Below are 72,089 nucleotides of genomic sequence, written 5' to 3'. Positions count from 1 at the left end.
TAGGATGATATTATATTGATAGGATGATATTATATTGATAGGATGATATTATATTGACACCTGATATTATATTGATAGGATGATATTATAGACACCTGATATTATATTGATAGGATGATATTATATTGATAGGATGATATTATATTGATAGGATGATATTATATTGATAGGATGATATTATATTGACACCTGATATTATATTGATAGGATGGTATTACATTGATAGGATGATATTATATTGATAGGATGATATTATATTGATAGGATGATATTATATTGATAGGATGATATTATATTGATAGGATGATATTATATTGACACCTGATATTATATTGATAGGATGATATTATATTGATAGGATGATATTATATTGATAGGATGATATTATATTGATAGGATGATATTATATTGACACCTGATATTATATTGATAGGATGATATTATAGACACCTGATATTATATTGATAGGATGATATTATATTGATAGGATGATATTATGTTGATAGGATGATATTATGTTGATAGGATGATATTATATTGATAGGATGATATTATATTGACACCTGATATTATATTGATAGAATGATATTATATTGATAGGATGATATTATATTGACACCTGATATTATATCGATAGGATGATATTATATTGACACCTGATATTATATCGATAGGATGACATTATATTGATAGGATGATATTATATTGACACCTGATATTATATATCGATAGGATGACATTATATTGATAGGATGATATAATATTGACACCTGATATTATATTGATAGGATGATATTATATTGACATCTGATATCATATTGATAGGATGATATTATATTGACACCTGATATTATATTGATAGGATGATATTATATTGACAACTGATATTATATTTATAGGATGATATTATATTGATTGGATGATATTATATTAATAGGATGATATTATATTGATAGGATGATATTATATTGATAGGATGATATTATATTGATAGGATGATATTATATTGATAGGATGATATTATATTGACACCTGATATTATATTGATCGGATGATATTACATTGATGGGATGCTATTATATTGACACCTGATATTATATTGACAGGATGGTATTACATTGATGGCATGATATTATATTGACAGGATGATATTATATTGATAGGATGATATTATATTGATAGGATGATATTATATTGATAGGATGATATTATATTGATAGGATGATATTATATTGATAGGATGATATTCTATTGATAGGATGACATTATATAGACAGCTGATATTATATTGATAGGATGATATTACAATGACACCTGATATTATATTGATAGGATGATATTATATTGATAGGATGATATTATATTGATAGAATGATATTTTATTGATAGGATGATATTATATTGACACCTGATATTATATTGATAGGATGATATTATATTGATAGGATGATATTATATTGATAGGATGATATTATATTCACACCTGATATTATATTGATAGGATGATATTATATTGATAGGATGATATTATATTGATTGGATGATATTATATTGATAGGATGATATTATATTGATAGGATGATATTATATTGAGAGGATGATATTATATTGACACCTGATATTATATTGATAGGATGATATTATATTGATAGGATGATATTAAATTGATAGGATGATATTATATTGACACCTGATATTATATTGATAGGATGATATTATATTGATAGGATGATATTATATTGATAGGATGATATTATATTGACACCTGATATTATATTGATAGGATGATATTACATTGATGGGATGCTATTATATTGACATCTGATATTATATTGATAGGATGGTATTACATTGATAGGATGATATTATATTGATAGGATGATATTATATTGATAGGATGATATTATATTGATAGGATGATATTATATTGATAGGATGATATTATATTGATAGGATGATATTATATTGACACCTAATATTATATTGATAGGATGATATTACATTGTTAGGATGATATTATATTGATAGGATGATATTATATTGATAGGATGATATTATATTGATAGGATGATATTATATTGACACCTGATATTATATTGATAGGATGATATTATATTGATAGGATGCTATTATATTGATAGGATGATATTACATTGATAGGATGATATTATATTGATAGGATGATATTATATTGACACCTGATATTATATTGATAGGATGATATTATATTGATAGGATGATATTACATTGATAGGATGATATTATATTGATAGGATGATATTATATTGATAGGATGATACTATATTGATAGGATGATATTATATTGATAGGATGATATTATATTGACACCTGATATTATATTGATAGGATGATATTACATTGATGGGATGCTATTATATTGACACCTGATATTATATTGATAGGATGCTATTATATTGATAGGATGGTATTACATTGATGGCATGATATTATATTGATAGGATGATATTATATTGATGGGATGATATTATTTTGATAGGATGATATTATATTGATAGGATGATATTATATTGATAGGATGACATTATATTGACAGCTGATATTATATTGATAGGATGATATTTTATTGACACCTGATATTATATTGATAGGATGATATTATATTGATAGGATGATATTTTATTGATATGATGATATTATATTGACATCTGATATTATATTGACATCTGATATTATATTGATAGGATGATATTATATTGATAGGATGATATTATATTGATAGGATGATATTATATTGATAGGATGATATTATATTGACACCTGATATTATAGTGATAGGATGATATTATATTGATAGGATGATATTATATTTATTGGATGATATTATATTGATAGGATGATATTATATTGATAGGATGATATTATATTGATAGGATGATATTATATTGATAGGATGATATTATATTGATTGGATGATATTATATTGATAGGATGATATTATATTGATAGGATGATATTATATTGATAGGATGATATTATATTGATAGGATGATATTATATTGATAGGATGACATTATATTGACAGCTGATATTATATTGATAGGATGATATTATATTGATAGGATGATATTATATTGATAGGATGATATTTTATTGATAGGATGATATTATATTGACACCTGATATTATATTGATAGGATGATATTATATTGATAGGATGATATTATATTGACACCTGATGTTATATTGATAGGATGATATTATATTGATAGGATGATATTATGTTGATTGGATGATATTATATTGATAGGATGATATTATATTGATAGGATGATATTATATTGAGAGGATGATGTTATATTGACACCTGATATTATATTGATAGGATGATATTATTTTGATAGGATGATATTATATTGATAGGATGATATTATATTGATAGGATGATATTATATTGACACCTGATATTATATTGATAGGATGATATTATATTGATAGGATGATATTATATTGATAGGATGATATTATATTGATAGGATGATATTATATTGATAGGATGATATTATATTGACACCTGATATTATATTGATAGGATGATATTATATTGATAGGATGATATTATATTGATAGAATGATATTATATTGATAGGTTGATATGATATTGATAAGATGATATTTATATTGAGAGGATGATATTATATTGATAGGATGATATTATATTGATAGGATGATATTATATTGATAGGATGATATTATATTGATAGGACGATATTATATTGATCAGATGATATTATATTGAAAGCATGATATTATTTTGATAGGATGATATTATATTGATAGGATGATATTATATTGATAGGATGATATTATATTGATAGGTTGATATTATATTGATCGGATGATATTATATTGAAAGCATGATATTATTTTGATAGGATGATATTATATTGATAGGATGATATTATATTGATAGGATGATATTATATTGATAGGATGATATTATATTGATAGGTTGATATTATATTAATAGGATGATATTATATTGATAGGATGATATTATATTGATAGGATGATATTATATTGATAGGATGATATTATATTGATAGGATGATATTATATTGATAGGATGATATTATATTGATAGGATGACATGATATTGATAGGATGATATTATATTGAAAGGATGATATTATATTGATTGGATGACATTATATTGATAGGATGATATTATATTGAAAGGATGATATTATATTGATAGGATGACATTATATTGACTAGGGCATGCCCGTACTATATATATATCTAAAATTATATCCCCCCCCCTCTATTTACATGAAATGGTTTGGTCCAAAGCGAACGGCTTGCGAGTACGGTGACAATCCCCCCCCTCTATTTACATGAAATGGTTTGGTCCAAAGCGAACGGCTTGCGAGTACGGTGACAATCCCCCCCCCCCCCCCTCTATTTACATGAAATGGTTTGGTCCAAAGCGAACGGCTTGCGGAGTTTGGTAAAGAAATCGCCATCGCGTGCCCAAACGCGCAGGAAAGCGAAAGAATCGCAAATTAGTTTTTATTAGTTTTAAAACATAGTTTAACGCCAACATAGCGCCAACATAGTTGTGAAATAAATGAATACGCTCTCAAATGTGCCGTCCGAGGCAGAGTCTGTTCGCCACGTTCGGCACACGTGATAGCTCGCTGCTCTCTGATTGGTTGAATCGTTTTTTGGACATAGCTCGGTAACTACTTGTCCGATTAATTTCAAACCTTGAAAAGGCACATCCTCGGGTCCCCAGCAATATACCTGGCAAGTTGCAAGTATATCGGACCCGTTGTTGTCGAGAAACAGCGGTCACAGACAAACAAACAAACACACACACAGACACACAGACACACACACACACACACACACACACACACACAGAGATTACTGGAATTATAGATAGATAGGATGATATTATATTGAAAGGATGATATTATATTGATAATATGATATTATATTGACACCTGATATTATATTGATAGGATGATATTATATTGATAGGATGATATTATATTGATAGGATGATATTATATTGATAGGATGATATTATATTGATAGGATGATATTATATTGACACCTGATATTATATTGATAGGATGATATTATATTGACACCTGATATTATATTGATAATATGATATTATATTGACACCTGATATTATATTGAGAGGATGATATTATATTGATAATATGATCTTTTTTTGACACCTGATATTATATTGATAATATCATATTATATTGACACCTGATATTATATTGATAAGATGACATTATATTGATAGGATGATATTATATTGATAGGATGATATTATATTGACACCTGATATTATATTGATAAGATGACATTATTACCTCTGCCAAATGTGGATGGAGATTATGTTTTCACTCCTGTCTGTTTGACTGTCTGTCCATTTGTGAACAAAATATCTCAAAAAGTTGAGGACGGATTTGGACGAAATTTGGTGGAGAGGTTTGGTGTGTGACAAGGACGAAATGATTAGATTTTGGTGAAGATATGGATTCGGATCCGGCTACTAGAAATTTTAAAGTGATTCTTCACCATTGGGAGATAGGGCCACAAACGATACATAGCAGGATATCTCAAAAACCTATGGATGGATTTGCATGAAACTTGTTGGACAGGTTGTGTTTGTGTGACAAGGAAGAATCGATTAAATTTTGGTGAAGATCCAGATCCAGCTAGTATAATTTTCTAAGTGATTCTTCACCATTGAGTTATATGGCCAACCAGGTGGAGGTATGCTCTCCACTGAGTGCCTTTCTGGTATTGACACCTGATATTATATTTATGCTGATATAATATATTGACAATTGCTGACATTACATCCTATATTGATAGGATGTGTATCGTTGTCGCATTGTTGCTGCTACTCTCTTAGTGCTTCAGCACATTAAGTAGCTGTTGAATAATTGAAGTATAAAAATAAACAATTGGCAATTTATGGTGGATGGTGGTACCCAAGACTTTGGAGGCATTGGTAGTTTCATGGTGCTATTCCAATAGGGGTATTGTAGGTGTTGTGGATGTATTGTGCATGTTAAAGTGAAAAATATTAGGTCTTCCTTATGGAAACATACGATACAGAATGGATGCATTTCTGTCGGCAGAATGCAGTATTCATATGCAGAAGTATGAAGGATGATCAAAAACTTATACAACCAACATACTCACAAATAGTCCAAGAAATAACAACTTTGCCCTCTTTCTCGACTCAGTGTATAAGTATTCCTGATTAGTAAGAAGAAAAAAGCATGATAATTTTATATTCTTAAATCTTGGAAAATAAATAAATCCTTGGTTTCTCTTGAACTATTATATTTCATTCGTAGAGCTTCTTGAACAAAAAGTTATACGACCAACATACTCACAATGTTACAAGAAATGGCAATTTTGCCCCCTTCCTCAACATACAAGTACGTATATCCAGTTAGTAAGAAAAACAATTCCATGATAATGTTTTATTTTTCAATCTTGGAAAATAAAATAAAAGTCCTTTGTTTTTCTTGAAATATATTTCATTTGTAGAACTTCTTGAACAAAAAGTTATACGACCAACATACTCACAATATTACAAGAAATGGCAATTTTGCACCCTTCCTCAATATACAAGTATGTATATCCAGTTCGTAAGAAAAACAATTCCATGATAATGTTTTATTTTTCAATCATGGAAAAGAAAAGAAAAGTCCTTTGTTTTTCTTGAAATATATTTCATTTGTAGAACTTCTTGAATGCCCTTCATTTGTATGCATATCGAATGCAAACAATCACACGTTCGACGTATGCTTTGCTACAAAAGATTCAGCAAGACAGTGTCAAAGTGTGTATCCCAAGACTGTAAATATCGTACAGCGTAATGATTTTTAGGAATGTCAAAAGGAACAGGTCCTTGCATTGTGTTTTATATACAATTATGCAATTTTGTCTATTTCTGCCCACGAAGATATGGAGAGGATATTCTGTGTAAATGCTCTTTGCCACCTGTAACATCCATTGACGTGGCAACAGCAGCTGATTTGACCGAGAGAAATGGGATGACAAAGTCATTACGGAGAGTAAATCGGTTGCAGTGAGCTTGTACGATATTGTCAATCTGCGTGGTTAGGAAGCAAACGCGACCTCTGACCATCTTTATGAAAAGGCAAGGGCCATCTGTGGATTTATCTGTCAAGCCTTGCTTTTGAGAGTGATTTGTGTAATGAATAGAGACCTCTGCTCTTTAGCACGTCAACAATACACCACTTATATTACCGAAGAATATGATGTACCGTTGTGGTAATAGAAATAAAAAAATTTGTCATTTCATTTAACGATTCACTTATTAATCTCACCTACAAGATGTGCGCGGAACGACATCTATTGAAATGGCAGAGAAAATTCATTTATCAAGGCCTTTCTTTTCACCAGACGTAGATCTCTATTTCATCTAGGCCTTTGGTCAGGATAGACTGGCCCATCATATTGGATCCTTCTCAAGATTAGGACTTTTAGTTGAAAGATCTTTATCGAATGTAAAAAGGCCACAGCCAAAAGTATAATGAATGATAGTTTCCAAAATCAGTCTTTCAATGAGATATCAATAAATATGCAAACTAGAACGGCACTCGGTGGCGAGCATACATACCTCCACCTGGTTGGCCATATCACTCAATGGTGAAGAATCACTTAAAAATTCCACAAACTGGATCCAGATCTTCACCAAAATTGAATAGACTCTTCCTTGTCACACACACAACTGTTCCAACAAGTTTCGTCCAAATCCATCCATAACTTTTTGAGATATCCTGCTATGTATCGTTTTTGGCCCTATCTCCAAATGGTGATGAATCGCTTAAGAAATTAAATAAATCTCATATCCGAATCCATATTCAGATCTTCACCAAAATCGAATCTGTTTGTCCTCGTCAGACACGCAACCGGTCCACCGAGCTTCGTCCAAATCCGTCCACAACTTTTTGAGATATCCTGCTATGTATCGTTTTTCGCCCGATCTCCCAATGGTGAAGAATCACTTAAAAATTAAATAATTCCCGTATCCGAATCCATATTCAGATCTTCACCAAAATTGAAAGGAATCGTCCTTGTCAGACACCCAACCGGTCCACTAAGTTTCGTCCAAATCCGTCGATAACTTTTTGAGATATCCTGCTATGTATCGTTTTTGGCCCTATCTCCCAATGGTGAAGAATCACTTTAAAAATTCTAGTAGCCGGATCCGAATCTTCACCAAAGTCGAATCATTTCGTCCTTGTCACACACGCTACATCTCTGCCAAATTTCATCCGAATCCATCCTCAACTTTTTGAGATATTTTGTTCACAAACGGACAGCCAGGGGTGAAAACATAACCTCCATCCACCTTTGGTGGTGGAGGTAACGACCTCAAGCAATTCCCTCAGATTCTTATTTCTGCTTAGAGTCACCATCAGTTTTCACCTGCAGCTAAATCATGGCGAAAATGTTTCCGCTTGCACAACCTGGAGGGGCCTTGCACACCAAACAACGAGAGAAGCGTAAAAAAAATGACCGCGACGAATGCTGTGGGTCGGATTCTATTCAAGTCGACATAATGACGCCATCTCATTTTGCCATAATTAATATCCGATGATTTTATGGCTTGTTTCATTATTGCACATAATTACTACAACACGTAACGGAGCTGCGCTCGGTTGAGATTTTATTACACAGCAAAGATCGCATCATGGCGCCCACCCACTAGGGGGCTGGTGACACTTGCAGGGGGGCCGAGAGGGGCTATATATGCTATGTATTCCTTTCCCTTTTCTGCTATTGAAACACTCAAGTTTTGTGGACATAGACAATTCCGTTTCACACCAATAGGAATACCAGCACAGATAGGACTCCTGAATGAATTTCCTTCCCCTAACCTGCCTTGAGCTCGGTGGATTATTATCTGTCAGTGATGGAGACGTAGACCTTGAGTTCCCTAAAGTGTTGGAATCAAACTCTTGTCACATGATGTAAAAAGTTGGATTTACACTTGAGACCTTGTTACATGAGACTCGAACACCCTGGTTCAATATAGCATAAGTGCATAGCTCCTTGTGACCTAGACTAGAGGTACGCACATTCACCTCAAATCAGTCTAACCTGGGTTCGAATCCCGACCCAGCTATAAACTGTCATCCTGGTGTTCCGCAAGCAAGATAATTCATCAATGTGTGTTCCGTCCCTTGGATGGACGTCAAACTGGGACTCCTATCTGTCGGCATTAGTTTCTGGGCGTTAAAAATTCCATTATGTCATTCGCCAAAAGTACGCAAGTTATCACTGGCACCATGACCAAATTGCTGATCTATATATACTGCTGGGAAGGTAATGGCAAACCACCCAGCAAATCCTTGCCAAGAAGCTGCTTCAGCATCACCGATATGAGTGTTTCTATCTGTGTGTATATGTGTGTGTGTCTGTGTGTGTGTCTGTGTGTGTATATATATATATATATATATACTCGTATATATATATATATACAGCAATACCCCAGCCTACGTCATTAATTGGTTCCATAAGCTGTGACGTAACTCGGTTTTTGACGTAAACCGGGCGTAATGCCTTACAATGAAGACAAACACCGTAAAACTAGGTTAATAACTGGAGGAGGCTGCGGCTTCGCCCTGAATCTTTGCCTTTCCCCGTCGGGAGTCCCTCCGTTGTTTTCTATCCGTCGGGTCTTCTCCTCGAACAGGGCCGGCACGGACGTGTCGACCGTGAGCTGGCTTGTGTGCCGAGTGGCTCCGCGGCCCGCTTCACCACGGCATGCTTTACCCAACGTGTCTGAGCAGTTTCACCGGTGGTCGTGTCGTGTCGTCTGTGACGAACGAACGAGCTCAGGGTTCCGTGAACCCGGCCGCCCCAGGGATCGATGCTCGCCTCCTAGTCGTAGGCGTGCCCCGTCTTTCCTCGAGCGGCCGAAGTTGCTTGCTTCTTTTTTTTGGACGATGCGATATACGCAGAAACGACGACGTAGAGGCAGGCATTTGCAAATCCATGCACATGTGCACATGAACACGTCGATCGGTTCGTCGACACCGGATGCCGGCGAGGTGCCCGACGAGGCACCCCGGCTCGAGGCATGACACGGTCACGGTCGTCCGAGCCGGCATCGTCATCATGTTTCGCCATTGCCACGTTGCGTTGGTTGTTTTACACAGTAAAGGAACCTTTACACAGTAAAGGAATAATCACAAAAATAACAGCGAAAGGCAAAGCAAGCACGCGACCACAGCACAGGACAAAATGCATATGGCGTCGCCTTTGTTTTGAACGAGAACCAGTAGCTACGCGTACGTATACGTACATTTTAAAAATATTTTAATGTGCTTTTTATTGTATTTTAAATTGTTTTTTTAGCTTCTTTTATTGTTAATTTTTATGTACTATTTTATTTATTTTAAATATATTTTTTTCACGTCCTCCTATTATGATGTCGGAGTGACGTAAAGTCGCACATAATGACATTCGCTGAACTGAAATTTACTCCAGAAGTGGCGTAAAGTCGGATTTGACGTAGGTCGAAATGGCGTAAAACGGGGTATTGCTGTATATATAGTATATACTAGCTGAGGTACCTGGCTTCGCCCGGGTTGAATAAGAATAAGACAAATATATGATGAAAAGAACATGTATATTTTAGAGCAATATCACAGTACATTGCCTACATGACGTTTTGTCTCGCGCCTGATTTCGCATCGCTCCAGGTTCTTCACCTCACTTCAACCATTTTCACAACCATCCAGACGTTAATCTGGTGTGTGTGTGTAACGTGGATTTTGAGTAGGAATTTGCGGTTCGTCGATTGGGAGCCGTTGAACGTCCATACCCGAAGGTGTGATTTCCCAGCCGCCTCTTGAGGACACTTTTGCCTATCTTTGGCAGTGTGACTGTCAACCGAGCAGGATTCTGGTCTCGATACAACATCGTTCTGACGATCGCTTCAACATCACCCGTCCCACAATACCCGACCTGTCCCACAGTACCCGAGCCGTCCCACAGTACCCGACCCGTCCCACAGTACCCGACCCGTCCCACAGTATCCGACCCGTCCCACAGTACCCGACCCGTCCCACAGTACCCGACCCGTCCCACAGTACCCGACCCGTCCCATAGTACCCGACCCGTCCCACAATACCCGACCCGTCCCACAATACCCGACCCGTCCCACAATACCCGACCAGTCCCACAACACCCGACCCGTCCCACAACACCCGACCAGTCCCACAACACCCGACCCGTCCCACAACACCCGACCCGTCCCACAACACCCGACCCGTCCCACAACACCCGACCCGTCCCACAACACCCGACCCGTCCCACAACACCCGACCCGTCCCACAACACCCGACCCGTCCCACAACACCCGACCCGTCCCACAACACCCGACCCGTCCCACAACACCCGACCCGTCCCACAACACCCGACCCGTCCCACAACACCCGACCCGTCCCACCGTACCCGACCCGTCCCACCGTACCCGACCCGTCCCACAGTACCCGACCCGTCCCACAGTACCCGACCCGTCCTACAATACCCGACCCGTCCCACAATACCCGACCCGTCCCACAACACCCGACCCGTCCCACAACACCCGACCCGTCCCACAACACCCGACCCGTCCCACAACACCCGACCCGTCCCACAACACCCGACCCGTCCCACAACACCCGACCCGTCCCACAACACCCGACCCATCCCACAACACCCGACCCATCCCGCAACACCCGACCCGTCCCACAACACACGACCCGTCCCACAACGATTGAAATGGCTGACTTTGCAGCACCGAGTCAGCTCTGAATGGAGCTAAAAAGCTTTGGACTCTCACAATCGGCAAAGCCAGAGGAGCCCAGGGCCTGGAAGCAGGATGAGGGGAGGTCGGAGGGTACGTTAGTCATTACCGTGTCTGGGAGAGAAGGACTTGCACGGATATGGGTTTGGGAGATTGTGGCTTGGGTCAGATTCCCAGAAGGAATTCGTAGCAATGCCGTTAACCACGATGCCGTTAACCACGATGCCGTTAACCACGATGCCGTTAACCACGATGCCGTCCATGGGCATTTCCACTGTGAACACCAACGTGCATTTCCTGGGTTTCACCTGCGCTCCTGCAGCGCCGCACTCTTCCGCATTTGGGGAAGGTCGAGATTAAATCGACCGTCATTGGTTAACCAAAAAAATATTTCCAACAGTTGAAATAATTATTGTTTCCAACAGTTGGAATTTAATGAAATTTGAATTCGAATAAAATCTCAACTAAAAAAAAAACCGTTTATTCGTTCTTGGCGCGAAAAAATGGCGCGCATTTTGTCATTATGTGCGACTTTACGTCACTCCTACGGACGTGAAAACATTTGTTTTCCTTAAAAATATATTTAAAATAAATAAAATAGTACATAAATTAACAATAAAAGAAGCTAAAAAACAATTTAAAATACAATAAAAAGCACATTAAAAATATATAAATATGTACGTACAGTATACTGTACGTACGCGCAACCGCTGCTTCGCATTCACAACAGAGGCGACGTACAGTATTCCTTTACTCTGTCTGTGTTAGCCATGGGTCCGAAGAAGGATAATGCTCGTGTTTCCAAGCGTAATGTGGTTACGATGGACGAGAAAGTAAATCTGATTAAAAGGTATGGAAAAGGTGGAAAAGTGTCGGTGATAGGGCATAGACCTCATCACGAATCGGAACCGCAATGCATCATGGGATCGGAAAGGGGCAATAGCGCCGCCACAAACTACACCACGGAATTGCAGCTGGCGCGGTTTTTTAAACCATTGATATTAAAATAAAAAGTCGCCTATAACCACCGGCATTTTATGCTGATTCCGAATCTGTGTCTAAAACTTTTCTCCGATGTATAGTTCTTGAGTTATAAGCGGACATCAAGACAGACAGACAGACACTCCTCCTTTATATATAGAGATATAAACAGTCACGTGAAAAAGTTAGTACACCCCATGTAAAGTTTTGACTTTTTCAACATATTTCAACGTACAGCTATTTGATCTTCATTTCAACAACATTGATAGATAAAGGTGATATAATATAACAAATATCATGAAACATTTACATTTTGTAGTCCATTGTATAATTTAAAAAACATAAATGCAAATTTCGCATGCGAAAAAGTAAGTACACCCTTGGCTCTAATAGGTGGTATTGCCCCCTTTGGCAGAAACAACCTCAAGTAGGCGTTTCTTATAACTGTCTACCAGTCTCTGACTTCGACTGGAAGGAATTTTTTCCCACTCCTCCATGCAGAATTCTTTCAGCTGTGCGATGTTTGAGGGGTTTCTTCCATGCACAACTCGTTTAAAATCCACCCACAACATCTTGATGGGATTTAGATCCGGGTTTTGACTTGGCCATTCCAGAACCCTCCATTTCTTTCTTTTCAGCCATTCCTTGGTGGATTTACTGGTATGTTTCGGGTCATTGTCATGTTGCAAGGTCCACCTTCGGTTGAGCTTCAACTTTCCGATAGATGGCCTCACATTATCATCAAACACATTCTGGTACAATGAAGAATTCATCGTGGATTCTATGATGGTGAGCTGCCCAGGCCCTGATGCAGCAAAGCTGCCCCAAACCATAATATTTCCACCACCATGCTTTACAGTTGGTATCAGGTGCTTGTGGTCAAATGCTGTCTTTGGTTTTCGCCACACATGTCTTCTGGTACTGTGGCCAAATAGCTCTCTCTACCTTTGACTCATCTGTCCAGAGCACATTGTTCCAGAAGTGCTGGTCTTTGCCTACGTGTTCATTGGCAAACTTTAGTCTTGCCTTGATGTTCTTTCTGGATAGCAAAGGTTTCCTCCTGGCACACCTCCCATGTAGATCAAATTTGTGCAGCCTCTTTGTAATGGTAGACTCGTGCACTTTGACATCAACAGTGGCAAGAGCTACCTGTAAGTCCCGTGATGACATTCTGGGGTTCTTAGAGACTTCTTTCAGCATCTTGCGGTCTGCTCTCGGGCTGAACTTGCTGGGGCGGCCTGGGCTGAACAAGTTGGCAGTTGTTTGGAATCTTCTCCACTTGTAGATGATCTTCCGAACAGTCGAATGATTGATTTAAAATTGTTTGAAGATCTTTTTAAATCCCTTCCCAGACTCGTAGGCATCTATAACCATGTTTCTGAATGCCTCAGAGAGCTCTTTTGATCTAGGCATGGTGATGCCGCACACTTCAACAACAAAGAGCAAACAAAATGAAATGTCTGAGGTTTAAATAAGACAGATTCCTCCAAGATCCTCTCTAACGATGTTCTAATCATTTGCACCTGAGCTGGTGCACCTGATTCTAATTTTAGGTATTTGAAGTAGTGATAAATGTATGGGTGCACTTACTTTTTCCACATGCGAAATTTGCATTTATGTTTATTTAAATTATACAATGGACTACAAAATGTAAATGTTTCATGATATTTGTTATATTATATCACCTTTATCTTTCAATATTGTTGAAATGAGATCAAATAGCTGTATGTTGAAATATGTTGAAAAAGTCAAAACTTTACATGGGGTGTACTTACTTTTTCACGTGACTGTATGTACATACATACATACATGTATATATATATATATATAATTATATATATATATATATATATATATATATATATATATATATATATATATATATATATATATATACATATATATATATACAAACATATAGATATATATACACATATAGATATATACATATATATATATATATATATACTATATATATATATATGTATATATATATATATATATATATATATATGCAAACATATATATATATATACAGTCACGTGAAAAAGTAAGTACACCCCACGTAAAGTTTTGACTTTTTCGAACATATTTCAACATACAGCTATTTGATCTTCATTTCAACAATATTGATAGATAAAGGTGATATAACCAATTTCATGAAACATTTACATTTTGTAGTCCATTGTATAATTTAAATAAACAAATATGCAAATTTTGCATGTGGAAAAAGTAAGTACACCCTTGGCTCTAATCGGTGGTATTGCCCCTTTTGGGAGAAACAACCTCAAGCGGGCGTTTCTTATAACTGTCTACCAGTCTCTGACATCGACTGGGAGAAATTTTTTTCCCACTCCTCCATGCAGAATTCTTCCAGCTGTGCGATGTTTGAGGGGTTTCTTGGATGCACAGCTCGTTTCAAATCCCCCCACAACATCTCGATGGGATTTAGATCCGGGCTTTGACTTGGCCATTCCAGAACCCTCCATTTCTTTTTTTTTAGCCATTCCTTGGTGGATTTACTGGTATGTTTAGGGTCATTGTCATGTTGCAAGGTCCACCTTCGGTTGAGCTTCAACTTTCCGACAGATGGCCTTACATTATCCTCAAGCACCCTCTGGTACAATGAAGAATTCATAGAGGATTCTATGATGGTGAGCTGCCCAGGCCCTGATGCAGCAAAGCTGCCCCAAACCATAATATTTCCACCACCATGCTTTACAGTTGGTATCAGGTTCTTGTGGTCAAATGCTGTCTTTGGTTTCCGCCAAACATGTCTTCTGGTACTGTGGCCAAATAGCTCTACCTTTGACTCATCTGTCCAGAGCACATTGTTCCAGAAGTGCTGGTCTTTGCCGAGGTGTTCATTGGCAAACTTTAATCTTGCCCTGATGTTCTTTCTGGACAGCAAAGGTTTCCTCCTGGCACACCTCCCATGTAGATCACATTTGTGCAGCCTCTTTCTAATGGTAGCCTCGTGCACTTTGACAACAACAGTGGCAAGAGCTACCTGTAGGTCCCGTGATGACATTCTGGGGTTCTTAGAGACTTCTTTCAGCATCTTGCGGTCTGCTCTTGGGCTGAACTTGCTGAGGTGGCCTGGGCTGAACAAGTTGGCAGTTGTTTGGAATCTTCTCCACTTGTAGAGGATCTTCCGGACAGTCGAATGATTGATTTCAAATTGTTTGGAGATCTTTTTAAATCACTTCCCAGACTCGTAGGCATCTATAACCTTCTTTCTGAAGGCCTCAGAGAGCTCTTTTGATTTAGGCATGGTGACGCCGCACACTTCAACAACAAAGAGGAAACCAAACTAAATGTCTGAGGTTTAAATAAGACAGGTTCCTCCAAGACCCTTTCTAACGATGTTCAAACATTTGCACCTGAGCTGGTGCTTGATTCTAATTTTAGGTAGTTGAAGTGGTGCTAAATGTAGGGGTGTACTTACTTTTTCCACATGCGAAATTTGCATTTATGTTTATTTAAATTATACAATGGGCTACAAAATGTAAATGTTTCATGATATTTGTTATATTATATCACCTTTATCTTTCAATATTGTTGAAATGAGATCAAATAGCTGTATGTTGAAATATGTTGAAAAAGTCAAAACTTTACATGGGGTGTACTTACTTTTTCACGTGACTGTATGTACATACATACATACATGTATATATATATATATATAATTATATATATATATATATATATATATATATGTATATATATATATATATATATATATATACATATATATATATACAAACATATAGATATATATACACATATAGATATATACATATATATATATATACATATATACTATATATATATATGTATATATATATATATATATATATGCAAACATATATATATATATACAGTCACGTGAAAAAGTAAGTACACCCCACGTAAAGTTTTGACTTTTTCGAACATATTTCAACATACAGCTATTTGATCTTCATTTCAACAATATTGATAGATAAAGGTGATATAACCAATTTCATGAAACATTTACATTTTGTAGTCCATTGTATAATTTAAATAAACAAATGTGCAAATTTTGCATGTGGAAAAAGTAAGTACACCCTTGGCTCTAATCGGTGGTATTGCCCCCTTTTGGGAGAAACAACCTCAAGCGGGCGTTTCTTATAACTGTCTACCAGTCTCTGACATCGACTGGGAGAAATTTTTTTCCCACTCCTCCATGCAGAATTCTTCCAGCTGTGCGATGTTTGAGGGGTTTCTTGGATGCACAGCTCGTTTCAAATCCCCCCACAACATCTCGATGGGATTTAGATCCGGGCTTTGACTTGGCCATTCCAGAACCCTCCATTTCTTTTTTTTTAGCCATTCCTTGGTGGATTTACTGGTATGTTTAGGGTCATTGTCATGTTGCAAGGTCCACCTTCGGTTGAGCTTCAACTTTCCGACAGATGGCCTTACATTATCCTCAAGCACCCTCTGGTACAATGAAGAATTCATAGAGGATTCTATGATGGTGAGCTGCCCAGGCCCTGATGCAGCAAAGCTGCCCCAAACCATAATATTTCCACCACCATGCTTTACAGTTGGTATCAGGTTCTTGTGGTCAAATGCTGTCTTTGGTTTCCGCCAAACATGTCTTCTGGTACTGTGGCCAAATAGCTCTACCTTTGACTCATCTGTCCAGAGCACATTGTTCCAGAAGTGCTGGTCTTTGCCGAGGTGTTCATTGGCAAACTTTAATCTTGCCCTGATGTTCTTTCTGGACAGCAAAGGTTTCCTCCTGGCACACCTCCCATGTAGATCACATTTGTGCAGCCTCTTTCTAATGGTAGCCTCGTGCACTTTGACAACAACAGTGGCAAGAGCTACCTGTAGGTCCCGTGATGACATTCTGGGGTTCTTAGAGACTTCTTTCAGCATCTTGCGGTCTGCTCTTGGGCTGAACTTGCTGAGGTGGCCTGGGCTGAACAAGTTGGCAGTTGTTTGGAATCTTCTCCACTTGTAGAGGATCTTCCGGACAGTCGAATGATTGATTTCAAATTGTTTGGAGATCTTTTTAAATCACTTCCCAGACTCGTAGGCATCTATAACCTTCTTTCTGAAGGCCTCAGAGAGCTCTTTTGATTTAGGCATGGTGACGCCGCACACTTCAACAACAAAGAGGAAACCAAACTAAATGTCTGAGGTTTAAATAAGACAGGTTCCTCCAAGACCCTTTCTAACGATGTTCAAACATTTGCACCTGAGCTGGTGCACTTGATTCTAATTTTAGGTAGTTGAAGTGGTGCTAAATGTAGGGGTGTACTTACTTTTTCCACATGCGAAATTTGCATTTATGTTTATTTAAATTATACAATGGGCTACAAAATGTAAATGTTTCATGATATTTGTTATATTATATCACCTTTATCTTTCAATATTGTTGAAATGAGATCAAATAGCTGTATGTGGAAATATGTTGAAAAAGTCAAAACTTTACATGCGGTGTACTTACTTTTTCACGTGACTGTATATATATATATATATATATATATATATATATATATATATATATATATATATATATATATATATATATATATATATATATATATATATATATATACATACATACATACATACATACATACATATATATATATATATATTGTTGCGGTCCACGGATTAGGATGTTATTTTTACCGAGCGGAGGTATAACCGCGGCCGAACAGTTGTTCCCTGACTAAACCCGATTTACCCAAACGTTGGCCGTATCGCGCCACAGCTACTCAATCTGGAAAACTCTAAAGCGACCGAATGCAAAGAGGAAGAAGACGTACAGAAGAGTAACTGGGTTTATTATTATTTACACACATAAGCAAAAAAAAAGCAGTCACGTTTATTTACAGGGGACATGAGACGCAGGTGACACAGTGCAAATTACTAGCTTATACTGACTTAGTTTACTACCCAGGACAGAACAAACAAAAAAAAACTCACGTAGGCAAAATGGGGAACTTGCAGACAGGAATGGCTGGAAAGGATGAGCAGGTGGGATCACAGGGCACAGCGAGCGGGTCCACTCCGGGCGGGAAGCGGGGGGGGGGGGGGGGGCGGCGGCTCCTTGTATTCCGCTTTACAGCGCACACCGTCAGGGCTTCACGCGGCTGGTTGAAACGGGGATGCACTCCTCTGCTGTATCTCTCGTGTAGCTTGCTTCGTAAAAGCTCCTCGGCTTTCTCTTGGACCCTTCCTTTTTGTGTACCTCTCCACGCAGCTCAGCTCAGCCTTTCTCTCACTTCTCTCCAGCCCATCTCTTGGGGGACACCCCCGCGGCGGGTTATATAGGCCCCGCCCCTCAACCTTTGCGAACCTCCCCCAAACGCTCTTCCTCCGCCCTCTCAAACCAAACCCCTCATGCTCGGTTGGTTGTTCGGGGCTGGCTCACTCCTCCCCTCTATGACGAGGTGGAGACACGCCCTTCTTTCCCAACCCTGCCTCGTGGCCAATGGTGGTTGAAGAAAACCGCCCAAAATGCAGTTGGCCATTGAAATGAAATGAAAGGGGATCTACTCTTATTTCACTTGGTGCAATGGAGTATTTAAATTAATGGGAGACACAGCCTTACCCTAAGACACTTAATAAGATATAAGCTACTGAACAAGGGTTTTATCGTGTCCTGCAATGTGGTGTTTATGGAATAACTACCGAGACGCCCTTTGACCTTCACACTACGGAGGTATTTACAAGGAATCATTGCATTTTACAGAGGGTGATATTTACAACAATTTACTGTACAATACAACACAATAAAAAAACACAATCCTCATATCCGCAACACTGCACCCTCCTCCTCTTAGGCACGTCCCGGGCCTACAACTTTAATTTAGTGTGACACATAGGTGTAGTTCCCTCTACTTTTAACCTGACCCTGAGTGCGACAGTTTTAAAACATAAATAAATGTGTCCCGCTGCTCCATTGCACCCTGCCTAACAGACTCACGCCCACAGTTAACCGAATTGCGGAATGGTCTTCAAACTACACACTGACGGTGGGGAGCATTATTTATAGTTGACACTACTTTTATTTACAAAACTAACCCAGGACCTGTGATTGTTCTTTCTGGGGGGGGGGGGGGGGGGGACAGTCTGCTCTGCATCGACGCACCATGAAAGCACCTAAAACGCACCAATACACCCTCAAGCACCAATTGGTGCAGTCACCATTGTTCAATGAAAATAAAAACAACAACCCCTAACCCTGCAGGTGATCTCTTGCTCTTCGGCTCCCTCTGCTGGCTATTATTATTTCTTCCAGATGTTGTCTTTTTCCTTTGCTGGCGGCCTATTTGCAATAAAGTAAAATGCACCCAACGTGTCCCTTTTATTTTCTTTATTTATGGCCCACAGTGTGGTTCACCTGTGCGGCATCGGTGCCCTGTGGCCAAGGTCCGCCAGCAAGATTTCGGGCCTTCATGGCCGGTTCCAGCAGAGGGGCCATGCCCCAACCCATGGGGTCCATACGTGGTGCTCGGCCACAGGCATGTGGTCCATAATGTGGTGCTTCGATGCAGACAGCTGGTTCTGGGAATTTCGGGCGCACAATGGCCGACTCACACACGCTCCCCTCGGCGCCCAATGGCGCACAGGTCATGTGGGAGACAAAAGGGGGAAGACAAATGAGCGAGGGGTAAGGTCACAAGGGTACACATCAAACAAGGCAATGCAGGGCGAAATGCGTACGGAGAGCGAAGTGAGAAAGCTCGTCCCTACCATACGTCACCCCCCCTGTCACCTACCCTACCCTTGCCCTTACCCCATATGTACAAAATCTACACCTTTACAAATTCGTCACTACTGTCACGTCTTCCCCATATTTCTCCTATACCAAATTCGTCACCACAATCCCTCTACTTCAAAATTTGCCATCATCCAATTCATCATCAATCCTCATAAGGAGGAAGAGATGGAACACAAAGCACAATGTCACACCCACGTCATGATGCGTCTCACAATCCAAAAACATTTGCATCAAAAATAATTAAACATGGCATGGTGTGGAGGTACGTCATCCCAGGTGAGTGGATGCAGATGGTGCGAGGAGACTCCAATCCTCACTATCCTCTAAATGACTTTAACACACGTTACACTACCCGGGGTCTCTCCCTGCCAATCCATTGGCCAACTTACACTATGGGTTCTAAAAACCAATTCCCATTGACCAAACTGTGGTGCTTCTCAATTTGGGGTCTCACTCCCCCGATTCATCTCCCGGTGCCCTTGCACAATTTCTGGGCTGTGACGTGTAGCTCTCCCAGCAGGTCTACCCACCTGCACACCTCCACCACTGCAGTTGCCACCCGAGCTTACCTAGCTCCTCACCCTAACCTAACTAACTGGGGAAGGCCCCTCCTGGCTCTGTCACCCCTTGGTGCCCTCTGGCACTGGGCTACCCGGGTCCGTCCTCCGGATCCTCGGGCCCCATCCACAACAACTCTACCGGCTCCCAGAGCCCACCTGCGGCCTCACCTGGCCGACATCCTCACAGTGGTGGAGTGCCCAAACCAACTACACACACTAACAGGCTACACGCCCAGCCATTTCCACAACACTAATGCACACATCCAAATACCATTCTCTCACCCGCACCACAGATGCCAATATCCAACCACAATTTACCTATACCCTCTACCTAACACTTACACTACCCGCCCCGGGGATTCGTGATGGGGGTCCATCCTTCCCCCATTCACACCTTCGCACCATCCACTCCACTCCATAGTTTCCACCATACTCACTCCACGACCATCCATTCCAATACTCCAGATATTCCACACTCCATGTATTCCACACTCCATGTATTCCACACACCTGTTGGTGCATACCTGTGCACTCACACCTGGTGCCACCTGCACCCTCTTTCCTTCCTGGACCATTTGGTCAACACAACACACCTCACCATCACCATCACTCAAACACTGCTCCACACACCTGTTCAGTTGCACACCTGTGCAATCACACCTGTTCAATCACACCTGTTCCTCACACACTGCTCAATACACTTGCATACACCTCCAACACTCACACGGCATCATCTCAACTACCTGTTGCTCTGCTAACTTAGTGCTCCCCGTCTTCCCTTTAAACTAAGCACATACCACGTCATTATCATCCACACTAATCTACCTGCGTCCCCACTACAGGTGTCATTGTCACTAACTAATCTTAACGTTACCTAATGTCATCTTCTAGGGCCCTACACACGATATATCCTAACCCTCCCGGGCTAGTTTTCACTGCCATCAACCCCATAAACCTAGTGCTCCTTTGCCCCCCCAGCTGTGAGGGATGGTGGATTGGCCATCCCATCACATGGGGCATCTCTTACCATAAATTTTTGCTCGTCCAATTTCCACAAATCAAAATTTTCCAATTACTGCAAATTCTATTCACTTTTCTAAATTTCGGATCAAAACCACTATCACTATTATCATCATCACAGTCCGCTATATCCTAGCCTCGGTGCGTCATGACATCATTAAACTCGGCTTCGTAAAGCCGAGCAATGAATTCGGGTGGTTTGGTCGCCTGCAGGTTGAATCCGTCCGGCTTTTGGTTCAAGGGAGGTGGTTTGGTCGGGCCGAGATTCCACGCACCATCTCGGCGCGGCACCTTGCGGTCCCGGGCCCGATGGCTCAATCTCCCCCGGTCGGAACCCCGTCCCCGCGAGGGGGCACCGTTCCGCTTCCTCCCACTCGCCCTTGAACCGGACCGGTCGCCTCGCTTGCCAAGGCCCGGACTCGACCGTGCAGGGCGGGGCCAAGCCCGAATCGGCAACGACGCTTCGAAGAGAAGCGACGCAGCATCGATCCGCGCCGGGCCTCGCACCCAACAAAGCACACCGCGCCCCGAGTGCTCGCATCGGCTATCCGTCGCCCTAACCGCTAACCCGGTTACCGTCGATGCTTCACCTGCATGCTCACACGCATACGCTACCCCTTTCACCCTCGCCAAATCCGGCGTTCCAACGCCGTCCGTACATTCCACCAACGCACTCCCTGTTACAAACCACGCCTCTCGCGCACACTCTTGCGCACACTCGCCGCTCGCACACCTCTCCTCCGTTACGTCCTCCGTAACACTCACCATGGGCGTGCACTCTGGCATCCACCCACTAACGCGCTCAGATGGGCTCTCCCACACTCGCGCTACCACCAACTCAGGTGTGCTTCCTCGCACACCCTCAACCATTCCAAGCGTGCATTCTCGCACCCGCTCCACCACCAACTCACTCTCCGGGTCACTCTCACCCTCGCACGTACACTCCGTACACCCCGACGTGCATTCTCGCTCGCACTCGGTTTCACTCCCACACTTTATAACACACCCACTCGCCGACGCACACTTTTTTTTCACACGCGTGCCATTTCCACTGACATGGGACCCTTCACCAACGCTCGGGTGCCATATCGATCCCAATCGCGTGACAATTCTTTTGTCGCCAAACATCCTCCTGCAAAATCTACCCGCACAATATACAGCACGACTCACCTGGGGGATCCTTTTCTCCACGCGAACCTGCAAACTTCCATTTGGATTAGCGAGTACATCATCATGATTTGAGCAGGGACTTTGTACATATTCCATTTCTTCCTCCCGCCGCGAGTGGCTTTCTAAGTCCCCGGTCTCTTCAATTTCAATGGCCACTTCCACTTTTTCTTTACTCACCTTGACGCCCGTTGGTTTTAATAAAATTCCCTCTACCTCATCGGTCGCCGGCTTTTCCAAACCCCGTGTCGCGATTTCTACCCCCGTCATTGTAACCGCGCTTTCCTCCGCTTCGCTCAACCAGCGCTTCTCGACCCGCGTTACCTCCTCGTGCACCCCTGGGACCTTCTCGCCCACCATGCGATCCATGGTCTCCCCACATCCTTGCATGCGGTCACCCATTCTGTTCGCAATTTTGCCGATTCGCTCCATTTTGCTTCCTAGCCTCTCAAATTTAGCTTCTAGCCATTCCCCCATTTCTCCCATTTTGCCCCCCACTTCGCCCCCCAATCGCTCACTATCAGCCCTCGCTCCGTCCCTCATTACCCCCATTTGGCCCTCCAATCGCTCACTATTAGCCCTCATTTGCTCATTCTGAGCCTCCATCCGGTTCCCCATTTGTCCCATTTTGGCTTCTAGCCTCTCCATAAGGGCCCCCATTTGTATCATAAAAAGGTTCGAATCCACCAGCGGCGCTGCTACGGTCGCGGGTGCGGTCGCCGTGGCCATGTGCGAGGCGCCATTTTGCGCGCCCGTAACCTCGTGCGCGAGAGCGCCATTTTGTGCGCCTGATACCCCCTCAACCACATTGCCAATGTTCTCCTCCTCTCTTTCATCCACATACATTTCCCCGAGGTCCTGGGTCGGTTCTACCCCGTCTATCTGTATCTCTCCCACCGGCATCCCGTCGCCTTGACCAGCCATGGCGCGATTTCAAAATTCGGGTTTTGCTTTACAACACAAATTTCCAGCAGCTCGTAATTTTGAGCGCGTTAAGCGCGCTTCGGGCCTCGTATCTCACTCCCCGACACCAATTTGTTGCTGTAATAACACAATTGGTGTCCAAAATTTGGGCTAAATAAATTTAGTCCCAGGTTCGAATCCCAACTCCTGACTACCAATTTGTTGCGGTCCGCGGATTAGGATGTTATTTTTACCGAGCGGAGGTATAACCGCGGCCGAACAGTTGTTCCCTGACTAAACCCGATTTACCCAAACGTTGGCCGTATCGCGCCACAGCTACTCAATCTGGAAAACTCTAAAGCGACCGAATGCAAAGAGGAAGAAGACGTACAGAAGAGTAACTGGGTTTATTATTATTTACACACATAAGCAAAAAGAAAGCAGTCACGTTTATTTACAGGGGACATGAGACGCAGGTGACACAGTGCAAATTACTAGCTTATACTGACTTAGTTTACTACCCAGGACAGAACAAACAAAACAAACTCACGTAGGCAAAATGGGGAACTTGCAGGCAGGAATGGCTGGAAAGGATGAGCAGGTGGGATCACAGGGCACAGCGAGCGGGTCCACTCCGGGCGGGAAGCGGGGGGGGCCGGCGGCTCCTTGTATTCCGCTTTGCAGTGCACACCGTCAGGGCTTCACGCGGCTGGTTGAAACGGGGCTGCACTCCTCTGCTGTATCTCTCGTGTAGCTTGCTTCGTAAAAGCTCCTCGGCTTTCTCTTGGACCCTTCCTTTTCGTGTACCTCTCCACGCAGCTCAGCTCAGCCTTTCTCTCACTTCTCTCCAGCCCATCTCTTTGGGGGACACCCCCGCGGCGGGTTATATAGGCCCCGCCCCTCAACCTTTGCGAACCTCCCCCAAACGCTCTTCCTCGCCCTCTCAAACCAAACCCCTCGTGCTCGGTTGGTTGTTCGGGGCTGGCTCACTCCTCCCCTCTATGACGAGGTGGAGACACGCCCTTCTTTCCCAACCCTGCCTCGTGGACAATGGTGGTTGAAGAAAACCGCCCAAAATGCAGTTGGCCATTGAAATGAAATGAAAGGGGATCTACTCTTATTTCACTTGGTGCAATGGAGTATTTAAATTAATGGGAGACACAGCCTTACCCTAAGACACATAATAAGATATAAGCTACTGAACAAGGGTTTTATCGTGTCCTGCAATGTGGTGTTTATGGAATAACTAACCGAGACGCCCTTTGACCTTCACACTACGGAGGTATTTACAAGGAATCATTACATTTTACAGAGGGTGATATTTACAACAATTTACTATACAATACAACACAATAAAAAAACACAATCCTCATATCCGCAACAATATATATAGATATATATATATTTAAGAAACAGGAAGTAAATCCCTGAGTGGGGCTAGTGTGAAAAAATTCTGACTGAACCCGGGACTCAAACCCAGGAACCTCATCACTTACGCGGTGACAACCCACTGAGCTATTGAGTCTCCTGGATATCCTCAGAGATTTCTCACACAAACACTGCGAGCTTTATAACGGCCAATGTCTTACGTGCCTGCTCGGCAGACCCCGGATCTGTGCCTTCGCAGACCCTGGACCAATCTCAATCTTTGCCTTGCTTCCTCGTCAAGTTAGGGGTTCAACCTGTGTATATTAATGGCTGAGATTGGTCACAAATAAACAATTTGCAGTATGTTGTCCTGGTGAGGGAAAAAAATAAGCCATCGTAGGGACGGCATGGTGTTGAAGTCGTGGGGATTCACTCCTATGGAGGAGGGGTCCAATTGTATGACCATGCATTCTGGTCCTTCGGGGGTCAGGATGCATGTGTTTTGATTGACCATGTGCTTCAGCCTTTGGGTTGAGCTGCATGTGTATGCCAATGGGACAGTCTTGATAGACGGTGTGCTTTGGCCGTGGGGTCAAGGTGCACGTCCAAGGCTGTTTAAATGTTTGATTTTTTACCTTTTTTATTATTAAAAAAGGCGCCTCATAAGGCCCATAACGAGGGCGAAATCTAGATCGACATCTCTGCCTTTGTCTATTTGTGACCATAGAGCTCTAATCTCAGTCTGCAAAAACTTAAGTGCCATGCGGATGCCTCCTAGTTTGGAGGTGATGTGTTAGTATAATTTATATGTATGACGTCAGTGTCATGTCATAGGGTTAGTGTGCTTCCTTAGTCAAATCATATATATATATATTATAGTATATATATATATATATATATATATATATATATATATATATATATATATATATACATATACATATATATACATATATAATATATATTGTTACGGTCCGCGGATTAGATGTTATTTTTTTTTTACCGAGCGGTGGTGTAACCGCGGCCGAACAGTTGTTCCCCGACTAAACCCGATTCACCCGATTCACCCAAACGTTGGCCGTATCGCGCCACAGATACTCAATCTGGAAAACTCTAAAGCGACCGAATGCAAAGAGGAAGAAGAAGACGTACAGAAAGAGTAACGGGGTTTATTATGTACACATACACAAGCAAGAAGAACAGTCACGATTATTTACAGGGGACATGAGACGCAGGCGACACAGTGCAAATTACTAGCTTATCTAACAGGCTTACTTAATACCCAGGACAGAACAAACGAAGACACAGACTCACGCGGGGAATTGCAGAGTGGATTGACTGGAAGGAGAGGAAAGTCCACTGGGTCCGGCAGCACGATCCACACGTTCTGCAGCCGCCGTTCCTTCGCGGCCCTGCTCCGAACTGCCGTCCAGGCCCCTAAGCGGCTGGCGAGCGTTGTTGCTGCTGCTGCTGTAGACGCTGCCACTGGCGAGCAAGGTGACGAATAGCAGGCTTTTGCACTTCCCTGGATGACCTCTGCTTTTGGACCTCACAACTCAGCTCTGCTCTGACGACCCAGCTCTTTCCTTTGCACCTCACTACGCAGCTCAGCTCAGCCTTGGACCTTTTTGCAACTCTCCTGGACTCATCTGCTTGTCTCTTTTTTGGGGAGCGTCCCCACGGCGGGTTATATAGGCCCCGCCCTTCACCCTTTGCGAACCTCCCCCAAGCATTCTCTCTCCGCCCTCTCAAGCCAAACCCCTCGTTCTGGGATGGATGAGCGGGGCCGACTTACTCCTCCCCTCTATGACGAGGTGGAGACCCACCTTTCTTCCCCAACCCTGCCTCGTGGTCAATGGCGGCTTTGGAGGGGATGTAATTGCCAAATTGAGGCTTGGCCATTAAGAAAGGGGAAATGGAGGTTTTTGGGAATGGGAATGAAGGGAATCTATCTCTTTTACTCGGTGCAATGGAGTGTCATTTTAATGGAAGACAAGGCCTTACTCTAAAACACATAATAAGATATAAGCTACTGAACAAGGGTTTTATCGGGTTCTGCAATGTGGTGTTTCATGGAATAACTACCGAGACGCCCTTTTTATCTTTACACAACTCCGGAGGCAGGAGGCGCAGAAAAAACAACAATAATAATAAAGCACACAATAAAAAAAAAAAACAGTCCTCATTTCCGCAACACTGCACCCTCCTCCTCTTAAGCACGGCCCGGGCCTACAACTTTTATTTATGTGACACGTAGGTGTAGTTCCCTCTACTTTTAACCTGACCCTGAGTGCGACAGTTTTAAAACATAAATAAATGTGTCCCGCTGCTCCATTGCACCCTGCCTAACAGACTCACGCCCACAGTTAACCGAATTGCGGAATGGTCTTCAAACTACACACTGACGGTGGGGAGCATTATTTACAATTGACGCTACTTTTATTTACAAAACGTAACCCAGGACCTGTAATTGTTCTTTCTGGGGGGGGGGGGGGAGACAGTCTGCTCTGCATCGATGCACCATGAAAGCACCCAAAAACGCACCAATACACCCTCAGGCACCAATCGGTGCCCAGTCATCATAGTTCATCAATGTTCATGAATAAAAATAACCAAACAACCCCTAACCCTGCAGGTGCTCTCTTGCTCTTCGGCTCCCTCTGCTGGCTATTATTATTTGTTCTTCCAGATGTTGTCTTTTCTTTGCTGGCGGCCTATTTGTGATAATAAAATGCACCTAACGTGTCCGTTTGATTTTTCTTTATTTATGGCCCACAGGGCCGACTACGTGTGGTTCACCTGTGGGGCATCGGTGCCCTGTGGCCAAGGTCCGCCAGCAAGATTTCGGGCCCTCAAGGCCGGTTCCAGCAGAGGGGCCTTGCCCCAACCCATGGGGTCCATAAGTGGTGCTCGGCCACAGGCATGTGGTCCATAATGTGGTGCATCGATGCAGACAGCTGGTTCTGGGAGTTCCGGGCGCACAATGGGCGACTCACGCACGCTCCCCTCGGTGCCCAATGGCGCACAGGTCATGTGGGAGACAAAAGGGGGGAAGACAAATGAGTGAGGGGTAAGGTCACAAGGGTACACATCAATAAGGCAATGCAAGGCGAAGTGCGTACGGAGAGCGAAGCGAGAAAGCTCGTCCCTACCGTACGTCACCCCCCTGTCACCTACACTACCCTTGCCCTTACCCCATATGTACAAAATCTACACATTACAAATTCGTCGCTACTGTCACGTCTCCCCATATTTCCCTTATACCAAATTCGTCTCCACAATCCCTCTATCCAAAATTTGCCATCACCAATTCATCATCAATCCTCATAAGGAGGAAGAGATGGAACATCAAGCACAATGTCACACCCACGTCATGATGCGTCTCACAATCCAAAACATTTGCACATAAAAATAATTAATAATGGCATGGTGTGGAGTACCTGTCACCTCAGGTGAGTGGATGTAGATGGTGCGAGGAGACTTCAATCCTAACTATCCTCTAAATGACATTAACACAGTTTACACTACCCGGGGTCTCTCCCTGCCATTCCATTGACCAACTTACACTATGGGTTCTAAAAACCAATTCCCATTGACCAAACGGTGGTGCTTCTCAATTTGGGGTCTCACTCCCCCGATTCATCTCCCGGTGCCCTTGCACAATTTCTGGGCTGTAACGTGTAGCTCTCCCAGCAGGTCTACCCACCTGCACACCTCCAGCACTGTAGTTGCCACCCGAGCTTACCTAGCTCCTCACCCTAACCTATCTAATTGGGGAAGGCCCCTCCTGGCTCTGTCACCCCTCGGTGCCCTCTGGCACTGGGCTACCCGGATCCGTCCTCCGGATCCTCGGGCCCCATCCACAACAACTACCGGCTCCTAGAGCCCACCTGCGGCCTCACCTGGCCGACATCCTCACAGTGGTGGAGTGCCCAAACCAACTACACACACTAACAGGCTACACGCCCAGCCATTTCCACAACACTAATGCACCCATCCAAATACCATTCTGTCACCCGCACCACAGATGCCAATATCCAACCACAATTTACCTATACCCTCTACCTAACACTTACACTACCCGCCCCGGGTATTCGTGATGGGGGTCCACTCTTCCCCCATTCACACCTTCGCACCATCCACTCCACTCCCTTGTTTCCACCATACTCACTCCACTACCATCCATTCCAATACTCCAGATATTCCACACTCCATGTCTTCCACACAACCATTCTCCATACACCTGTTGGTGCACACCTGTGCACTCACACCTGGTGCCACCTGCACCCTCCTTCCTTCCTGGACCATTTGGTCAACACAACACCCATCACCTTCGCTCACTCAAACACTGCTCCATACACCTGTTCAGTTGCACACCTGTGCAATCACACCTGTTCAATCACACCTGTTCACCATACACTTCCAATCCTCAAACACACGGCATCATCTCATCTACCTGTTGCCCTGCTAACTTAGTGCTCCCCGTCTTCCCTTTAAACTAAGCACATACCACGTCATTATCATCCACACTACCCTCTCTATGTCCCCAGCTACCTGTCCAATGTAGCTACCTAACCTTACTGTTACCTAAGGTCATCTCTCTAGATCCCTACACACGATATATCCTAACCCGCCCGGGCTAGTTTTCACTGCCATAAACCCCATAAATCTAGTGCTCCTTTGCACCCCCTTTTGTGAGGGATGACAGAGTTGCCATCCCACCACATCGGGGAGGTCCCACTATCAATTTTGCTCGTCCAAAATCCAACCAATCAAAAATTTTCTATTTACTGCCAATTCTATTCACTATTATAAATTTCGTATCAAAACCACTATCACTATTATCATCATCACAGTCCGCTATATCCTAGCCTCGGTGCGTCATGACATCATTAAACTCGGCTTCGCAAAGCCGAGCAATGAATTCGGGTGGTTTGGTCGCCTGCAGGTTGAATCCGTCCGGCTTTCGGTTCAAGGGAGGTGGTTTGGTCGGGCCGAGATTCCACGCAACATCTCGGCGCGGTACCTTGCGGTCCCGGGCCCGATAACCGAGGCTCGCCCGATCGGAACCCCGTCCCCGCCAGGGGGCGCCGCGCCGCTTCCTCCCACTCGCCCTTGAACTGGACCGGTCGCCTCGCCCGCCAAGGCCCGGACTCGACCGTGCAGGGTGGGGCCAAGCCCGAATCGGCAACGACGCTTCGAAGAGAAGCGACGCAGCTTCGATCCGCGCCGGGCCCTGCATCCCACAAAACACACCGCGCCCCGAGGGCTCGCATCGGCTATCCGTCGCCCTAAACGCTAACCCGGTTACCGTCGATGCTTCACCTGCATGCTCACACGCATACGCTACCCCTTTCACACTCCCAAAACCCGGCGTTCCAACGCCGTCCGTCCATTCCGCCAACGCCCTCCCTGTTACACACCACACCTCTCGCGCACACTCGCCGTTCGCACACTCTTTTAACACACCTCGCGCACCGTCTTGCGCACTCTCCCTTGGTACGTACTCCATACCACTCACCATGGGCGTGCTCTCTGGCATCCACCCACTAACGCGCTCACATGGGCTCTCCCACACCTGCGCCATGACCAACTCAGGTGTGCTTCCTCGCACACCCTCAACCATTCCAAGCGTGCATCCTCGCACCCGCTCCACCACCAACTCACTCTCCGTGTCACACTCCGTACACCCCGACGTGCATTCTCGCTCGCACTCGGTTTCACTCCCACACTTTATAACACACCCACTCGCCGACGCACACCTTTTCCTCACACGCGTGCCATTTCCACTCACACGGGACCCTTCACCAACGCCCGGGTGCCATGTTGACCCCAATCGCGCGACAATTCTTTTGTCGCCAAACATCCTTCTACAAAATCTACCCGCACAATATACAGCACGTCTCACCTTCGGGGTTCTTCTTCCTCCCTGCACCAAAACCTGCAAACTCTTTATTTGGTTTGTGAGCACAACATTATGAGTTGAGCACAGACCTTGCACATTTTCCATTTCTCCCTGCAATTCCCGGGCTACCTCCGTCATCTCTTCAATTTTAATTCCCAGCACTGCTTCCTCTTTATTCACCACGACGACCGCTGGCTTTAATAAAATTCCCTCTTCTACCTCAACGGTCGCCGGTTGCCCTTTACCCCGGGTCGCGATTTCTACCCCGGTCCCGTTACCCGTGCTTTTCTCCACCTCGCTCAACCAGTGCTTCTCGACCCGCGTTACCTCGTCGTGCACCCCTGGGACCCTTTCGCCCAACCTGCGGTCTCTGTCCCTCTGCTCCCTTTCCTCCCTATCGGCCATTTTGCCCGATATTGCTTCCATTTTATCACTCAATTTTTTAAGACCGTCATTCTCCCGTTTCATTCCCGCCATGATTTGGGCCATAACAAATCGCATGTACTCCGGCATCTCTGGCTCGGCTGCCGCGACCATGGGCGCGGCTAAATTCGGTGCTGCTACGGTCACGGGCGCGGCAAAATTTGGTGCGAGGACGCCATTTTGTGCGCCTGATACCCCCTCAACCACATTGCCAATGTTCTCCTCTACTCCGTCCCTCTGATCCTGGGTTATTCCTAACCCCTCCTCTAGCTCACCCACCGGCATCCGATCGCCTTGACCAGCCATGGCGCGATTTCAAAATTCGGGTTTTGCTTTAAAACACAAATTTCCAGCAGCTCGTAATTTTGGAGCGCATTAAGCGCGCTTCGGGTCCGTATCTCACTCCCCGACACCAATTTGTTACGGTCCGCGGATTAGATGTTATTTTTTTTTACCGAGCGGTGGTGTAACCGCGGCCGAACAGTTGTTCCCCGACTAAACCCGATTCACCCGATTCACCCAAACGTTGGCCGTATCGCGCCACAGATACTCAATCTGGAAAACTCTAAAGCGACCGAATGCAAAGAGGAAGAAGAAGACGTACAGAAGAGTAACGGGGTTTATTATGTACACATACACAAGCAAGAAGAACAGTCACGATTATTTACAGGGGACATGAGACGCAGGCGACACAGTGCAAATTACTAGCTTATCTAACAGGCTTACTTAATACCCAGGACAGAACAAACGAAGACACAGACTCACGCGGGGAATTGCAGAGTGGATTGACTGGAAGGAGAGGAAAGTCCACTGGGTCCGGCAGCATGATCCGCACGTTCTGCACCCCGCCGTTCCTTCGCGGCCCTGCTCCGAACTGCCGTCCAGGCCCCTAAGCGGCTGGCGAGCGTTGTTGCTGCTGCTGCTGTAGACGCTGCCGCTGGTGAGCAAGGTGACGAATAGCAGGCTTTTGCGCTTCCCTGGATGACCTCTGCTTTTGGACCTCACAACTCAGCTCTGCTCTGACGACCCAGCTCTTTCCTTTGCACCTCACCACGCAGCTCAGCTCAGCCTTGGACCTTTTTGCAACTCTCCTGGACTCATCTGCTTGTCTCTTTTTTGGGGAGCGTCCCCACGGCGGGTTATATAGGCCCCGCCCTTCACCCTTTGCGAACCTCCCCCAAGCATTCTCTCTCCGCCCTCTCAAGCCAAACCCCTCGTTCTGGGTTGGATGAGCGGGGCCGACTTACTCCTCCCCTCTATGACGAGGTGGAGACCCGCCTTTCTTCCCCAACCCTGCCTCGTGGTCAATGGCGGCTTTGGAGGGGATGTAATTGCCAAATTGAGGCTTGGCCATTACGAAAGGGGAAATGGAGGTTTTTGGGAATGGGAATGAAGGGAATCTATCTCTTTTACTCGGTGCAATGGAGTGTCATTTTAATGGAAGACAAGGCCTTACTCTAAAACACATAATAAGATATAAGCTACTTAACAAGGGTTTTATCGGGTCCTGCAATGTGGTGTTTCATGGAATAACTACCGAGACGCCCTTTTTATCTTTACACAACTCCGGAGGCAGGAGGCGCAGAATAAACAATAATAATAATAAAGCACACAATAAAAAAAAATACAGTCCTCATATCCGCAACAATATATATATATATATATATATATACTATATATATATATATATATATATATATATATATATATATATATATATATATATATATATATATATATATATATATATATATATATATATATATATATATAGGGTCCGGCTGGGAGGTGTGACGCTTTTCAGAAAACTCGTACACAGTTATTTTTAGTCGAATTTCAATTTTTCTTTTTTTTAAAGACTACATATATAATGCCATTTAATACACTGTAATAAAGACATTTTAAAAATGTAATTCATGTTTGAATTGGGTATAACAATGCAAGTGGGGGGTCTAGCGCATGCGTGATGGCTGTTGGTTACTCGTTGTTCGGCGCCATTTCAGTAGCCATGGAGCTGTGGACGATTGAACATCGCGTCTTTGTTGTTGAGACGTTTATTCAAACGGGTAGTTCGGTGGTGCTTACACAGCGCAGATTTCGTACTCACTTCAATGTTGGTCGACGTGGCGCCGTTCCGTCTCGAAACACAATATTGAAGTGGGTAAGAAAACTTCAGGACAACTGGATCTGTGAGGCCAGGAGCAGCTCAGGGAGGTGATCGAACCGTGAGGACCCCGGAAAACATCGAAAGGGTTCGACAAGCTGTGGAGGCCAGCCCTCGTCGGTCAGCGGTATGGCACGCTCGCGCTCTACGGATGTCAGACAGATCAGTTCGTCGAATTTTGCACTTGGACCTTCATTATCACGCGTACAAAATTATGGTGGTTCAAGAACTGCAGCAGAATGATTTCGTACGGCGGTTTACGTTCGCAGAAAGAATGCTGGAACTGCTGAGGGATGCTGCTGTGCTGAGAAATGCTGGAACTTTTCCGCGCGTCTGCAAGAATGCTTGGACAAGAACGGCCGCCATTTAGATGATGTCATTTTTCAAACATGAATTACATTTTTTTAAATGTCTGTTACAGTGTATTACATGGCATTATATATGAAGCCTTTAAAAAAAAAAAAAATTTGAAATTCGACTAAAAATAACTGCGTACGAGTTTTCTGAAAATCGACACACCTCCCTGACGGACGCTGTATATACACGTGTGTGTGTGTGTGTGTGTGTGTGTGTGTGTGTTTGTGTGTGTGTGTGTGTGTGTGTGTGTGTGTGTATGTGTGTGTGTCTGATGTTTCTTTTAAACCTCACAACCCTGGTCTAGAGATAAACGAAAGGGTTATTCTGTTTGGTGTTCACATCGGAGCCAATTGCTCAATCTATCTGTAATCTGTCTGCATCAAACCAAGGACACCACATGCAGCATGGACCAAATGCAGCATGGACACCATGGACCAAATACCCCACAAACACCACCTTAGCTTTCCGCCCTCTCCCCACCCTCATAACTACCCCCATCTACTCCCTTCCAAAACGACCTTTTCCATTTCCCATCCACTACTTTCCTAATATGCATTCATTAAATGTTCAAATAATGTAAGTTATATTGTTTATGAAATGCTTTGAATAAAACGGATGACAAACTGTTGCGCATTTCATCAGTACAGAATAATTTCAGAAACAAAAATGGTCCGACAGGGCGGGCCTAACTTACAGAGGTTACTCCAACAGCAGCACAGCCGAGCTATTAATCAATGATGATACCCACATCGATTTGTTGCATACAAATGAATGAATTAACTCAAAGGTAAGATAAGACCAAATTCGACTACAAAAGCCACTTTTGCTGACCACTTTCATTTCGGTAAATTCGGCAAGATGAACACTCACAAAACTTGGATAAATACAACGGAATTCGTATCCCATCGATAGGCCGAATCCAGATCTGCACATAAATCAAAATCGATTCGATTCGTATTTATCACACACGGTGTCGGAGCACAGAAAGACCAGAAAGGAGGTGGAAGAAGAGGGTGGGACCACCGACCTGTTGGTGATGGCGAAGTGATAGGCCAATAGACTGCTTCAGCCGGCAGCTAGCCTTGGAAGCTAAATTTGAAATGTGGCTTGCCCAAGAATGAGACCTGATAATGAGACCCAGGAATTTGAATGAATGAACTTCCTAAAGAGGATTGTTAAGAAAGTAGATAGGAGGGTTTGCCTGACAGTCCTTTCGAAGAGAGATATTATATAACTAACACATTACATTAGTTCTTCAAACCTGTTGTTTGTGTCCATTATGACGCCCTCAAAAACAGTAGGTTTCCCGTTTGGAATGATTTTCAATTTTGGTTGATTTCCAGACAGGTAGATAGAGTGAAAAAATTATCTCACTCCTTTCTGCGCATGTGAGATTGGGACGATTTCTGAGCCAAGGTACAGTAAAACGGCACGTTTGTCTTCCTATACATGTTCCGATTTGTGTTCAAAATATAACATTCAATTTAAATAAGTTTTCCTTGATCCTAAACGAACGATCATAAACTGACAAGACAGACAGACGGATGGACGGACAGACATGAATCAATTTCTTCACCTCAATTTTTGCTTCATGTGCACATGTAACAATACTGGGTTGACACAGGACTCAACGTCTTAACTAGAACGGCACTCTCCGACGTCACGACGTTGACCGATATGCCTCCGCCCACATTATTACATCATTATAATACTTGTATCAAGTTTGATTTAAATCCATTCAGCTGTGCCCAAGTTAGCACATTTTTACCTGACATGACCTCTGACCTTTGACAGATTGATCCAAAATATATTCAGTTCATTTTACATCATTATACATACCTGTACCAAGTTTTAATTTAAATCCCATCAGCTGTTCACAAGTTCTCACATTTTTACCTGACATGACATCTGACCTTTGGCCCTTGACCTCGGGACCCCCAAAATCTAATGAGTTAATCTTTACATCATTATACATATCTGTACCAAGTTTGAATGATATCTCTTTAGCCATTCTCAAGTTATAGACCTATTACAGACTTTGACATTTAACCTTTGACCTCTTGAACCCAAAATATAATGAGTTAATCTTTACATCATCATACATACCCATAGCAAGTTTGAATTAGATCACTTCAGCCGTCCTCAGGTTATAGACAGATTACAGATTTGACCTTTGACCCCAAAATCGAATTACTTAATCTTTACATCAGTATACATACCTGGACCAAGTTTGAATTAGATCACTTCAGCCGTTCTCAAGTTATAGCCAGATTACAGATTTGACCTTTGACCTCTTGACCCCAAAATCTAATCAGTTCTTCTTTACATCATTCTACATAAATGTACCAACTTTTGTCAGAATCCCATCACTGGTTCACAAGTTATCGCCGTAACAGTATTTTTACCTAACATGACCTCTGACTTTTGGCCTTTGACCTCATGACACCAAAATCTAGTCAGTTCATCTTTACCCCATTATACATACCTGTGACAAGTTTGACTAAGATTCCTTTAGTAGTTCTCAAGTTATCGTGGTAACGAAAACCTATCACGGGTGGACAGACGGACAGACAGCCAGACAGACAAGACAACCTGTAAACATAATGCCTCCGGCGACTGAGGCGTAAAAATTCTTTCTTTCTCTGAAAGATTTGAGGTTCTGTAATGTGATGATGATGGCCCATATTATATATTCATATTTACCGTAAAGGCCTTAATAAACTATTGTACATAACTTTGAGGAGCCTTTTACACGACATTTCGGTGTAAGTGCCCACTGGGAAGTACCACGGGCCACCACCCAAAAGGTGTGTTTCATGTTCATGTTCATGTTCATGATTTCATGTTCTCATCAGCAAAAAAAAAAAAAAAAGATTCAACTTTCAAGATATTTTCAGAATCAATCATTATTATTTTACTTTCACTATTAAGTATTAGGGTCGACCATCCAACCATGTGAAGACTTCCGATGATGTAAAATTGCTGCCTGGATAAAATTCACTACTCAGGTGATTCCGCAAGCAGGAAGCACCTGAGTAAAGGCAAAAGTGCCTGTGAATACGAAACGCATTTAAAAAGCATTTGTTTCGTTCTGCGTGAATGCCTGTCCGATGTCAGTTCTGTTCCTCTGTCCCACAAAGGCCCAAATGGCCCATCTGTCCTGCAAGCGTCAACACACTATGAAAGCCACGCATCTTGGCCGGTCCTGTATCCAATGCGTTGGTTCTTCAGAATAGCAAACAATCATAAAAGCTTCTGTAATCAGGTAGCCATAATAGGTGAGGGCGAGACCACCGGAAGTAAGCTGTAACACGTGCCCTTTTGTGGTTTGTTTTGTCGCGAAGGGTGCACTAACCGGAAGTTACGTAGTTCCGCGGGCGCCTATAGATTAATGTCATCAGCTCATTATTTGAGCTCTGTTTAACATGAAGACCTCTCAGGGTTTTCTTATGCAGCCAAGATGCAGCGTACTTGCCTATATTAGTTATCCAGTTTTTGTAAATACCATATAACTGTTTATAGTAGTACCGATAGGTGTGTGGACCAGCCATTGTTAGCCGATACACCACCCAAGCATAACTATGTCAAATTTTCGCAAAATTCCCCTCTGGTGAGTAGCAAAATTCTCACGAACCTTAGGAATATGGTTACGCATCAATTAAAGGTCACAATTGGGCTGTAAGGGTGTCGGTGACAATATCGCATGTCACACCTGAAACCTTGGTGGGGAGAAATCACATATGAGGCCCCAAGATACAAGTTATAAACCATCCGTATAAAGTCCACGTATAATATCTGGTCATGGATCGAAAAATCGAACATGCAATGGGATTCATCATTCATGTGTAACTAGACTCATCAAACAGCTTCGTTAGTTAAATATAATTGCCGCTTACCTCGAGGCCTAGCAAGTCGAGACAGCTCTGATCTATTCATTGAGGGGGCCGCGATAAGTATAGAATGCCTTAAGCACATCGAGTTTCCTCCAAAGTTCTTCCAATTTAATAGCGACTTTAGTAATTGTACATTGGACAGAATTGACTGAAATGTTTGTGGTGGTTATAATAATTTTACTTCCGGAAGAAGTCTGTGCTCCATGAAACACCATGATTATATTATGACACCATGACATTATGACATGTGACATTGTGACATGTGACATTATGACATTGACATTGACATATGACATGACATTATGACACCATGACATTATGACACCATGACACACACACCATGACACTATTATACATCTAAAAATGGAGTCGTCCAAGGCGCAAATCCCCCTTGGGGTGGGGGTGAGGCAAGTTACATCGCTACAACCTCCATCGTGCGACCCCTAGTCCCCCTGTCAAGTTTGGTTGCGATTGGATAACTAATGACTGAATGTATCACGGTCAAAAAAAACATTCAGACAGACAGACAGACAGACAGACAGACAGACAGACAGACAGACAGAAATTGCGTATTTTAGTATGATTAGATTAAGGCTTGTGGAAGAGTGAGATGATAGAGAAGGTCACATTTGGACTCAACAGCAAGGGAATGAATGAAGAGGAAAAGAGAGAGAAAGAGGAGGGAAGGAAACACTGTTACGTGCAAGTACGAGGGTTGGGTAGGTCAGGTTACTGGGGTAGAAATGATTGCGGCTAGGGACGGGGGATAACGTGAGATGGTAGTTCAGTGCTGCTTGAAGCAATGGAGCGGAGGGAAGGATAGGATTGGATACCTCATGAAGGCACTTCCACAAACAGGAAAAAGAGGAACAAAAGATTTGAGGTTTGTGATTTGCCTGGATTTTAGGAGTTTTACGAGGATGGGGTTTGTAGAAGAATATGTCCATCCTGAAGGAGCTGAGGTGCATAAGGCTAAAAGTGCAGAGGGAGCTCAACTGGAGGAGAGCTGTGAAAAACAAGAGAGGCCACCGACCTGACTGTGTTAGGGGGTAATAAGTCTTGTGCTTTAGCCTCGTCGTGGGATATTTCAATAATGTTGAGTGGTTTGGATTCCACAGATCCAGGAGACTGTTGTGATGCTGGAGTGCCAACCCACATGGGAGAGCATTACTACATTTGGCCACTGACAAAGGGTTCAAATCACTGAGTGGTTGAATCTGACTATAAACTACTATTCTGATTTACTTTCTGCAAGGGCTGTTCATCAACCCAGCTCTTTAATTCTACCTGCAAATGTGGACATAAACAATTTAATGGCTATATATTTTAAAGAATATACATTTTGGCTGTTACAACATAAATAAAGCCTGCATGTTATAAATCCTCCAATCAAATTTGCAAATCAAAATTCCAAATCCAAAATTCTAAAAAATTCCAAAATTCTAAAATTCAATAAAAAATTCCAAAATTTGATTTCAAATCACATTTTTTCAATCAAATCAATTACAATCAAAATTGGATTTATATCGATAGATTTCATAAAGATAATGTGCATACAAGACAGCTATACAAGACCAAATGGAATAGTCCGAGCTCTAGCCAAGGGAGTAGCGCACACCTCCGCCCCATCCCTAGACTTGGTGAAACTAACTTTTTCAGGAGCTCTAAAGTGTCCCAAAACATTTTTGATCGTAAACATTGAAACATACTGAACACTTTCACTGTTTTGTCTACTTTTCAAAATGGCTGCCAGAGATCTTTCTACTGCAACAGACATGTGGTTCCAAAGTACATCACGTTTTCATGCTTAAAACGAAAATATTGCAATAAAAATCGAAAATACGATCTTCAGATCTTCACCAAAATTGATACAATTCGTCCTTGTCAAATACCCAATTTTCCTAATAAGTTTCGTCCGAATCCGTCCACAATTTTTTGAGATATCCTGTTCACAAACAGACAAACAGACAAACAGACAGGCAGACAGGGGTGAAAAGAGAACCTCCATCCACCTTCGGTCGCGGAGGTAATTAGTTTTTCATAAAAAAATGTAAAGTGCAATTATTATTTTTTGGAAGCCACACATCCTGTCTGTCTGTCTGTCTGTCTGTCTGCGATACAGAACAGGTTGGCGGCCTCTTGGGGTTACCTTTCAACAGAAGATGTGCTCGACAGGGAGAGGAGATTGGAGGGTCCCCTTGAGAGCCACGTGCTGATTACAAGAGTGGAAGAAGTCAGCAAGATATGAGAGGAGGTGGCCATTGTTGTCAATGGCTGATAGTTTGGAGAGCAAGGTGGGGTGCCACCTGTCATGTACTGTCAAGGACTGTGTCATGTACTCGAGATATGTCCGGAGTGACCCTGATCCTTTGGCTGAATTTTGGGATGGAAACCAAACTGGTGGTCTCAAACGAAGTCATCGGAGAAAAAGAAGCACTGGATGTTAACTGTGATGATGGATTCCATGACTTTCCTTATAATTGGAAGTGTTTTTGAATCACTTTTTTTTTCTTTTTTTTGTGTGTACAAGATCGAGGCTCGTGTAAGAGCTAACTTTAATCACAAAAAGACAAACTGACACATAAAACATAAGATAAAGCGAGCGAGAGACAAGATTGGGAGAGAGAGGGAAGCACACAAGTACAACATATGAGAGCAGGGACATCGGGAGATCTGTGGGAGGGAGAGGGCTTGGGGGGAGGAGGCACGGGAAGGGGGGGGGGGGGAGAGGTAAAAAAAAAAACACATGGACACTGCTAGTACTTCCAGGAAAGAAGTCGGAATTTCAAAACAGTGTATCTGGGGTGAATTAACAGGGGTAGAAAAGATCAAGGTTTTTGATGGGGGGTTTTGATGATCAAGGTTTTTAATTTTGATGGATGGGTTTTTGATGTTTACCACCATAAGAGATGGTGGTGAACAGCTGTTTTAAAGACCCGGAGGGATGAGTGGGATTGAATAGAGTGAGGGAGTTTGTTCCAGAGGCGGGAGAAAAGAGGAATGAAGGAGTGAAGGTGAGCAGAGAGTCTTGATTTTGGCAGTTTAACCATAAGAGGGTTGCTGGCAGATCTTGTGCGACCTGGAGGAATATTTGGGGGACAGAGCACAGACAGACTGAAGGATTCAAGACCTAGAACATACCAGTTTAGCAGTTACCTGGTTAAAAACTGTGATTATCAATTAATCAGAATTTATTGATTCATTTCCTGTTGGAGACTCACTATCCGAGCTGAATGAATCAATTGTTTTGATCAACTGCCAAAAAGGCAAGGCTGATCAACTTCCATGTTAGATCCACAGGTAAGAAATTGAAATGTATTGGTGTTAGCATCAGCCTTTAGGGTTACCTTTCAACCGAATATATGCTGTAATCTTTATAACATGCAAAGGACAATTAGTGCAGGGGACAGTCGGCTTAACATCCAAAGCATTTCAGACTCAAATGCCATCCGGGATGAATACACCGAAGGATGATCGAACTCCACGTGTGGTTTTTGTACTAATAAAATGTGACACACAATATATTTATAAAAAGTGCTTTTCTTTTTTCAGAAGATTATCAATCCTGCCTGCACAGGATCCTCCAGGGGTCATTCCAGCAGTGAGCCTGCGAAAGAGAGTAATTTATTTCCACAATTCCTGCCTTTTCCTGGCCATAATCGTAGGATGATCCCCACATTAGAGGTCCTGATGGAATGGCGCGAAGTGCACAGGACGCGGAGCCCGGGACAACAGGAAGCCCGTGTTGTCCGAGGAATGAGGTCACAGCCGGACCATAAACACTCAGCCGTAAACACTTCACTCCTCTATGGCGCCTGAAATTGTGAGCCGGTGCTCTTTCAACCCTGTCACTTTGGGAGAAATAAAGTTTGTCTCCCCCACGCTGCTCGCTGTTGTAGTGGCGTGCGCTTTGGCTCATTCCGCTCCGCATGATTTGTAGTTGTTAATGAGCAATTTCTTCCTGGAACTTAAAATTTACAGGCGGTTATAAGATGTGTGAAGGTGTGTGCTTTAAGCCAAGTAAAAGTCAGGTTCCTTCCTCCACCTCCCTGACTACAGATGTGACCAGACCACCCAACGTCTCGCGAAGGGTCGTGTCGATCTACGTCGGGGGACAGATAGAACGATGGACAAAATCAACCAGACACTTGAGAGAAATGCCAGGTGCATAGAAAAGGCCCCTTTATATGGTATGTGCCATGGGGAAAACTATACAAAAGAAGGGACATTCCATAGCTTGTAGAAAATGCCAACCAGAAAAGAAGGGACATTCAAAAAATCTCGCGTGCATGCTGTACTACCCTTGTGTTCTTAGGAGGAACCAAGTAATGCTCTAGAAAGTTCAAAATAAAGGGGCACCGATTTGATTCATACAGCCGCATGAAGAAATTTGCAATCCAGTTACATAATGTGCCTATAATGCCTATAATAATAATATAATTAATAATAATAATTCATAATAATATAATTAATAATATAATTTGTTGCCTATAATGTGTACACACATCGTGCTTGTCCAACGCTTGTCCCGAAGAATACATCACACCCAACATGTCTGCAATTGGTTGTACATACACCAACTTTATTAATTTTTTGTAACAAATTAATCACACACATGCACATTATCTTATTTGTTTTCTTTTCCAAGGTACACAAAAAAAACTTTACTTACTTACGGGTTTTAACCGATATATGTAGGGCACCCCTTTATATGAACTTTTCTAGAGCATTACTTCGTTCCTCCTAAGAACACAAGGGTAGTGCAGCATGCACACGAGATTGTTTGAATGTCTCTTATTTTCTATCGTCTGGAATTTTCCACAATCGACGTTAGGAGGAATTATTGTCATGAGAAGCAAAGAGAAAGCTGACGTTTTGGGCGATAGCACTTCTTCGGAGCAAAAGACGGACAATCGATTTTTTTCTGCCTCTCCATCACCTATTTTCATTTGTTAGTTGTCGGGTGGGTTGTTCCTTTTTGTTTCATCCTTCCTCTTCTTGCTGTGTTTCAGCTTGTTCGCCCCCAGATGTCCTTCTCCACTCCCCGTGATCTCACTCTCACTTCTACTTTTCTGTTGGTGTTTCACCCTTTCCATTTTGGTCCCTTCCATTCTGCTCCATCAGTTCCATGAGCCTCAACCATGTATAGAAAATAGGGGCAATACGCCTGGGCACTCACCTGGTAGAATAAAGCAGTACACACATCGAAATAGTGTGTGTAGTTTTAGAGGAAAAAGTAAATTCCTATTATGGGGGTAAAACATGGATCCACTTTGACCCCCGGTAGACCCCCTTAGATCCCGATTTTTTAAAACAAACTTGAGTTGCAACATACCAAATATCATTTGTGCCAAGTTTGGTCACAATCCCATCAGCAGTTTCGGAGAAGAAGCTGCAAGTGTTTAAGGACTGACGGACGGACGGACGGACGGACTGACGGACGGACTGATGGACAGACAAACGGACAGACATACAGACTGACGGAGGGATTGACTGACAGACGGATGGACGGATGGACGGATGGACTGACGGACGGACTGATGGACGGACTGATGGACGGACGGACTGAAGGACGGACGGACTGAAGGATGGACGGACTGACGGACAGACAGACGGACAGACATACAGACTGATAGACGGATGGACTGACGGACAGACATACAGACTGACGGACGGACTGATGGACGGACTGATGGACGGATGGACTGAAGGACGGATGGACTGACGGACGGATGGACTGACGGACAGATGGACTGACGGACAGATGGACTGACTGACGCCACGCCATCCCATAAGGTCCCCAGAACTACGTTCCAGGTGAGCTAAAAGGTGAATAAAGTAGAACAAAAAACGTGTTAACGTCCGAAACGTCGGTTCCTCTTTGCTTCCCACGACGGGTAGCATAGTCCTACCTCAATTATCGTCCTATTGTTTTCACCCATTAACCCACAACCACCAGTTTTATTCGAAGTGATACTAATAAATTTGTGATGTGAGAGTGAAAACAAGTTGGCATGGCCCATCGAAGCAGATATGCCACGTTAGGAAGGTGTCACGGTATTTTTGCAGGGTGGAGGAGGGACAAGGTTTGGGAGGCTTGGGGGGGGGGGGGATATTCTAAGCCTAAGGAGTCATATCAGAGGTGTGCACACGTGGGTGAGCCAACATTGTGAGTGTAGAATGCGGTCTACAAAGGCCTCGTGAAAATATCAAACCGTTAGCCTTGATTACATTCTGTGCAAGGTGATCTTATCATTAAAATTAAAGGTGGATTCATCCCATTCCTGTTTCACGTCGTCATTTAAAAAAAAAAGTTTTCATTCATTACATTGCCAGTAAAAATGGTTTAGATTGTAGAAACATCAAGAAACACTTGAAAAAAAAACACATTTGAAACACTCAAACTGTGACAATTGGAGCACATTGTGCCACACGCTGTGATGTTATCATCTCAATTACTCAATTCATTGTAATCAGCACAATATCCTTCATAGTTCTGTGTATGTTTCTACCATGACGTCATGCTTACCATGACGTAAGGCGATAATATGTCTTCAATAGGTGATTTGACTTGAGGCCATGGGGTATGTGGGGTATGGGTTGGTGGGCACCTCTTTGCTGTCCAAGCATAGGGTAAATCTGTTATTTATTACCCTCGCCGGGGGTATTGCATTTGAGTCCGTTTATTACTTGGGGAAAAAAATGTTTTTTGACAATTATGTTAATCTCTCCGGTTTGTGTGTTTGTTACTTGGCAAACAATGTTTTATTTTTTTTGCAAGTATGTTGATCACTACGGTTTGTGTGTGTGTTTGTGTGTTTGTCTGTCTGCTCACTTATACTTGCCTACAGGTCATAATTTTAAACCGATCTTCACGAAACTTTACCAAATGGTAGAGTTCGTGGTCCGACAAAATCCTATATATTTTTGAAGTCAAAAGGTCAACATACGCCAAAGGTCAACCACTTTTTTTCGAATTTGTAAAATCCTCAATCTCCATCCGATTCACTTGAAATTTGAATAGTATTTTCATATCAGCTAACTGAATTCAACCACCAACTATTTTTGAAATCAGCATAGGCCAAAAGGTCAACATAGGCCAAAGGTTAACAACAATTTCAAATTTCTAAAATCCTCAATTTTCATCCGATTCACTTGAAATTTGAATGAGATTTACATATCAGCAAACTGAATTCAACCACCTACTATTTTTGATATCACCATGGGCTAAAGGGTCAACATAGGCCAAAGGTCAACCACTTTTTTCAAATTTATAAAATCCTCAAGTTTCAATCCGATTGACTTGAAATTTGAATGGGATTTACATATCAGCTAACTGAATTCAACCACCAACTATTTTTGAGATCAACATTGGTCATAAGGTCAACATACGCCAAAGGTCAACCACTTTTTTCAAATTTCTAAAATCCTCAATTTTCATCCGATTGACTTGAAATCTGAATAGGATTTGCATATCAGCTTACTGAAACCAACCAACAACTATTTTGAGGTCAACATAGGCCAGAAGGTCAACATAGGCCAAATTTATAAAATTGTCAATTTTCATCAGATTAACTTAAACTTTGAAGTGTTACGGATTCGGCCCTAAGGGTTGTTGTTATGATTATTGTTGTGGGTTCTAGATATCATGCTTATTGTGAATTAAGGGAAAGTGTTGTTGTGATTAAAAGATTTAAAAGGGCTCCTGGTAAAATGTGGCCGGAAATCCAGATCGTGACCGGAAGAGGTGTAGCGAAGAGAAAGAGGCGGGAGGAGATCGAAAAGAGACGTGGTTGTTGAAGCTCCGGCCCGAGCGTTCGACGTACAGTGCGAGTAAACTTTGCGTTCTTGAAGGGAAGTTCGGGCGATAAGAAATATCGCCGGAGTGCGTGGAGCCTGTGTCGTCGGGTATTCTCATTGAGGTTCCGGAGGATCCGGGCCTCAAAGCCCGGGTTGGAGTGAAAGCCGTCCGCCATCTTCGCCGCACGAGCAACCTGCAGTGAACAGGTTTTTGTCATGTCGGCTGGGCATTATTCCCCGGTGGTTTGCCGGGGACAGCTGTGCCAGAAAGGGGCATGTGAGAATTATACGGAGGCTCGCGGTTTGAACCGCAACGTGTACGTCGGAGCGCGTCTTTGTGAGGTTCCTTTCTACTGCTGTGTTGCTGGGTGCTGCGCACGTGACCTCGGGGTCATCTCGCTCGCCTACGCCTCAATTGACCATCGGGCCTTGACTCCCCGATCGCAGGAGCGCACAGAGACATTGGGACTTCGCCTTGGAGGGGTGCAGAGACATTGGGGGAGGTGCCGTGAGTGTGGGGTTAAGGGGCTTGACAAGGATATCATCGTAAGATTTGAAAGTAGGGGTGATTGCCCCCATTGTTGTATGGCTCTTTGTGTGTGATTTATAACATATTATTGTTTGTTTATAACCTGGTGTGGTTGCATTATTGATTTGACTGTTTCATTTGCTGGTTCCATTGAGGGTTTCATTATTTGCTGGGTTTCAACCAAGGATAACACATCTTTCTGCCGGGGACCCTCTCGGGGTTCGGAGGTCCACCGAGACCAGAGGTAAGGGGGGGGAGGGGGGACTCCGAACAGAAATTTGGGGCTCGTCCAATTGATATTCATGCGCTCGCAATTGGGTCTGCGTCCGGGATCTAAAAATTCCTAAATTTAGTCCGGGAAAGAATTCCCTAACATTCCCAGAATTCCCAAATTTGGAACTTTTTCCAACATTTCCAATTTTTTTCCAAAAACAAACAACAACAAAAATAATAATAATAATAATAATTTTTTTTTTGTTTGTTAAAATTTTTTTCTTGTGTGAAGGTTAACAGGTGTTACCAGTAGTCACTCTGGAGTCTGACGCAGAGAAGTTTACAGTGACCCCTAGTGAAGCACAGTTCAGAGCGTTAGTAAAATCGGACCTCTGGAAATTGGCCAAACATTTTAGCTTGGAGGTCCGAACTAATATGAAGAAGGCAGAGTTGCAGACAGTGGTGATACAATCTATGGTGGGATTAGAAGCATGGGAAGAGGTAGCCTGGGATTGGTTACCGGAAGAGCAAGAAAATGTGGAGCTCCGGAAACTGGAGATGCAATTACAGAGCCAGGAAAGGGAAAAAGCACAGGAACGAGAACTCCAGGAAAGGTTAGAAGAGAAAAAAACAGAGGAAAGGAGAGTGGAAACAGAACTCCAGGAAAGGTTAAAAGTACAGGAAAGAGAACTCCAGGAAAGGTTAGAAGAGAAAAAACAGAGGAAAGGAGAGTGGAAAGAGAACTCCAGGAAAGGTTAGAAGAGAAAAAAAACAGAGGAAAGGAGAGTGGAAAGAGAACTCCAGGAAAGGTTAAAGTACAGGAAAGAGAACTCCAGGAAAGGTTAGAAGACAAAAAAGCAGAGGAAAGGAGAGTAGAAAGAGAACTCGAAGCAGAGGAGAGAAGAGCCGAAAGGGAGTTAAAGGACCGTGAATTGGCACGTCAGCAGGAAATTAAAGTCAAGGAGCTGGAGTTAAAGAGAGAACGGGGAGAGGTACCATCCCTGCTGACTGGTTCGACACCGAGTCAGAACACCTGGGATGTTGGCAGACATGTGAGGCTGGTTCCACCCTTCAATGAAAAGGAGGTAGCCAAGTTTTTTTCCATACTTTGAGAAAGTGGCTCAACAGTTAAACTGGCCTGAGTACTGGTCCATACGAGTGCAAAGTGTTCTGGTGGGTAAAGCTCAAGAGATTTATTCGGCTTTACCGATTGACCAATGTGCAGATTACGAGGTATTGAAGAAACACATTCTCAAAGCCTATGAATTGGTCCCGGAAGCTTACCGGCAAAAATTCCGGAATGCCAGGAGGAGGGAGAGTGAGACCCATGTAGAATTTGCCAGAGTGAAGGAAACCATGTGTGATAGGTGGTGTGATTCAAAAGGAGTTGGGAAAGACTTCAAACTATTGCGACAATTGATCCTGGTGGAGGAATTCCAACAGTGTGTCCACGAGGACATTAAAGTTCATCTGGAGGAGAGGAAAGTACCAAAGCTGTATGAGGCAGCCACCATGGCAGATGACTATGCCTTAACACACAGGATGGGGATCCACAAACAGAACTTCTCACCCAGACCTAGCCAGGGGAGCTATGGTACATCAGGGGCGGAGAATGAAAATCCATGTGGGCGGCCTCGGGATGAAAATGAGGTCCACTTTGACACCACGACTTCTAGAAATCAGAAGACTGCGGTTCCAAGACAGACCTATCGTCCGGGGGACTCGAGGTAGACTGCCGCCCCCATGCCTTGGCAGACCACGAGGTTCTCCTCCGGGCCTACTTGCACTTTTTGCCATAAACCTGGACACTGGATGTCCAACTGTTATGCTCTGGGAAAGGAAAATCAGGAGCGGAGTTTGACTAGTACGACTCCAAATGCGATGGCCATTGTGAGAAATCGCCCTCAAAAGGGTTACCAACCATTTATTTCCGAGGGGTTTGTGTCACGGGATGGAGCCTCGACTAACCGGAGACGGGTTAGGATATTGAGGGACACAAGAGCACATCAATCTTTAATGCTTGAAGGCATTTTGCCATGGTCCGAGGAGACGGAACTGGGGATAGTGTTGGTTTACAGGGGATTGGTGGCTGTGTTAGTGCTCCACTGCATGTCATCCATTTGGAGTCCGATTTGGTGTCAGGACCGGTCACCGTCGGTTTCCAAGCCACGCTTCCTATAGAGGGAGTATCGGTTGTTATCGGGAATGGTGAAAATGATGATTGGAAAGCTCTTGGTGAACGTCATCTCGGGATATGCTCCGCAGGTTGGTCGAAGCGATGAAGAGAAGGACAAGTTCTGGTGTGCGATAGAGAAGCTGATGGAAAACGTGAAAGATGAGGAAGTTGTTGTGGTGGGAGGAGACCTGAATGGACATGTGGGAAGGAGTATGGATGGTTTTGAGGGAGTTCATGGGGGTTACGGATATGGTGTGAGAAATGGAGAAGGTGAAAGGATTTTGGAGTTTGCTGATGGAGCTGATTTGTTGATTTGTAATACTCAGTTCCAGAAAGAGGACAATAAGCTTGTTACATACACGTCAGGTGGGTCGACGACAACCGTTGACTACCTGATGGTGCGTCGGCGAGATAGGGGGCACCTCCGGGACACAAAGGTGATCCCGGGGGAGGAGGCTGTTTCACAGCACCACTTGGTTGTCTGCGACATAAGGGTGAAAGGTGCGATGAGAGCTCGGCGGGTGAAGTACCAACCGAGAATGAAGGTGTGGAGGTTGAAAGAGGTGACAGTAAGGGAGGCATTAAAAGAGAGGCTGAGTAGGGTAGAGGATGATGTGGTTGAGCTTGAAAGTGGTTGGATGTCAATGAAAGCTAGTCTGTTGGGAGCCGTTGGTGAGGTATGTCGATGGACAAAAGGACCACCGAGGCACTCGGAAACATGGTGGTGGGATGTTGAGGTTGGAAAGAGGATTGACGAGAAGAGGAAGAAGTTCAAAGAGTGGCAGAAGGCGAAGGGTACGGGAGCAGAAACAGCAGAGCATGAAAGTTATAAGGCAGCCAGGAAGGCTGCAAAGAAAGAGGTAGCAAAGGCGCAGGCGGCATGTAGGAAAATGTTCGGAGAACGCTTGGATTCGGAAGAGGGTCAGAAAGCAGTATTCAGGATTGCAAAGCAGATAGCGAAAGAGAGGTGTGATGTGATGGGGGTGAGTTGCTTGAAGGATGAAGTGGGACAAATCGTTGTCGACCCAGATGGAATTAAAGGAAGATGGAAAAGATATATGGAAATGCTGTTGAATACAGAGAATGAATGGGATGGCAACATAGAGAGTAACCCAGTTTTAGGACCGGCAGAGAAGATAACTGAGAAGGAAGTTGAGGAAGCGATAAAAGCAATGAAGAGTGGAAAAGCGGGAGGGCCGACGGGAGTTGTGGGAGATATGTTGAAGGCTGCAGGAAGTTGGGGTGTGAAGAGAATGACAGAGATCTGTAATTTGGTGGTGAAAGAAGGCCGAATTCCAGTGGATTGGGAAATGAGTACCCTCGTCCCTCTATACAAGGGGAAAGGTGACCCTCTGGAGTGTGGCTCGTACCGAGCGATAAAGTTATTGGAGCATGGAATGAAGGTATTGGAAAGGGTGTTGGAGAGGAGGATAAGGAAGAAAGTGAAGATCGACGAAATGCAGTTTGGATTTATGCCAGGAAGAGGAACGACAGATGCGCTTTTCATTGTGAGGCAGTTGCAGGAGAAGTACATGGATAAGAGGAAGAAGTTGTTTTTTGGGTTTGTTGATCTGGAGAAAGCATTCGATAGGGTTCCACGCAAAGTATTGACATGGGCATTGAGGAAGTTAGGAGTGGAGGAATGGTTGATCAGAGTAGTGATGGCAATGTACAAAAGAGCACGCACAGCTGTAAGGACGAAGGACGGGAACAGTGGTGAGTTTGAGGTGAAGGTGGGAGTGCATCAGGGGTCGGTACTAAGTCCACTACTATGTGTAGCTGTGATGGAGGTGCTGGCTCAGACCATAAAGGAGGGTTTACCGTGAGAGTTGTTGTATGCAGATGATCTGGTGTTGATTGCGGAAAGTATGGATGGACTGAAGGAAAAGATGAACAAGTGGAAGGAATGTATGGAGACAAAAGGTCTGAAGGTGAATATCGGAAAGACAAAGGTGATGGCAAGTGGTAAAGCATGTGGTGAGGTGGAAAGAACTGGGAAGTGGCCGTGTGCTGTGTGTAGGAAGGGTGTCGGGGTGAACTCCATTCAATGTACAATGTGTGCTGAGTGGGTTCATCAAAAATGTAGTGGTCTGAGAGGGTCATTAACCAGTGTGGCAGCTACATTCAAATGTAAGGTGTGCACAGAGGGAGCTGCAGATGGAGGAAATGTTGAGTTGGATCTTGGAGACGGCGTGAAGCTGGAAGGTGTGAAAACATTTTGCTACCTCGGAGACATGCTGAATGGAGAAGGTGGATCAGACTCGGCAACGGTTGCTCGAGTGAGATGTGCATGGAAGAAGTTTCGGGAACTGAGTGGCGTGCTGATGAGGAGGAGAGTGTCGCTGAAGCTGAAGGGAAAGGTGTATGCTGCATGTGTGAGAAGTGTTATGATTTATGGGAGCGAGACATGGGTAATGAACGTAGAGCAGCAACGAAGGCTGGAAAGGGTGGAAATGCGAATGGTTCGATGGATGTGCGGAGTATCGTTGAGAGAGAGGAAGACAAATGATGAATTGCGAAAGATGATGGGAATATTGCCTGTGATTGATGCTGTGAAGAGGAACAGGTTGAGATGGTTTGGTCATGTATTGAGGAAGGATGAAAGTGACTGGTTGAGAAGAGTGATGGAAGTTAATGTAGAAGGAAGTAGAGGACGGGGAAGACCGAGAAAGACTTGGCTAAAGATGGTGGAAGAAGAAATGCGGGCAAGGGGGTTAACAAGGAGAGATGCAGAAAATAGGGCAAAATGGAGAAGATTGTCATGGGGACCGCAAGGCTAACCCCCGCTCTAGCAGGGAACATGGCCTTAAAATGCATGTTGTGTGTTGTTGTTGTATCGGGAATGATTTGGCCGGTGGTCAAGTTTATGGTACCCCTATGGTTGTTAAAAAGCCCAGTAGGGAAAATAACACCACACCAGTTAGGGATGACGACAAGTTCAGCAAGTTATTTGTTGGTGGACTGAACTTCAAACAAAGGAAGATGTTTTGGAGTCTGCCTTCAGCAACTATGGACCGCTTTTGGAAATGCTGCTGATAAAAGACAGGGAGACACGAAAGTCAAGAGGGTTTGGCTTTGTCACGTTTGAAAACTCAAAGGACGCCAGAGAGGCAGAAAAGGATCTGAATAGCAAGGAGTTGGAGGGTCGGACCATCACAGTAGGGAAGGCATTTCCTAGGGGTCGAGGGGGCTACAGAGGAGGACCATGGAGTAGTAGTGGTGGTGGCCGCAAGCGATATTGTTGTGGAGGCTTCCAGAGTTATGACCGCTCCCGAAGGAAGGATTATCAGAGCGGTGGCCAAGAAGGAGACCGCCAGTCAGGTGACTACTGTGACAAGTGGTCCCACCGAAATTATTAGGAGTCTGGAAAAGTTGAAGCACTGAATGCTGCGGAGCCGCCGAGCCAAGAGTCCTACACGGACTAACCGTGAACGCCACGTTCCTAAAGGCGCCTAGGTAGTGAACTTCCCTGCACGGACTAACCGTGAACTCCACGTTCCTAAAGGCGTCCATGTAGTGAACTTTCCTCCCCGGACTAACCGTGAACTCCACGTTCCTAAAGGCGTCCATGTAGTGAATACTTCCAGGCCTCACCACCCAACCACCATGGAACCTAGCTTTCAGCTCGGCCTCCCGGGGAAAGTGCTATAGATTTGCTGGCCTTTGGGTTTTTGATCACAACCCCTTAACCTTCATTCAAGAGAAACTAGAAGTAAAAATCAGAGGGGCAGGGACAATGTCGTTGTTGACGCTTGATCCAGAGGGGATTAATTTTGGAAAGCTCTGGGGGTGGTGGAAAATTTTGTTGCTTTATTTTTGGGGAAGGTTGAATATTGTTGCCCATGGGGATTGCTGATTTGGGTTGTGAATTTACTTTGGCTTGTTTAAAGAGGGCATGCAAAGAAAGTTTTCGCTGTGTTCAAACTTTCTTTCTTGAGGGGGGGAAGTGTTACAGATTCGGCCCTAAGGGTTGTTGTTATGATTATTGTTGTGGGTTCTAGATATTATGCTTATTGTGAATTAAGGGAAAGGGTTGTTGTGGTTAAAAGATTTAAAAGCGCTCCTGGTAAAATGTGGCCGGAAATCCGGATCGTGACCGGAAGAGGTGGAGCGAAGAGAAAGAGGCGGGAGGAGATCGAAAAGAGACGTGGTTGTTGAAGCTCCGGCCCGAGCGTTCGACGTACAGTGCGAGTAAACTTTGCGTCCTTGAAGGGAAGTTCGGGCGATAAGAAATATCGCCGGAGTGCGTGGAGCCTATGTCGTCGGGTATTCTCATTGAGGTTCCGGAGGATCCGGGCCTCAAAGCCCGGGTTGGAGTGAAAGCCGTCCGCCATCTTCGCCGTGCGAGCCACCTGCAGTGAACAGTTTTTGTGGTGTCGGCTGGGCATTATTCCCCGGTGGTTTACCGGGGACGGCTGTGCCAGAAAGGGGCACGTGAGAATTATATGGAGGCTCGCGGATTGAACCGCAACGTGTACGACGGAGCGCGTCTTTGTGAGGTTCCTTTTTACCGCTGTGTTGCTGGGTGCTGAGCACGTGACCTCGGGGTCGTCTCGCTCGCCTACGCCTCAATTGACCATCGGGCCTTGACTCCCCGATCGCGGGAGCGCACAGAAACATTGGGACTTCGCCTTGGAGGGGTGCAGAGACATTGGGGGAGGTGCCGTGAGTGTGGGGTTAAGGGGCTTGACAAGGATATCATCGTAAGATTTGAAAGTAGGGGTGATTGCCCCCATTGTTGTATGGCTCTTTGTGTGTGATTTATAATATATTATTGTTTGTTTATAACCTGGTGTGGTTGCATTATTGATTTGACTGTTTGATTTGCTTGTTCCATTGAGGGTTTCATTATTTGCTGGGTTTCAACCAAGGATAACACATCTTTCTGCCGGGGACCCTCTCGGGGTTCGGAGGTCCACTGAAACCAGAGGTAAGGGAAACCAGAGGTAACCGAAACCAGAGAATATTTGCATATCAGGTCCTTGAATTCAACCAATAATTATTTTTGATGTCAAAAGAATGCTCTACTGAGTGCCATTCTACTTTGTTCTGTTTTGCCAAGTGTCGCTCTAAGAGTGATTTTTCATTTGTTTGTTTGTTTGCATTTGTTTGTCTGTCCGCTCACTTATACTTGCCTACAGGTCACAATTTTAAACCGATCTTCACGAAACTTCAGCAAATGTTAGAGTTCGTGGTCTGACAAAATCCTATATATTTGAGGTCAAAAAGTGAAAATGTCAACATAGGCAAAACAAATTATTTTTGAGGTCAAAAGGATGCTCTGAGTGCCATTCTACTTTGTTCTCTTTTGCCAAGTGTCGCTCCATGAGTGATTTTTTCATTTATCTGTTTGTTCGTCCGCACAGAATCTATATAATAATACCGTAAGGACTCGACTTTGTTATCCCTTTTACGCCGCACCCAGTGACCCGATGCCCACGGCACTAATGGATTTACGATCTACGAACCACGCTCTTTGTTTATCACGTACAGCCATACTCGAAAGATCTGAATTAGCCGACGTTGGGGCCCAAAAGCATCCGATTAACGGCCGATACGACGCCATCTTATGACGCCATCGTATTGGCGTCTGCTGGGTGAAGGCGCAGCAAGCCGTCCGCTGATTGGACAGTCGAAGGCGACAGCAAGCCGTCCACTGAGTGGACAATCCAGAGCATGCATATGTGCCGGTGTCGGCGATCGTTGTTCATATACGCACTCTTCATTCTCATCTTTCTTCCTAACTCTTACTCGGACAAGCAAATCCCCTATGCCATCCATAATGGTACACTCTATCCATACACCACATCCTCCCTTCCGTGGATGTTCCACGGGTTTCAGCTAGTAAATATTATCTTCTCTGCAACCGTTGATCCGATTGACAGGAAATTTTCACCACAGATGCGTCTCCTCCTGTATATATTTTTTAATGATATTTATGACGTCAAAGGTCACGTGGTATGGACACAATCTTGGAAAAACCGAAAAACTTTGCAACCTCTATATCTCCAAAAGCGCTGCATAGAAAAATTTGAGGCATGGCTCATTGTAAAGAACTCTCCATGGGGAATAACATAAATTAAAGATGTCGTCATAGGTGCCTCCATTACGACGTCATAATTCGACAAGTACAAGACAATCTGATCAAGATGAAATGTCTTGAGCGTCATGGAGGGATAAATTGTTGGAGGAAAATATAAGAATGATGACGTCATCGGTTACGTGGTTCGGCCGCCATATTTGTTTTAACAAAAAAGCCTTAGAAAACACTAAAAACACGTCCTGGTGAGGGTCCGAATCTCTCATTACTCTTTCTTGTTTAATAGATTGTATTTGTGCAGTTTTTGTTTTTCACAACATTCCATCATGTAAAATACTTGATGGATCAAATTTTCCAAAGTGCAAATTGCTGTTTCCATGGCAACTATTGTTTATTTGAATTTCACAAGTATTGTGCTATACACGACATCTTTCTTGTTTGCTACTTGCGTAAACCGAAGATTTTCCAAGTTTATTCGTGTTTGGTGCGGTATTCTGTAATGTTTGTCTGTCAATCGCCTACTGGTCACAATTTTAAACCGATCTTTACGAAACTTCACCGAATGGTAAAGTTGGTCATAAGGAATTCGCCTATTATTTTTGAGGTCAACTTTGGCCAAAAGGTCAACATTGGCCAAATTTGTGAGTGATTTAGAGAATTTTAAAGAGATTCTTCACCATTGAGTTATAAGGCTAAATCCGATGTATAACACGATATCTCAAAAAGTTGTGGACGGATTCGGACAAAATTTGGTGGATGAGTTCGTCAAGTGACAAGAACAAGCTGATTAGATTTTGGTTCAGGTCCAAATCCAGATCCAGTCTATTAGTGGGATACAAAACGTAAACTGTTCACCTGGTGGAGTTATGTGCTCTACTGAGTGCCGTTCTAGTTTAAGTTGAGATGCTTGGCAAGATGGTCTTGATGAATTATTCGATTTTTGATTCAACTTAAAAAATATTCCGAAAAATATATTTCTGCTCAAGGCTTGCTGTTCATATTTTTGATTGATCGCATCTACTCCAGGTTCAGAATATTATTGATAAACCTTAACATCATGTCAGTTATCGTGAAGTTCCTAAAACTAATTAGACCGTCAGAGGATATAAAACGGAGGTTGGGGGAATCATTCACACCAAATATTTTTGGGATTAAAGGAAAAACGCTCCGATGATGCCCCCTACAGTTTGATCCAAAATCGACTTTTTACATCTTTCTGGTGACACAGCCTTTTGGTAATTTTTGTTGTTCATCTCCAAGCTTTTCCTGTAAATACAATTTTACAATTTATTCGACAAAAAAAAACAAAAAATCATTCTGATTAATATATATTTTGAAAAAATAACCAATTGATATTGTGATGAAAATCATTCAAAGCAAGAAAATGTGTGATCACATGTCAATTAATTTAGAAACGCAACGTGTCCTGTAATCCTGTGTTTATCCATCTCCCTCCTTTTTATTATTGCGCATCCCCCTCCCCACCCAATCTAAACTTTGGACACACCATGGCACAAGCATGCCCATGGATGCAGAGGTAGAATAAGAATAAAAGGGAAGCGCAAGAGAGTAGGGGCAGGCAATTAAGACAGAAAACCTGCAGTGTCCCCACATGAGCTTTCTACACCTGTTTCAGCTTTATGGACTCCATACCAGCCTGCCCCCAATGGCAGTGAGGTAATGCCCCCAGTGGCAGTGAGGTAATGCCCCCAATGGCAGTGAGGTCATGCCCCCAATGGCAGTGAGGTAATGCCCCCAATGGCAGTGAGGTAATGCCCCCAATGGCAGTGAGGTAATGCCCCCAATGGCAGTGAGGTAATGCCCCCAATGGCAGTGAGGTAATGCCCCCAATGGCAGTGAGGTAATGCCCCCAATGGCAGTGAGGTAATGCCCCCAATGGCAGTGAGGTAATGCCCCCAATGGCAGTGAGGTAATGCCCCCAATGGCAGTGAGGTAATGCCCCCAATGGCAATGAGGTCATGCCCCCAATGGCAGTGAGGTAATGCCCCCAATGGCAGTGAGGTCATGCCCCCAATGGCAGTGAGGTCATGCCCCCATTGGCAGTGAGGTCATGCCCCCAATGGCAGTGAGGTAATGCCCCCAATGGCAGTGAGGTAATGCCCCCAATGGCAATGAGGTCATGCCCCCAATGGCAGTGAGGTAATGCCCCCAATGGCAATGAGGTCATGCCCCCAATGGCAGTGAGGTCATGCCCCCATTGGCAGTGAGGTCATGCCCCCATTGGCAGTTGTTTTTTTTTTTTTTTTGGGATACTGAATCGAGGCTCGTGAAAGAGCTAACATTTACTTCACAAACAAATCAACCAGACAAACAAAATATATAAAAAGAGGGAGCGGAAGACAAGATGGGGAGAGAAGGGGAAGCACACAAACACAACATTTGAGAGCAGGGAGATGTGTGGGAGGGAGAGGGCTTGTGGGGAGGAGGCGTGGGAAGGGGGGGGGGAGCGGGTGGGAGAAGTATAAAACACAAGGACACCAAGGACTTCCAGGACAGAAGTTGGTATTTCAAAAAGTGGAATTCGGGTGAAATTAGCGGGGGTAGAAAAGATCAAGGTTTTGGATGGGGGAAAATAAGAGATGGTGGTGAACAGCTGTTTTAAAGACCTGGGGGGTGGAGTGGGATTGAAGAGAGTGAGGGAGTTTGTTCCAGAGGCGGGAGAAAAGAGGAATGAAGGAGTGAAGGTGAGCAGAGAGTCTTGATTTTGGCAATTTCACCAGAAGAGGGATGCAGGCAGATCTTGTGCGACCTTTTTGAATGGACAATGGCAGGGCAAGTTGTAAGTGATCAATGGTTGGGGACAGTCTTCACCAGGTGGAATTAGCTGAGGTGGGCCATTGATAATCTCAGTCGTCGCTCCCGAGGCAGCAACGTAAAGATTTCCCGGGATTTGTACAGGATCAGGGAAGATGGTCGTGTTGCTCAGGTGTGCCACGTCGGCATGGGCACCACAATCGTCCCAGGCAAATTTGCCCAGTCGTATCTCACCTTTCCTCTCTGCGTACGTTAACGTGTACACACGACACAAGACCACTCCCCAGAGTGACGAGGACCAGAGGTTGGAAGGAGATAAACTGTGGAGAGAAATCAGATGTGGAAATTTTTTGTTACTGCACCGTGAGAGAAGACGGAAGCGCAATTATTGAGGCTTGAGGAAGGCAGTGAGGTCATGCCCCCATTAGCAGTGAGGTCATGCCCCCAATGGCAGTGACCTCTTGCCCCCATTAGCAGTGAGGTCATGCCCACATTAGTAGTGTGGTCATACCCCCATTGGCAGTGAGGTCATACCTCAATTAGCAGTGAGGTCATGCCCCCATTGGCAGTGAGGTCATGTCCCAATTAGCAGTGAGGTCATGCCCCCATTGGCAGTGACCTCATGCCCCCATTAGCAGTGAGGTCATGCCTCAATTAGCAGTGAAGTCATGCCCCCATTGGCAGGGACCTCATGCCCTCATTAGCAGTGACCTCATGCCCCCATTAGTAAAGGTCATGCCCCCATTAGTAGAGGTCATGCCCCCATTAGCAGTGACCTCATTCCCCCATTGGCAGTGAGGTCATGTCCCCATTACCCCCCCGTTATATTTGTCTGCCACAGCTAGACGTTGATTTGCTCATTTTTAGACCCTACTATCTCTAACGAAACCTTGTCATTACCAATATTGTGATAATAGTTAATAATAGTTAAGATCAGACTCGGGTTCTGTGTTTGTTTTGTGCTCCAAACGTGATTCGTGCTCCTGTCTGGGCAAACATCCATTCTCTGTTTAAACAAGAAAGGCACTCAGTAGAGAGCAAACCTCCGCCTGGTTTGCCATATCACTTAATGGTGAAGAATCACTTAAAAAATTCTACTAGCCGGATCCGAATCCGGATCTTCACCAAAATTTAATCGATTCTTCCTTGTTACACAAACACAACATGTCCAACAAGTTTCATCCAAATCCATCCACAACTTTTTGAGATATCCTGTTATGTATCGTTTTTGGCCCCATCTCCCAATGGTGAAGAATCACTTTAAAAATTCTATTAGTCGAATCCGGATCCGGATCTTCACCAAAATCTAGTCATTTCGTCCTTGTCACATTTGCTACCTCTCTGCCAAATTCCATCCGAATCCGTCCACAACTTTTTGAGATATTTTGTTCACAAACAAACGGACAAACAGACAGACAGGGGTGATAACATAACCTCCATCCATCCACCTTTGGTGGCGGAGGTAATTATTGAGTACGAGCAGGGACCCGCAGAAATTCCGCGTAATGTCAAATGTGACCCCAAATGTGTCAAATGTGACCCCTTCCCCCAACTCCAGCTTCTTAACTCTCCCTCTCAAAGTGTCAACCGCAAGTCCTCAACACCCCCTTCCAACCTCAAGTCCTCAACACCCCCACCCTACCCCAAGTCCTCAACACCCCCACACAACCCCAAGTCCTCAACACCCGATTCCAACCTCAAGTCCTCAACACCCGATTCCAACGTCAAGTCCTCAACTCCCCCACCCAACCCCAAGTCCTCAACACCCCCACCCAACCCCAAGTCCTCAACACCCCCTTCCAACCTCAAGTCCTCAACACCCGATTCCAACCTCAAGTCCTCAACACTCCCTCCAAACTCTCTTTCTCTCTCTCTTTTTCTCCCTCTCTTTTTCTCCCTCTCTTTTTCTCCTTCTTTCTTTCTTTCTTTCTCTTCTCTGCTCTTCTCTTCTCTTCTCTTCTCTTCTATTCTCTTCTCTCTCTCACCTCTTTTCCTGTTTATTCATTCCTTTGTTTTTTATCTATAGTTTCCTGTTAACTATAAAAGTATATATGTTGCTCGGCTTGGCTCCGCCCCTCCCGAAAGTGCGCGCTGTGTCGCGCTTTTGACGTTTGCGAGACGAGGCTGAGGGCACGCAGTGCGGCTTGAGGAGAACTCTAGAATAAACAGGAGTTATCCATTTTTAAAATATTTTCGTTTAATTAACGATATCTGCCAAACCACGTGCCCTATCGCAAATTCCAAAATGACATTTTAGTAGACTGACATGCTGAACAGATCTGTGAAGTTTCCCCTCGATTGGATCAAAAATGACGGAGGAGCTCGGTTTTAAAGGTTCATGCTTTAAAACGTCATAACTCTGAAACCATGTGACACATGACGTCATGCTCGCTGACCTTTTTGTTCGTCATGGGTATGCGATTCTGCCTGCAAAGTTTGGCCTCGATCTGTTCAGCCGTTGCAGAGAAAAAGGGGTTTTCGTGTTTTCACGAAAAACAAGCGGCCGAACCACGTGACCTGTGACGTCATAATTGCCATTAAAATATTATACAGACCGAGTCGCCCCTACGGTGAAAATATGATCTCAATCGGTCCTATTATTGCAGAGAAAATCTTTTTTAAAGGAAATTAAAACTTAAAATGGCACTGAGGTAAGGATCATCAGAATTATCAGAATTCCCAAAGTTCAAAGTGCCATAACTTTGTTAAAAATGATCGAAACGTCGTGAAGTTCGAACTTGATCTGTAACTTATCATGAGGAAACCACGTGGCAAGTTTGAAATCATTAGCATTAAGAGTTTAGAAAAAAGTCCGGAAAATTGTTCTTTGTGTGACGGACTGACGGACTGACGGACTGACAGACGGACAGAGGAGGGACGGCGTGCAAACCTACAGTCCCCTCCGGTGTACACAGGTAGGGGACTAACAAGCATTCTGAGTATTGCGCTGCAATACATGTCCCCTACCGGCAGTCTGTCGTCCAGAAAATTGTTGGGGAAATTACCAAAGTTCAAAGTGCCATAACTTTGTCAAAAATGATCGAAACGTCGTGAAGTTCGAACTTGATCTGTAACTTATCATAAGGAAACCATGTACCAAGTTTGAAATCATTAGCATTAAGAGTTTAGAAAAAAAGTCTGGAAAGCTGTTCTTTGCGTGACGGACTGACAGACTGAGACTGACAGACGGACGGACGGAGTGCAAATCTATAGTCCCCTCCGGTGTACACCGGCAGGGCACTAATAATAATACCATGGTCTACCCCTTCCTCCTACGTCGTTCCCTCAACCTATCCACTCTCTTTGCCATTCTCTCTTCCTCCATCCACACCAAATGTCCAGCCCATCTCAGCCGGTATTTCACTAATCTCCCCATCAAGTTCATCTGCACACCAATCTTCTCCTTCAGTTCATCCATTCTTCTTCTATTCACCCTCTTCACTCCCACAATCCTCCTGACCAAGGTGTTCTCGCAAACCTGCAGCCTCTGTTGTTGTCTCTCTGCCAGCGCCACCATCTCCAGACCATCTAGGTAGGCCGGTGTTACGCAAGACATCAGAACCTTTCCTTTCAATATTCTTGAAATCTTTCTGTCTGCCATTACTCCCTCCACCGTCCATGCATTCGCCCCCACATGAATCCTCCTCCACACCTCTACCTCTGACTTACCATCCTCGGCCACTGTTCCACCGAGATACTCAAACCTATTTCCATGTCTGATCTCCTTCCCCTCTAACCTAATATTAATTTCATTTCTCTGCTGTCCAACCCACATCACCTCAATCTTCTCCATGTTCATTTTCAGCCCATGTTTCTGAAATGCCTCCTTCCACTTCCGCAGTACTTCCTGCATCTCCCGCCCACGCTCCACCACAACAGCCAGGTCATCCGCATGCAATATCCTCCCCATACTACCCCTTATGTTTAACTTCCTACTTACCAGCTCCATCTCCATGATAAACTTGAGTGGGCTATGAGTGCTTCCCTGCCTCGAACTCATGTTCACATTTAACTCTTCCAACATCTAAGGAAAAACCAAAACTTTTCCCTTTTGTTCCTTTGTACATCCCTTCCACCATCCTAAATTATCCTTCCTGCACTCCCATCAATCTCAGTGTCCCCATCACCATCTCTCTCCGGACAGTGTCATAGACCTTCTCCAGATCCACAAATCCCAATGCCATTTTACCTTGCACCTCTATCCTCTTCTCCACCAGCTGTCTTAGCACAAACATCCCATGTGTTGTTCCCGTACCCTTTCCAAACCCCTGCTGCTCTTCTCCGATCCCCTTCTCCACATTCTCCCTTATCCTCCTGTCCAGAGCCTTCTCCAGCACCCTCATGACATGACTAAGGAGTGTAATGCCCCTGTACTTCTTCGGATCTTGAACATCTCCCTTCCCCTTCCATATCGGCACAATTAACCCTGTCCTCCAATCCTCCGGAATTGACCCATCCCTCATACATACATTCAACAACCTTTGTCCAACTGTCTCCGACTTCTCCCACTGCAATTTTCATCTCTGTAAATGTGGGGGATTTCAACAACAAACTATGTTATTACAAGATAGGGGTCGATGCTGCCCGGCTCTGTTCAGTTCCCAGAATGCGCAAGGGATATTAAATCCCCGACATACACACCTCAGCAATGCCTGGTGCCCTTCCCTTTTTCACCTTCAATGCTGTCCGCATTTCCTTTTCCGTGATTTCCACCAACTCCACATAACTCGGTAGCTCCAGCTCGCCGTTTCTTCCTTCCCTGTTCAACAGCTCTTTGAAATATCTTTCCCACACCTTCCACACTGCGCCCCTCTCTGTCAGTCGCCTCCCTCCACCATCCTTAATCATTCCCTCCCTCCTCTTCTTCATGTCCTTGCTATCATCATCCCTGTCAATAGCCCATTAATAGATCATCTTCCTCCCACCAACCTCTTCCAACTCGTTGTACACCGCCTCCTCCATATCCACAGCTCTCCTTGCTGCTTCCTTCTCCTCCCCATACAGGTGCAGCAACCCCACATCCAGCTGACTCTCTGTATCCTTGATCTTTTCTATCCTCTTCCAAACCTCCTTTTCACCAACTGCCTTCGCCACTTCCTCCGTCCACCATATCTGGTTTCTATCCCTCGTCGTCGCACCCTTTTCTGATGCCCTAATTCAGATCTAGTCAAATCTCAGCCTAACTTAGCTTTTATTAGTTGCAAACTTAATTAATTAATTAATAATGAAGTTCATTACATTGATAATCTGAGTTGGCACTGCCAATGAGCACAAATACATACATGCATTGCCCTTCAAGGTGGGTTATTTGCCCCTTCGCTCTGGTTGCTAGGCAGAAGTGCGGGCACTGGCATACAAGTGCCCAGATGTCTGACCTCGAGAATAGACAGAAATGAAAGATTTTGTGCAAATGTCACATGTGCGTGCTGAGGATGAAGTCTTAACCATTCGAATTGTACTTAGGACTTCGAGTCCACAAAACCATCGTTGTGCGATGATTAATATACGTAACCATTGTTATTTTTCATCCAATCAACTTCACGTCCCCCCCTTTTCCACTGTGAGAAATAAAAGCCAGTGCCTAGGCCCTGATGAACCTCGTTTGTCAACTTCGCCATGAGACCGAGAATGTGCGCCACCCATTTCCATTCGTGTCTTTGGCGATGGATGGCGCACTTGTTCCATGAACGCATAGGCACAGCTGCGATGGACATTGGATACGAACAAGAGTCTTAAAACGTGAAATCAGTTGAGATATTCCATCGATTGGCATCGTTTCGGGATCCACTGGTTGGTCAGTTCATATCTCACCGAACATGTGCTCACCGAGCATCATGATAACCAATTCAATCCATGCATCTAGCAAAACGTTATTTGACGAGTATCAAAATAAAATTACTTTTATTGACGTAAAATGCTTGTTCGTCATTGGTTGAGTACCATCTACTTATTGTGTACGCAAATATGGTGAGTTGAAATTAGATATAGGTACCTAGATGTATTGGAGATACAGGAGTACTTGGAAGTAGTGTATGGATGGGTGATGGTATCTAGTGTTGGTAGCATAGACATGGGCTGAATGGTCTCCTCCGACTTGAAAGTTCCTTGCGCATTCTTATCTAACAAGATATCTGCAGCACTGAAACAAGCCCCCCCACTCTCCCCCCCCCCCCCCGTTCCCCAGCTCCATGCGTACGTAATAGATAGTTTTCCTCTTGTTAGCACGGGAGACGGGGTGTTTCAATCACTTCTATGTGTCTGTCTTTGTCCGAACCATAAATTTTTGACCATTTGAGGTTTGCCATCAAATTTTCAACAAAGATTTATTTTGAGAATATGGAGAAGATAAATTAATAATTTTTTCAAAAGGTCAAAAGGCAGAGTCCCGTAGAATCGTCAATTTACATCCAATTGACCCGAATTTTTAGGAATTTGCGTTTTGAGTCACTGAATTCACCAATCAAAAGCCAGAAGCCGATTGTTTTTTTAATATCAAACGGTCAAGGTTGCATAAAATCGTAAATTTTAATCCGGCCTGAAATTTGAACAGGGTTTGCACATTGGGTCACGGAAGACTGAAGACTATTGCTTTTGAGGTCAAAAGGTCAAGGTCGCCTAAAATCGTCAACTTTTACATTTTTTTGCTTATCTCTTTTTGTCATGTCTAGCATAAGGGGAAGACGAATAAGAGTGAATACAAAGCGGACGGGCATGTTCCAAAAATTTTCCAGGGCTACCAAATGGATCCATAAATCGAATTTTCCTTCATAATGAAACACCCCATAATATGAACCTAAATCATGTGGAGACCAAATCATGGAGGAATGGATAAATTATCCTTTCTGAAGGATATCGATTAATTAACTTTTATGGGCTAAAGGCCTTATAGAGGCCTAATTCACTCAGAATGGCTCAACATGAGTATTTCAAAAAAAATTACGTTGCTGTTGGTATTTTATTTTCTCAAGCAAAACAAGTGCAGACCATTGCGTGTCGGTACGCTGGCCAAATTAAAATTCTTGCCACCTGACCTGCAGCATCAGGCCTCCCTACCCAGTGATGCCAAGAGCGTCTCTGTCGCTGCAATAACTAACAGGAGGGTTGAGTACGTCTCCATCTGGGGTGCTCAGTCACCACCAATCGTTACCCTGTTGCTGCAACTGTAGGGGTTGAAAAATATACTTCAATTTTAAAGAAAACAATGATTTTAAAGATTGTTAAAAAATAATTTCATGGTATTGAAGCAGTCATATATATCCCACTTATACACCACCCTATTTAACATCTCCAAGTACTGCAAAACAGAAAGGTTTTGAAAGTTCAAAAAAGTCGATTTGTGTTCTCGTGATGACATATATAATTTCTATTTAAATAAAATTGTAAAAGTCGTATAAATAAATTAATTCAGGAATTTACCGCCATTGACGCCGCGTCTATTACACCGCCCTATCTCAAAATGGTACATTAGCTATCAGTGCCTGTTGTTTGTGTCCTTTATAACGTCCTTAAAAAGAGTAAGTTTCCTGTTTGGAATGACTTTCAATTTCATTTCACTGCCAGTCAGACAGATAATAAAAAGATGATCTCGCGCACGCGCGATCGGGATGGATTAAAAGACAAAGGACTGTAAAACTGCAGGGTTTTTTTTCCGATTTGTGCTCAAAATATACCATCAATTTAAATAAGTCAAACCTCGATCATAAACTGACGGTTGTAGACGGACGGATGAATGGACATGAACAAATTATTTAACCCCGCTTTTCACTTCGTGTGCACAGGGTAACCCGAACGGTACTCGGCAGACTGCATAGCTCCGCCATTTTGTAGTTTACATTTTGTAGCCCACTGCAAGGCCAAATCCGGATCTGCATCTTCGCCAGAATTGAATCAATTCATCCCCGTCACACACCCAACATGTCCACCATATTCCGTCCGAATCGGTGCTGAACTTTTTGAAATATTGTGCTATATATTCTCAGAATCCCTCCACAACTTTGAGATATCCGACTCACAGACGGACAAACAGGGTTGAACACACAACATCCATCCACCTTCGGTGGCAGAGGTAATTATATGTCTGTTCCATATCAGGTTAATAGGAGAGTGGATATCAAATGTTGCGAGTTGCCCAAGATGATAAATGTAACCGCAGGGCATGATGGAGAGAGTTGGGAAGTTGTTTCATGTTGTATGAACAATTTTGCCTGTCGTGCCAAGATCATGTTGTCGGTGGAACATGGGAACCATGATGCCACATAGGATGTCCTACTGTGGATTGGTGTCATAGTAAATGGACTGACCGCTTTAAGTCCGTTATGTGGAATGTTTCTTGCTCCCAGCCCAAAATCATCAAGGAATCAAGAATTGCACCAAGAACAGTGACCTTATCGCCAGTAGGGTCAGCACGAGCACATGTCCCTTTTGTCAATGTCCAAACCCAAAATCCTTCCAGACTGTTGGCCTCTTTCCATAGGCCTTGGCTGGCTGTGTGGCTGGTGACAAGCTTGGGCTTGTGCTGTTTTCCACAGCTGCTTGTGCCGATCGCCGCCTGTGTGCAGTTTTTGTTTTAAGTTCCTCAATTCCGTGTGCAAGCCAGAAACCCTAAACAATGAGTCTTTCATAACCTGGGCAGAGGGGAGCCTGGGAGAGCTGAGAAGCCACGGGTGAACAAGACTGAAGTACATTATTAGAAGCAGGCCGAATACTACAGGCCAAACAGTACATGCTTGGCTCTGTAGTAACAATTTGGGTCTGCTCCCATGTCGATTTTCCATCGTATCATGTCCAGGTGGATGTCATGTCGTACCTTTACCTGGTGGACCACTCCATAAGACTTGAACTGGGGTTGAAGCATCAAAGCAAAGCCACAAACTAAAATGGGGAATAATTGTGCCGTACTTTCCCTTTGGCAATTTGAACAAACTGCTGCTTTGTAACGCAGCCCTATTGTCCAAGAATGTTTTCGAGGAACTCCGAAAGTTAGCTCCGATTTTCATCGCCAGTGATGCAGAACGGCAGCCAAGGTTGATCACGTGGCATGTGGGTATGGCCTACACTCATGGAAATCCCTTCTCATAGCATGTGTGCCAAAATCCCTTCTCTGGCATCCGCAGGAAATCATCTTGTGGGTCCCTGAAAGCCTGTAAATCTTCCCAGAAACACAAGTGCTTTTGCAGGCCTGCCGCACTGTCTCAGTTCCATTAATGCCTCCTCTGTCATGAACCACAGCTGCTCTCAGGAGGCCTGCTGTCTAGTTTCTGCACAATGCTAAACAAGGACAGTTTCGAGAAAAATATAGTTCACAATGGTGGTTTAATGGATAAGCAGGAGAATGGGACATGGGGTCCTATTATGATACGACATCCACCTACTATGTTGTGCAACTTTTCAAAATGGAACCCAGAATCTGAATCTGAAGTGGGGCTTTCAAATAAAAAGTGCTACAACTCTTAGTACAGCTTACTTTGTTTTCATCAAACTTTTAACAATGTCAACCCTGGAAAATCCTCCGACAATTAATTTCCAATAATTGGAAATTAATTAATTAAGAGACCAATTATTGGTCTCTGGCTTTGACACCAATGCAATTTTTTATTACGGACCCTAGGCATCAAAGAAGCTACATAATATTGAACAAACAGTTTCAAATGGAGCACCTCGCCACCATTAGAGCATTCGAATTGCATCAGATATGGCAATAAATGGGAATGGCACGGAGCAAATGGGAAATGAGTTGGAAAAGCATTTTGTTTTTTAATATGGCAGTTGACATTTCACATTATTTCACTTCCAAACATTCTTTTCATGGTGCATCTTAGTGCAGATGGTTGAAAAGAACAAAACAAGATGTGATCATTAATTTCAACTAGATGGTATTCGTAGAATACCTACCCTGTGCAGTCAACTTGGTGTGAGCCAACTCTTCTCTTTTAGAACGTTTCTTTTTTTTTGATCCAATATGGCGGCCAGACCACATGAGCGAAGACATCATACATTTTTATTCTCTAATATAATTGTTGCATAGATCATGCAAAAATAAATTTCAAACTGATCAGACCAAGTGTTGTTCCTGTCGAATTATGACGTCATAATTATGGCACCAATGACGTCATCATTAACAACACCTATTCCCCATATGGAGTTATTTACAATGAGCCACGTTTCAATTTTTTTCCAGAGAGCCGTTTTGGAGATATAGAGGTGCAACGTTTTTTGGTTTTTCCAAGATGGCGCCTGTAACACATGACCTATGACATCATGATTATCATTACATTATTTATATATACTCACGTTAATGCGTTTTACTCACGAGGCCTCTTTGCACCGTCCTCAATAAGCCACACTTCCAACGAGTGCTCATAGATTCCTTCTGGCCAGTCCTTTACGAGTGCAGTTCTCTCACAAGGGCAGTCCTCAAGTCCTTTGTAATGCGCGAATCGTGCCAGTCCTCTTGATAAAGCGCATAAGTCCTTTTTCCAACCAGTCCTGTCGAAGGGCTTTGTACGCGCGTTTATATAGCGCCGCCCAGCGAACCCTCTGGAATTTTCCAGCCACGCTCTTACCACACCCCTCACGCATTCCACCCGAGCCCTGTTTGGTTGTTGGCTCTTACCGGCTCCGCCCTTGACATGCTGCTTGACGTGGCCACACCCCGACCTCGCGCTCCTCCCCCTTTCCAGGCCTACCTCGTGGCATTTGGCTGGTTTCGAGTGAAAACCCAAGGGCAGCGAAAGCTGCTGGCAAAGGAGGTGTATTAGCCAAATCAGGGCACGGGATGGATGCTGCCCAACGAGGTCGATTTGGAGGGTGGGCCGCAAAATGAACGGGACCTACTCTTATTTATTTTACACAATGCAGGTATCACTATTGGAAATGGCCTTATCTCACATATACTATGACATAACTAATGTTCTAAGGTGGCCTACGTGTTGCATGTGGACTAACTATGGGGGCAAACCTTTAACCATCATGTATGTACATTCTCAGAACCGCAACACTGCACCCCTCCTTCGCCAGGCTCGTCCCCGAGCCGAACCCACACACGTGAGTACGACCGGTTCTGATGCAAGGGTCAGGACCACTTTTTAATTAGTGTGACACTTAGGTGTGGTTACCCTCTACTTTTAACCTAACACCCTGTGCGCGACAGTTTTAAACACTAGATATGTCCCACCTACTGCGTTGTGTACTAACTATCAGACTCACGCCCACAATTAACCGAATTATGGAAATAATTCGCAAACTAAACATGAAGCCGGTGGGGAGCATGTTATTTACAAGACCACTTATTATTTACAATACTACAACCCAGGACCTGTTCTTTTGGGGGAGAGAATAGAAATTTTGAAAAGGAGAAACACAGAATTGAGAATGCACTGCACCAATACATCATACACCAATATGCACAAAAAAATGCACAGTCATCAAAATGCACAATCACATTTCAAAATTGCACAGTCATTAATAAATCACATTACATAATAAATCAATGATGTCTTGTGCTTGGCTGCGTCTTGCGTCTTGCGTCTTCGTCTTCGGTGTGCCACAATAAACTTGGAGATCTTCTTCCCTGGCACATCGGAATAATAAAAAGTGCACAAACCGTGTCCGTTTTTTATTTATTATTTATTATTTGCAGGGCCATCTTATGGTCCATCTGCTTGGCTTGATGCCACTTAAAACAGTGGTCCACAGGGCACAAGATAATGCTTGCAGCAATTGTCTGCTCAAGCAAAGGTGCCAGGCCACAGAACGTGTGGTCCATAGGTGTACCGGTGCAGGCAACAGGCAGCAGGGTGCAGCGCAAAGTTGAAGCCGCACAGCTCAGGGTACCTGCACACTCCCCTCAACAAAAGATATGGGTCCATGGGTGGGGAGGAAAGACAAAGCAGAGAGAGTCAGCGGAGGAAAGGGCGCAAGGGTACACATCAATACGAGGTAATGCGACATGAGGGGCGCGGAAGAGCGAGCCGAGAAAGCTCGTCCCTAGCCGTACATCACCCCCCCCCCCCCCCATGTCAACCTACACTACCCTTGCCCCTCCCCGTATTTACACTTTACAAATTCCGTCTCTACCGTCTTGTCTCCCATATCTCCCCCTAAACCAAATTCGTTTCCAATCCCTCCCAAGAAGGAAAAGATGGAATAAACACAATGTCTCACCCACGTCATGATGCGTCTTTCATTCCAAATATTTGCAAAACCTGGTGTGGAGTTCCGTCACCCTGGTGAGTGGATGTGTATGGTGCGAAGAGATTCTGATCTGAGCTATCCTCTAATTGACATTAACTCACCTTACACTACCCGGGGTCTTGCCCTGCCAATCCAATTGGCCTCTTTAAACTATGTGGTTCTAAAAACCAATTCCCATTGCCCATCCCTGTGGTGCCCTACCAATTTGGGGTCTCACTCCCCCAATTTTTCAATACTGTGCCTTCGCACAATTTCGGGGCTGGGTCGTGTGGCTCGACCAGCAGGTCATACTTACCTGCGCACCTCCGCCACTGAAGTCGCCACCCGAGCTTGCCTAGCTCCTGCGACTACGCTAACTTGGGGAAGGCCATCCTGGCTCTCTCACCCCTCTAATGCCCTCTCTGGCATTGGGCTACCCAGGGCCTTCCTTTGGATCCTTGGGCCCCACTGAACACGACACAACTGGCTCCCAGAGCCTACCTGCGGCCTCACCTGGCCGACAGAGTACCAGTGGCGGAGTGCCCATTTAACCATACTCACTAATTAAGCCCACACACCCAGCCATTCCACTCACTCATGCACCCCTCAAAGCAACAATTTGCTACTCTCTGCACCACAGATGTCAATATCCAAACAATTTACCTACTCCCTCGACCTGACTTTAAACTACCCTCCCCGGGTACTCGTGAAGGGGTCCATCTTCCCCCATCCACTCCTTCGCACCATGCACTCCACACCACTTATTCCACACACCTAATATTCTCACCATTTATCCACTTGCACCCCATGCAAGTCAATCACTCAACACACTCACACTTGTCCACAATACTCCATTCTGCAACTGGACCTGACGGCATCAGCCCACGGGTCCTAAAATCATGTTCTTCCGCTCTTTCACTCCCTCTCTCTGTTCTCTTCACCCTCTCTTTTGCTCAAGGTCATCTTCCATCTGCTTGGAAATCTGCCAACATCACCGCTTTGCACAAAAAAGGTGCAAAAACAGATCCCAGCAACTACAGACCAATCAGCCTTCTCCCAATTATCAGCAAAGTCATGGAATCCATCATTGCTTCAGATATGAAATCTTTCCTCTTCTCCAATGGCTTGATCTCTGATCATCAATTTGGTTTCAGACCTGGACACTCCACTCTGGACATGCTGCTTCTGCTTTCTCAACAATGGATGGAGGTCCTCAATGCCAAACAGGAAATTAGAGCAGTCTCCCTTGACATATCACGTGCCTTCGATACGGTCTGGCACCCCGCTCTGCTCACCAAACGCTCCTCTTTTGGTATCCATGGAAATCTCCACGCATGGCTGGCGGACTTCCTCTCTAGTCGTAGTCAACGTGTGGCCCTGAATGGGTTTCTCTCATCTCCTCTTCCTGTTCAGGCTGGAGTTCCCCAAGGCAGTGTTCTGGGCCCTGTGCTTTTTCTGGTCTTCATCAATGATCTCTCTGACTCTCTTGAAAATCCTCTCTATCTCTTTGCTGACGACTCTACTCTCTGTCGCTCCATTCTTCATCCCTCAGATCGGCAGTCTGCAGCCTCCTCACGCTCTGCAGACCTTGACAAAATCACAGACTGGGCAAACAAGTGGAACATGTCTTTCAATCCTGACAAATCTCACACTCTTACGATGTCTCTCCGAAAAGACCGACTGGACAACCCTCCCAGCCACTTTCTGAATAATCCTCTCCAAGAAGTTCTGTCACTCAAGCTTTTGGGTCTCACTATCTGCCATGATCTTTCCTGGAAAAACCACATTTCAAATCTGGCCTCCAAAGCCAGTCGCCGACTGGGCATCCTCCGTCGTGCGAAGTCCTTCCTTGGCACACCTGAGCTCCTCACCACATACAAGGCTTTCATCCGCAGCTCAATGGAATACTGCTCTCCCCTCTGGGCTGGTGCTCCTGCCTCACACCTAGCTTGCCTTCGCGTTGTTGAAACCAAAGCATTCAGAATCATTGGAATCTCCCACGATGAAGCTAACTCCAAGGGCCTC

Source organism: Myxine glutinosa, chromosome 2 (genome assembly GCF_964187855.1).
Source record: "Myxine glutinosa chromosome 2, kmMyxGlut1.1, whole genome shotgun sequence".
NCBI lineage: Eukaryota > Metazoa > Chordata > Myxini > Myxiniformes > Myxinidae > Myxine > Myxine glutinosa.
The sequence above is the reverse complement of the archived record's forward strand: the minus strand, read 5'-3'. Positions refer to the sequence as shown.